Source organism: Acanthisitta chloris, unplaced genomic scaffold, assembly GCF_000695815.1.
Source record: "Acanthisitta chloris isolate BGI_N310 unplaced genomic scaffold, ASM69581v1 scaffold12794, whole genome shotgun sequence".
NCBI classification, from domain to species: domain Eukaryota; kingdom Metazoa; phylum Chordata; class Aves; order Passeriformes; family Acanthisittidae; genus Acanthisitta; species Acanthisitta chloris.
This window is the reverse complement of record NW_008667697.1, coordinates 60,547-117,811: the sequence shown is the minus strand read 5'-3', so window position 1 is coordinate 117,811 and position 57,265 is coordinate 60,547. Positions and strand designations below refer to the sequence as shown.

Genomic DNA, 57,265 nt, shown 5'->3' with positions numbered 1-57,265 from the left:
CTGGAGCAGGAGCTGAGGTGTCAGCCCAAGGCCTCCGGGCTGAGGCTGGTCGAGGCTGCGCACGACAATGGGCTGCGGATGACTGCGAGGCTGAGAGACTTCGAAGTGAAAGATCTCCTCAGCTTGACTCAGTTCTTTGGCTTCCGTACAGAGACGTTTTCGCTGGCTGTGAATTTCTTAGACAGGTTCTTGTCAAAAATGAAGGTAAAGTTTTCTAAAGTATAAGCTCTCGGTCATTAACTCCTGCTTGTTGCAGCCTAGTTCTGTTCGAGGTTAGAACATCGGGTTTGGGTTAGGGTTAAGGTAAAGGTTAAGCTCCTCCCAGGGATTCTGATTGCACAAGAGCTAAAAATGGTGTTAGTGTTAAGCAGGCTGTTTCTTTTGGAGATGAGAAGCAATAGTGCATCAGTTTCAACTCGAGGATGCCCACAGGCTGGGAGGTGTGGGACATATTAGTGGATTAGACCAAGTCGGATTGTCTTTCCTATTGCATGGTTACACAAACATTTTAAATTACTTCTTCTTTAACTACCTTTTCAACCTACCCATAAGCCTTGTGAATATCAAGATGCTGTTTGACGCTTAGAGTCTGGTGAAACATTAGTGATCTCTCCATTCTCCCATGCAGATGTGACTTGCTGACCTGGGTTGTTTTTATTGTCTAACAAGACAGGATTACCACTGTACAATTTGGACAAGGACAAAAGCTTGTTTTCCTTCTGTGTTAAAACAAAAGTGAGAAAGCTGGATGGAGCGGATAGGAAAATGATGAATCGAAAGACTTCTGAATCCAAAATAAGCAGTAAAAATGGGGACTGCAATATCTGTGGAATAAAGTCAATTTAGAGATATATATATATGTACATATCTATGTGTTTATATGTATTTTAAAAAGAGTTAGAAACCCCCATTTTTTTTTTTAGTATCAGCCAATATGTGCAACATTTCAAGTCCTAAAACATGATTAGGCTATTACAAAGCCTCATTAAGAAACCTGCCTCAATCCAATCAAAATACATTGTTCTGCTGTCTTGGTTTTTAGATGAATGAGGCAGAACTTGTAGTGTATAACAGTGTTCTCTTTTGGCTAAATACAGATAAGAATGTAAGATAAAAGCCTTAATTTCTCAGTCTCAAAAAACAGAACAACCTCCCCTGTCCCCCATAATTTTTCCCAAAATACATTAGTGCCTGCAGTTTGGTTCTTAGATGTTGCAATGACTGATCAAAGGCCTTCCTCTCCAAAAGTAAAAACAATTTATTTTCTTTAGGTCCAGCCTAAACACTTGGGCTGTGTTGGACTCAGCTGCTTCTACTTGGCTGTGAAGGCATCAGAAGAAGAGAGAAATGTGCCCTTAGCCACTGACTTAATTCGTGATTAGGCTATTACAAAGCCTCATTAAGAAACCAGTTCTGCCTCAATCAAAATACATTGTTCTGCTGTCTTTGTTTTTAGATGAATGAGGCAGAACTTGTAGTGTATAACAGTGTTCTCTTTTGGCTAAATACAGATAAGAATGTAAGATAAAAGCCTTAATTTCTCAGTCTCAAAAAACAGAACAACCTCCCCTGTCCCCCATAATTTTTCCCAAAATACATTAGTGCCTGCAGTTTGGTTCTTAGATGTTGCAATGACTGATCAAAGGCCTTCCTCTCCAAAAGTAAAAACAATTTATTTTCTTTAGGTCCAGCCTAAACACTTGGGCTGTGTTGGACTCAGCTGCTTCTACTTGGCTGTGAAGGCATCAGAAGAAGAGAGAAATGTGCCCTTAGCCACTGACTTAATTCGAATCAGCCAGTACAGGTTCACTGTGTCTGATATGATGAGAATGGAGAAAATCCTATTAGAGAAGCTGTGTTGGAAAGTCAAAGCTACAACAGCCTTCCAGTTTCTACAGCTCTATCATTCATTCATCCATGAGAATTTAAGCTGTGAAAGGTAACACAGCTATCACTAATTTTGCTCTAACTGCATAGGATCAGGAAGCCTAGGCAGAAAAAACAGCAGGGAAATTGCTCAAGTAATTGACCTGTCTATACTTTAAATATCCCACAAACATTCCGCCTTATTGGTAAATATCATAAATGTGAATATCTGTGGTTTAATACTAATTTTAAATATTGTTTGCATAAATTGATCTAAAGAGCATTTGCTCTCCGTGCTGAAAACCAGCCTTGCTCAGTAATGATGGTATATGAATCTCTGCTTATGCTGCACTGAAGTGTTGCCTTATTGCAGAGATTTCAAAATGTGGCTTAGAGAAGATTCCTTTTGCTAGTAAGCACTAAAATTCCTTGTTGTGAGGCCTGTTTTGACCATTCAACTCTCCCCAGTGTAACACAAGATTTGGTTTTGGCATTAGGAGTGCCAAAACTGAACACCTGTTTGACTGTAACCCTAGAACTTCTGGGAAAAATGAGGCCTTTGTTTATATAATGAACATTCTTGCTGCTTCTCTGAGTTCCTGGGTGATGCTGCCTTAATCAAGTTTGTGTTCTTCTTGATTCACTTGTCTGTTTTTCTGTAGGAGAAAATACCTTAATTTTGAGAGACTTGAGACCCAGCTTAAGGCCTGTCACTGCAGAATCATGTTCTCTAAAGCCAAGGTAAACATCTTGAATGCTCAGACACAAGGACACTGCTGAAACATAACAAAACAGTGCTTATAAACTTTTTCTCTCCCTTCAGCCTTCTGTCTTGGCATTGTCTATTATGGCACTAGAGATAGAAGAACAAAAACTGCTGGAATTGACAGAGACTTTGGAATTTCTGCAGTTGCATTCTAAGGTATGTATAGATGAGGTTTCAGGGGAGGACAGAAGAAAAATGCATGCAAAGGTCTACACGGGGGAGGGGGAGGTGTGTTGACATACTGGTTTTTGTTGTGGTTGTTTCCCACCCCTGCCCCCCCCCACCGTTTGGCCTGGGGTGTTTGGTTGCCTGTCTTAGCTGAAGCAACTGAAAGTGCATGTATGAAACAATTATTTAAGTAGTTACTAATGTGTGATATTCTATCTTGCTACTTAGATAAGCAGCAAAGATTTGATCTTCTGGAAGGAACTGGTGTTCAAGTGCCTTACAGAATATTCCTCCAGCAAGTGTTCCAAACCAAATGTCCAGAAGCTGAAGTGGATTGTGTCTGGACGTACAGCACGGCAGCTGAAGCACAGCTACTACAGGATAACACACCTTCCTACCATTCCAGAGACCAGCTCATAGCAGGTAATTCCTGCTCACACCAACTTCTGATGATGCAGGAGTAATTAGCTGTTAACTACCCCCAAGTTTCCTGTTCCATATAGGTTACCTCATGTAGACATGTAAGATAAATGTAGTAGGTCTGTCTTACAGCTGCTCTGTTACCTATTCATGCTCGAGCCAGTGCTGTACCTAAAGAAGTGACAACTTAATATATGAATGCTGGAGAAAGAACTGATTCTCTGGTGTGCTGTGGGAGCAGAAGTGTTCTACACACATTGGGACCTCATTCAGACTAAAATGTGGAGTAAAGCTGGTAAAAAGAGAAAAAATTTGACTTGTTCCTATCATTAAACGAAATCAGCCTGTTAGAATGAGTTGCTTGTAACTCTTCACTTATACCACTTACAAGGAAGACAGTTGTATACAGTTTGTGTAACTGTTTAATAAAGTCTAAAATCTGTAATTCAGTTACTATTGTTGTTTTACTCTGTAGAAACTGTGTACTACTTCCTTCTCTAGACTTTAATTCCAGAGGCTGCACATTACCTGTAACAGCTGTCTTGCTGTTGTCTCACTGTCTTAAAACCTCCTGCTTCTTGTAACAAGCCCTTCAGCTGACTGGTTTGTTTGGGTTTTTTACAGGACTACAATAAAAGAGGAGAGAACCATCCTGTGCCCTTGTCAGCAGACACATGGAGATTTGAGAAACCAAGTCTGAAACATGATCTAATCATGAAGAGCTCAGCTCATGGAAAGAATATATAACAGTTCAAACTAAAGATCCTTCCAGCAAATTGTTCCTTTTCATGATGATGACAACAGTATCAGTTTTCAGGCTGAGCTGGTAGACTGTTTACTGCTCAGTGAAATGCCACACTACCAGTACAAGGAATTTTAACACCTTGTAGTTTGTAGAGCAGCTTGTGTAGTCTAACCTTGGTTTACTGTAACTGCAGGTGCTGAATTATATATTTATTTTTAAAAAACATTCACTTCTTGAGGATTACATGACACTAGGAGAACAGGATGTGCAGTAGCACAGTGCTGCAGTGTGTCAGTCAAATTAAAGACTATTCCCACTCAATATTGATGACAATAGGAAGTGCCTGTCAGCTCACCTGAGGTGCAGTTTGGGCAGTGCCATGTGCCCATGTGTTCCAGTCAGGGAGGGCACTGCAGTTCTACCACAGACACATTAAAAACTAGCCTATGTGATACTGGATGTGTCAAGTAGCTAGAGCAAGAGAAAAGAGAAACTTTATTGCATTCTCTTATAAAAGGCAGTTACTAACACAGCATCAGGAATTTGAGTATTTTGCAGGAGTTGCAGTTTACTGAGATTATGAATTATTTTGTTCCAGTCAGGGAGGGCACTGCAGTTCTACCACAGACACATTAAAAACTAGCCTATGTGATACTGGATGTGTCAAGTAGCTAGAGCAAGAGAAAAGAGAAACTTTATTGCATTCTCTTATAAAAGGCAGTTACTAACACAGCATCAGGAATTTGAGTATTTTGCAGGAGTTGCAGTTTACTGAGATTATGAATTATTTTGAGTGTAAATTTTGCAGGAGTTGCAGTTTACTGAGATAATGAATTATTTCGTCGAGTGTAAAAACTTTGAGATGCTAATGAAGGCTGAGGCAGAGTACTTGGTCACATGCCCTAAGACTGACATAAGTTTTCCAAAGTTTGGCTGTACTGGAGGTAAATGCTGATGCTGAGCAGGTGCATTGTTACAGGCAAAGGAGGAGCAGAGCTAATTCCCCATCTTGGCCTGTGTGTAAGGGCAATCTAGTTGAGAAACACTGAAGATTGCTTCAACTCTGATCTCTTTATGGTATGCTTCTGAAATACAATGTCTTTTCTGAAGACCAGCTCAGCTCAGTCAGTACTTGAAGCATATCAAGTTCCTGGTGCTATCAAGGAAGTGAATAATAAGTATTACTGTATGATAGATGAATAGAGGTGCTGGGGAATGTTGCTAATGTCCTCTTGAATTTCGCATCACTGTGGGGCAGAGGCTGTTAGAACTGTGATTGCCATGTGGGCTGACAGAGTAGACAGAGATTGGAAAGTTCTAAACACAGCATAGGCTTAGGTGTTAGCCAAGCAACCCTTTCCCTGTTACAGTAACAGCTGAGGTGGAAACCATTCTTTGTGTATCTCAAACTAGTTAAACCTTTCAGGGAAGACTTCATACCAAAGCTCTTTACTGGACAAATAAGTCTTCCCACGAGCTCACAGGAGTTGGTTGCACCACAGAACATGGAATTGGGTATTGCACCTGTCAGTGCTACCTGTGCACTGTGCTGACCTGTGCAAAGCTTTGGGCACAGGTGTGCTCAGCCTCCTGGGAGAGATGGGGAAGATGTCATGTGCAATTCAGAATGTCTAAATATGAAGATATGTACCTTTCAATTAAACATTGAAATGTGCTTAAATGAGTAGTTTGGGTTTTTTTCTTTGTTATAAAACATCTTAGTAGGAAGTCAGTAAAATGACTTATACCTGAACAGGAACTGGTGGAAAACTTCCAGGCAGGAGGTAAGGCATTATGGAGATTTTTTTCAATTACTTTTAAGATGTTGAGGCTGCATGGGAAAGGTTAGATAGCCACAGGAGGAACTCATGATGATTAATGAAAATTGCTTGACTTTGCCCAAATCCTTTGAGATGTTTAAGTGTCAAGATCGTAAAGAAATTACTTACATAGCTTAGGCTGTTCAAATTTGACTTCAACTCTTTCATTATTTACTGAGTACACATCATTCTTATTTATAGTACATACTGCAAGTGGTTGGAGTGCATCTCAGCTGCATCCTTAACAATGAGGAGAAAATTCCTGATTGGCACATGCAAAAGATGATATAAAGCAATAGCCAAATGTAAAATGTAGCTATTAAATTTAAAACGACACAAAAAGCCATACAGCTTTTTAGATAAACTTAACAATTTATACTCTTAATGTTGGTAATGAACAGATACCCTTTCCTACTTAGAGACTCTCCTATTCCTCTGAAAAGTCTATATTCTCTTAATTTGAGAATCTCAAACATTTATTCTGGAAGAGTATATGACATCAACACATAAAATTACTTATATTCAGATTTTCACCTGACCTTTCAGTTTTCTGGTGTTGCTTACCTGGTAGCAGGTATTGATCATAAGTGCTACGTTTGACAGCACAGTGGATTGTATCTTGCTTCAAATAAGGTTTTACAGTAGTTGATTTCAATATTTTTAGAATGATGTTTATGAGCTCTCAGCAGGCTGCTACAGAGGGAAAGTGTAATTGAAGCCATCCTAATATCCTTCCTGTTTCAAGTCAAGATACTAAACACCTTACAACATCCGGTGTGATTTTTAAAGTTCTTTTTGATTCTCTTGGACTGTATGTTTTATGGCCCATTCAAAAAATACAATGCATAGGAGGAGAAAAGACCCAAGAACAGCAATTACTGTGAGCCACAGACCACACAACGGTACCATAACTGTCTACCTTTCAATGAGGGCTGGCAAAACACATTTCACTCTATGAAAGTGTTTGTAATCCACTCACTGCTCCCTTCCAGGATATAGCACTTCCCCATTAACCTTAATTTCTATGGGTTTTGTAGCACCTCAGTTCCTTAGTCCACTAATAATGATTGCTTTTTTTACAAAGTTGTGTACAGGGAAGAAAGTAATCTTTCCCATTAAAAAGAGGAAATGAAGGAGGAGGAAAATGAAGGATTTTTGTAAAAGACTAGTAATGAAGAATGCAGCAAAGTTGCAAGAGGAGGAGCAAAAGTACAACACGTTGAATAACACTTTTACACATGAATTCATGAGGAATTTAAGTATCTCTGCAGAAAACCAGCACTAAGAAGGATTCTTGGGTTAGCACTGTGTTTAAGTGATAGCTTAAAATGAGCTATTTTTAAGTTTGCCAATTTGTCTTGGCCATGGACCACCTTCAAAGTGAAGAGTGACAAAATTGCTCACCATTAATATTCTGTTTTGAAAGTCTAAGTCACTGATACCCAGATAAATGGCACAAGAGTCTGAAGTTTCAGGTCTGCCTGAAGACTATAGAGGACTTGGCATTAACAGAATGAGGAACTGAGGAGAGTTTTAAGTCATAATTCTTGGAAATACCTATTCAGGTGTCAATATCTGATCACATACTCAGATGTATTTCGATGCATCACCCTTGCATCACCCTCAGGAGAGAAAAGACATAAAGGAAAGAGAATCTTAACCTAAATTTAGACACCCAAACTTCATCAGTTCAGCTCTACCCTGTCTGCCTCTCACTAAATGCAGGGGGTTAGCAACTATAAGCAATAATTCACCTCAGATATCTTGAGAGCTTTTCCAGATGGATAGAACTGCCCTGTGGCACTGTCTAAATCTAATCTCAGCAAGAATAGTTGTTGATAATTACACTGAGAACTTCTCAATACAGATCTTTTTGGGGTGAAAGACAAGGATTGTGTCTTGCACTGAGTTAGAGAAGCAAATTGGTTACACATAGGAACATCCTTTCTAAAGCCTAAACCAAGAGCTTAAGGTGGTGTGTCTTACTACACTGAAAGAGAGTTGGAAGATATAAAATTACAGGTATTTTAAGGCAGGTTGAATGATGAAAACTTCTTCAGAGAACTAAATCATTCTGTAAAAATTCCAATATTCTCGATTGACCCCAATCATTCTGTAAAAATTCCAATATTCTCACTTGATTGACCCCGTAAGTTTCTGATTAGATATGTTTAATAAAATCTCTTATTTAACTACCACTGTCTCTGGATGCTTAAACACTTGCATTTTGTGACAGGACCTTGTAGTAACTGTAGCCTTAAGGTGTTTGAAATTAACTCAGCGTTTGAAGGCTTTTGACAAAAGGACTGGCTCACAGCTCAGTGTCCCACTGGACATCCAGGTCCTTCTCTGCTCAGAAGGTCATCCTCCAACCTTTCCTGGTGCCTGGGGTTATTCCTCCCTGGATGCAGGGCTCATGAGGTCCCCCTTGACCCATTTCTCCAGCCTCTGAATGGAAGCAGTTGGATTTCACATAAAAATATCAAGCAGTCTGACTGCACACTGTATTTACAGAATGCTTTGTGTGTATGAATTTTAATGTGCATTACTACATGAAAAAGACTTTCAAAGCAAGGATAAAATAGAAAGTTGTATTAATTCTGAACAAACTCCTATTTTTAGACTGAATCATGAAATGCAGGACTAACTCATCTGTTGACCACCTCTAGCTCCCAGGATACTCTGCATAACTTCATATCCTTCAGCTGAATATGCTTTTCTATATATATAAAGAAGACACTAAATGAGCTGTTCAAATTAACTTTCTGAGTCTTTCCTTAATGTAAGTTTTCTTCTCAAGATTACATTAAAAGCTCCAGGCACTTTTTTCCTTGGCTTAACTTAGCACAGAACATGAAAGAGTGATCAAGGACAGAACTAGGGGCTTTCTATTTGGTTTTGGACATTTATTTATATATAGATGTTCTGAAATTCATCAGATGTCCTATTACTCAGCCTCCCCTCATGTGTGACTCTCCAGGAATGCTGCAGATCCCTGTGTTGTGCTTGGTGTTCCTTGATTGTCCCTGTGCTCACATGGGCTCGTTCTGGGTCACATTGAGGAGCTCACACCATGCACCAACCCCTGAGCCTGCCAAGGGGGTGAATCCACTAGGACTGCATGAACTCTTTAGGACTGAGAGCATTTTTCACAAGGTTTAGCATTTTTAACACATTAATACCCTAATTGTTTTAAGCAGCAGCATGTCTCAGGAACTTGTCACAAGGTGCTGAGTGACTTCTGCTAACCAGATTTTTTTCTAGATTTCTAATCACTGAGTCGTGGTGTGCCTAGGGACACTGGGACATGGAGGGGTCTCATGGTGCCTAGTGACATTATGACATGGTGGGGTGACAATCACAAATAAGTCTATGATTTTAGTCTTTTAATAGCTGTTGTCATATTTCTGGTTCACACAAACATCCTGGAGCTCAAGAGACTTTTTTGAACCTGAATAATTTAAGTATAAAAGTGATATGGGCTGAGAAAGAAGTGGGAGTTCTACCGAACAGTTAGACAGTTGTAGGAAAGTTTCAACTCTTACTGTGTTAAATAGCTGACAGTTCACATACCTCAGTGTCTCCCTTTACTTTCCTTGCAGTGTTGTATTTGCTATTTATAAGTCACTTATAATTAAACTGTCTGAAACCAATGTCTAAATACTACAATGTACAATGAAAGGACAAGTGGCAAACAAGAAGCACATAAAAAATTCAACTTGCTCTGGAAGATTGGATTTTAATTCTGAAAGTTTAAACTCAGCACACAAAGTATTTCATGACCCATCAGCCAGAACAAGATGATGAAATGAAACTAACTGCATAATATAGAATAAAAATTAAAGGGTTCTCTTTTTTTTTCTTTTCTGTACAATCCATTTTTCTCAAGTCATACAGTCTGAACTGGCATTGCTGCCAAAAGGAACCTGCACATACTTCCTCGCAGACCCAGCCGGCATTGCTGCCAAAAGGAACCTGCACACACTTCCTTGCAGACCCAGCACCTAAACTTTTTCTTGCTATACCACACCCCTACTAATGACCCTAAAAGAATGGAATAAAATATATATCTGAGAAAACAGTATTCTTGCTGGAATATCTATACCTGCTTGCTTTATTTTTTACAGCCCCTTAATAGATATCGACTCTCTCTGGTTTGTGAACAGAGTTCAGCTGCATTGTGACAGTGACTGTATTTTAGGGCATTTCAGAATTGCCTAAACTCCCTCTTGCCATCTGCTCAAAGTAACACAATTCTCTAGCAATGGAAAATATGCTTCTTCAGGTCTACAAATTCGTTTTTCCATTCAGGAAAATCTTTGCTGAGGACTGACTCAACCACTAGGTGGGGAGGAAGCCTCACAGTTCCATTCCTACAAAGGAGCTTTTTTACATTGGCAAAGACTTTGTTTTGGCTCTTGTATTAATGCATAGACATTGCAAAATCAAAGTTAATGCTTGACTACAGGAATTAAGGAGATAATAGATAAAGACGTTGAAGATTAGAAGGTGTGGCTCAGAGATTATTAAGGATAAAAATGAATATTTAACAATACAATAGTGATTTTTAAAAGGTATAAAAATTAAAGTATTTTTTCCATGTACTATAAATAGATATACAGCTTGAGAATAAGACATATGATGTTAAAAGAGGAAACATAGGCTGGCAATGATAAATATTCCCGGGATAAAAGAAGAAAGTACCCAAGTTATTCAAAGACAAAATTGGGCAGGACAAAAGAAAGCCATGTCATAAAGATCCAGAGCGTGGATCTGCTGGAAGGCAGGAGGGCTCTGCAGAGGGACCTGGATAGGCTGGAGAGATGGGCTGATTGCAACAGGATGAGGTTTAACAAGGCCAAGTGCTGGTCCTGCACTTTGGCCATACCAATCCCATGCAGCAAGAGATTTTTTACAGAGAGAGTGCTCAGACATTGGAATGTGCTGCCCAGAGAGGTGGTGGATTCACCATCCCTGGAGATTCTCAAGCTGAGACTGGATGTGGCACTTAGTGCCATGGTCTAGTAACCACAGTAGGGTTGGACTCAATGATCTTTGAGTTCTATTCCAACCTGATTGATTCTATGATTCTATGATTTTGCTTTGGTACTGTGATGAACATGAAGACTAAATTCTTATGAGGTTTGAACTTTTTTTGTTTCGCTCTAGAAAACTGGACATGTAACCTGAGTTATTCCAGATAAATAAGGCATTCTGAAAGCTGTTCAAAGTAGGTCCTTGACTCCACTTAAAATGGGGACAGAACACCAGCAGAAAGAGGTGAGAGCAAATGGAAAACATTGCTGCTCTTTGAAGGCAGCAGAATGTGGGATGTGTGAATTTCCCCTGTGGTTTGACTCTCACATTTTCAAACATCAGTCACCAGACCATCACTGCATCAGAAAGAACTGTACCAGCAGCAGCTGTTTTTGAAGAGACACATTTTTAATGTGAAGGTTGTGTCACTGCAGGCATCAACTATAAAAACACCTAGTTCTTAAAAAGAGGGGAAAAGGTCACAGTGACAAAAGTATGCACCTGATAATAGTTGCAATGTCAATGTTTCTCAGCATTTGAAAATCTAAGAGATCAAAATCCATCTCATGAGATTGCCAACTAAAGTATATAACAAATTATATTATGGAACAGATGTATTTTTTGCTGCCTATTTATTATGTGTTCATTTCTTGCAATATAAGATTGAACTCTTAAGACTCAAATCATGTGATCATTCCCAGCAGACAGTTAGGATTCTCACCTCTGAAATGTGCCTAGTTATCAACCAAATCTCTGCACATGGCCTATCAAACCTGACATTCTGCCCCAGACCCCTCTCTGTGGTCCTGTCTGTTATCTGGAGTTCATTTAACTGCCCTAATGCTGTCCCTGCAGCCAACCTGTCCTCTTCCATACAAAACAGTTGTGGTTGCTTTCCAGACATCCTCCCTTACACTCCTACCCAAATCTGACCAGAGATTCTGGCATGTGGGCTTGCACAACTGTGGACATTCAACTTTTTGTCTCTTGATATCCTTTCTCAGTGTTGAAATTGCCTCTCCAAGCAGAGCACATCAAGGGCAACAGGAGCACCTGGGAGAAAGTGCTAATTCTGGAAATAACAGTAGTGACCCTGAAAGCAGAAAGAGAAATCATAAACAAGTGGAAAAATACAGGAAGAGTGAACAGAAGAGCAATTAAAAGCATGAGAAAATAGCAGTCTGGTTGGGATTGGGGCTCATGACTCATGCATGGCGAGCTGAGTATTTTCCATTGACATGTTCAAAGACATACATAGGTTGGAAATGCAATTTAAAATTGTTGCACTGATGCAGCAGTAAATTCTCTCTGAAAATTCAAATGGAGAAAATACAGTGATGTCTCCTCAGCAACCCTCACTGGGCCACCACATCCGATGTGTTTATCACATTACAAAAGAAGTTCTAGACAAAGACAAAGCCCAAGTACATGTGCAGGTGGGTTTTGCAAGCTGCATGCCACATTCATGTAGCTATAATGTATTCACACTGTCTCAGACAGGATCCAAGCAAATAAGTATTAGATACATGTGTTAGAATTTCTGTGTTAGCTGCTCTCTAGACTGAGAGACTGACTTTAAATCTGACTTCTTTTCTCCTTCCTTAGCATCAGAGTAGGTGATGCTATAATTCTTCTATAAAATCTCCAGAATAAATGTTGACCAGATGAGGTTTTTTTATATTAGCAAAAATAAAGACTAACAGAACTGAAATTAGATCTGCTACACAGGATTTGGGAAAGAAGTTAGGTTAGAAGGTAATGAAACACTGTGTTGGAACGACCAATTAGAAATTATAGCACAGGCTTCTTCCTGTCTCTGTGCTGCAAGAAACTTGTTTCTTTGTGAAGGGCATGGTATGTGGTGGGGTGTCTGAGACACAGTTATGTAAGCTCCCCTGTACTACTGCTGACAATGCACCAGCAAAACAACTTCTCCTTTGGGGATTCTTTGTCACAAGTCATGTAGTCCTATTTCATCCCCAAACCTAGATGAACAATGAAGAGGTGATGATATTTCTGTGATACTGTCAGGATATGCCTCAGATGCTTCGCACAGGTCATTCCAAATCAGAACCCAGAAAACACAGCTATGTCATGTGTTTGATAAATGCTACACTGTTTACGACAGCTGTGACAGCAGTTTAGTTTTAGGGAGTTTTAAATAACTTGCTGCCAGCATTTACCAAACTTTCTCCAGATGAAAAGTAAACTACTTTAAATTAGACTGTGAATTTCAAAAGAAAACCTCTTATATCCAATCCTAGACTTGTAGGTCTCATCTCAAATGCCTGTATTCATGTGCAACACTCTCGCAGACTACAGACCCAAAGTTAGAAGGCCTTCAATGACTACAAGGTAGAATGATGCATGTCATTTCTCATTAGAAAGAATTTCTTTTCCAGTGCTTCAGAACTATGCACCTAAACTAATATAGGAGGCTCAGAAATTGCCACATTTTGTGCAGTCTGATGAAACAGCTGTGAGCAGTGACCCAAAGAATTCATACCAGCACAACTTTGGGAGGAAACTCCACAAGTGAAAGAGGGAGAATGAACATGTTGGCTATTTTTAAAACCGGGTACATTTGGAATTACTCAATGTAGTGTCACCAAAGGGACCTACTGATAGGATGGTGCTGTACATGACACATGCAGTCTATAGTGTCCCTGTGGTAGTATTATGGTTCTGAGGATTCTTTTTCAGTCACAAAAATCCTTGTAAGAGGCAGCTGAAAACTGAAGCACTGAAACAATGACAACATAATAATTTTTTTTTATCTAAGCCTGTCCATTTCTTAGTTTCAATGAGTGATTCCTTATTTGAAGGAATGCTGACTGTAATTCCCTTGCTAATTCATTAATTCCTCCTTATGTACAGCTCCAACAATAACCTCTTATTGCTGTACAAATCAATGAAAGATACTGTGACACTTCAGGTAGCCATGTAAATTGAAGAAGTTTCTCCTAAGTGAACATTTCCTTCCTTGGAGAGGAGCTTGTCTGGGGTAGACTTGCAGAGAAGAGTAACCCGTGTCTATGCAGGTAATATGCCAATATTTTTATGCTGTACAGAGTGTGTAAATACATAAATATTTATGTATGCAATTACAAGCAAATAGGGTCCATATGAGCTTACTTATATGTCGCAGGCAGATCATTTTCAACACTCTGCCGTGCTTCCTTGTTTACTTATTTATATTCAGAGAAAGGAAGTGGTAAGGCTGAGTAGCTGAAACTTTTCTGAGAAGAGACCATTTTGTATTAGAGGAAGCAGCATCGCTCTAGGACGTCCCAAGAACAGAGCTCGAAATTAAAACAAACAGGTCTTAAACAGAAGCAGCTGAAGATTGGTCAGTGGATTACTGGACAGGCTGGAGGTGTTCACACAGAGAGAATACATGGCTGTTTCACTGGTAGCACTGCTATGAACACTCTCTAACCACCTCGAGGAGAAAACTTACCATGGATCTGCGAAACATTCCCTACCGCTCAGACGTGGTTACCTGGAACCCTGATGAGTTAGCAGAGTATTTCAGGACGGTGAGTTTAACTGTGTTTTGGCTTCGTGTGATGGAGGAGCAAACTGCTGTAACGTTGTCTGTGCTAAATTTAGGTATTTTATAGTGGGCAAAGCTTGCTTCAAAACTGAAAGCAAACCCACTGTCAAACGAGAAGCTGGCATAAACTGGTCAGGGAAATCTATAAATGAATCTTGAAAGTGTTTTTAAATTGGACATAAGAGAAACTCGTGGGTTTTCAGAGAAAAAATACACTTTACTACAACACTTGCTGTAGAAGGCATTAAGGTGTGAAGATTACAAGTTTTCTGGGTCTTCCTCAACGATTTTCAGAAGTGAGATTTTTTTTTTTCAAATTCCTTAGTTTTACAAATGAGCATCTGAATGTCTTTGCTAATCACATCCAAGGCTAGACTTGTAAATCTTGGAGCACTTTGGGCTTCATTTTGAAATAATGTGAAGTTTATTTTACAAAAAATAACTAAGAGAGTTTTATTTGGGGTCTGAGGCAAATTTGATACTGGAATGCAAAACTAGCTAATAACGATAGACAGATCAAACACACAGTCTTTGTCTACCAAATCTCCAGAGAAGTAAAACTGCCAACAACTTGCAAACCTCTAATTTTAGAGTGCAGGGGTTAGTGGCACAGGAAAGTAAACCGAAAAACTGGAGATGGAACAGATGAGATCATTATCAATGGGTTTCTTCAGACAAATATGAAAACCCTACAACACTGGTGCATGGGGCTTTGGATCACCATTTCCAATAAATTAAGAAGGGGAATGGCTTCCTGGAAGAGCTTATAATAAAATTCTGAACAGTGATGAAAGAATTAGCAGTAAGTTCTATCACTACTGAATGGACTCAGTTACATCTGTTTTTGAATACCTCCTTCCACTGACTGAGATACCCCCCAGGACAGAGAGAATCTTGGCATTCCACTCCTGGGGAGGTGAATCAGGGCAAAAGCTGCTTTAGGTCATCTAAGAAACCTATGTCAGACAGTAATGTCAGCCTAAGTCAGCCAGCTCTGGGCACCTGTCATAAGTGACCAGATCTTCTCACCAGATTGACTCAGACAATTTCCCTCACACATATCATTAAAGGGTAGCATGCACATCAGGAATCAGTAATAACACTGCCATGTATCAGAGCATGAATAAGGTCCTCAGTTCTGTCAACTATGAATTCTTCTTATCAACAATAACATCCAATTTATGATCCTAGGTGTGTTAACTAAAGCCTTTGTTAATTCAAACCATGTATTCAAAATAGGGAAGAATAAATGAAAAACCAAATTGTCAAATAATTTCCAAAGTCTTTGATTTTTTTTTTTGTGTAATAAAAAGCAAAGATGTTCAATTTCCAAAGTCTTTGATTTTTTTTTTTTGTGCAATAAAAAGCAAAGATGTTCGTATTTGGACTATCCCAAGGGTTATTTTTAATGGCTAAACAGTATTTTTCATCAGTTACTTTAAGCACACTGATGTGTGCTACCAAGTATTGCAGTTGGTGTCTGCTGCACAGAGACTTGTGCTGGTAATGTCATGATATCATTCACCATAGGAAAGAAACTATTTACAAGTTTAAGTTCTCAGTTTGCACAAAAGACTTAATCTGTATCCCAAAATAATTAGCAGAGTTAGGTCTGTTTCTGCATGTTCATCAGTTACTTTAAGCACACTGATGTGTGCTACCAAGTATTGCAGTTGGTGTCTGCTGCACAGAGACTTGTGCTGGTAATGTCATGATATCATTCACCATAGGAAAGAAACTATTTACAAGTTTAAGTTCTCAGTTTGCACAAAAGACTTAATCTGTATCCCAAAATAATTAGCAGAGTTAGGTCTGTTTCTGCATGTGAGGAAGGGTTTGCACAAAAGACTTAATCTGTATCCTAAAATACTTAGCAGAGTTAGGTCTGTTTCTGCATATGAGTAACTGAAGGTGGCTCCTAAAAATATTCTCTCTTCTGTTTAGATGTCTTCAGGATCTGTTTTCACATACACTAAGTTACAAGATTACTCCTTAAAAAGGAAAAAATGAGACAGAACTATGAAAGGACATAATGCTTCCTATAAGATGTTCTCTGCTTTAGGGGAATTATCCAAGCAGCACAGGATCATTTGTCTGCATAACTTTCACTAAAGTTTCAGGCAGGACAAGAGTCTTGAAGCCTCTAAAAATCACTTTGCCTGCTCTTTTGGTTCCTTCTGGTATGGACGTTGTCAACTTGAAATAGAAAAAAATGCATTCTAGCCAGATAAAAAAATTGTGTTCTTATATTATGCTATTACTGGTCAAATAAAAAAAAATAAACCAAAAATTCAAGACACCTACTGGAAATGTTTAAAAGTCACATCTTGCCTCATGATCAGCCTGTACGTGACCAGCTCCTAAAAGGCATGTCCTTGTCCTGAATGCTGCTGTAAAACATCCCAGTGTGGAAAATCTGTACAAATAGTACAGATAATTTCCAGGATCAACAAGTGAGATTTCCATACAGAAGAGGAAGCTTTTCGATCATCACAGTGAATACTGTGACTGGGATCAGGGCTTTAGTATTCCAGGGCAACAAGGGTTTTCTGCAACTGTACGTCCCAGTCTGCACCACAATGACCATTTTCCAAATATTTCTTTGGGCCAGGCAATCGTGAGGTGGTTTGGAAACATGAGGAATTACATGTTCCTAAATGGATGAAAATCCTTAAGTCGCCTGTCATAAAAATCCATGTTTATAGAACAAAATGAGCCATTTACAGACCATAGCATACAAAAGGGTAACTTGAAGCATCTACTCAAAGTTAGCCATATGTTTACATATCTTAATCCATTCTTATAATTAAGGGTGCAATTATCATCTTCTTTGCATTGACAGCTAAAGTATAAGGACTGCGAGAAAGCTGTGAGAAAGCACAGCATAAATGGACAAAGGTTTTTGGTAAGTGGAGTTGTAAAATTCCTTCCTGCAAAATTCCAAGCAAGTGATTGTTTAGGCTCTTTATTTTGCATTGGCAGATACAGAGCACTTAGCTCCCAGTGGTCACTGAGTTACACACGTCAGCCGGACATCCTGCTTTAAACATGGAGTGCTGGGAGCACAAGCAAACTGTTTAATAGGCATATGTTTGAGTATTTTTTTAAACCAAGAGAAAAGTTCTAGTACCATAACCTTGTCTTGAATTCATCTCTTCCTTTATATGAAGTTCTTGTTTTCAAATATTAATTACTGAGACCTCATATGTATTAATTGTCCTCTCATGGTTCTTGTTTTCAAATATTAATTACTGATACCTAATATGTATTAATTGTCCTCTCATACTGAAGAGGACACAGTCCTGCTCAGATGACTAGTCTTTCACTATAGTCACTCTCTCATTCCTCTATAGATAAAATTAGATTTCTTCTGTAGCAATACACAAAATTAGTAAAATTTAATAGCATCAAAACTAGTAAGCAAAGTCCCCATGAGTTTAAATCAACATTGTTCCAGATTTTGCCAACAACTTGGCTAAATTTTAGAAAAGCAGATGACTCCCATTGACACAGCTGCTGTTTTCAGGTCTTATATACACATCCATGAAGACGTGTAAGGGCTTTTACTTCATTTTACTTTTGTTTTATTTACAAATATTAACTATTCTATTTTCTCCAGAAGAAGTCTTTTTGATCATCCGTATAGTTAGTCATAGCGGGGAAATCTCTGCATAACTCTTCTCAAAATTTCTTCTTTTTCATTTATTTGTCCTCATATCAAAGCTTTTTGACATTTCATTGAAATGTGGCATACAAATTTTTAAGTATCTTTTGCAGGAACAGGATATTACATCTCCCTCCTACTGGGTGGAGTCAGCATTATTCCAATGTGTGTCATGGGATTTATCCTACTAACTCCAGAGAGATTCTCCCAAGCTCAAGCACTAAGTAAGGAGCTGTGGCTGGAGTGGGAGTGCTGGCTCTGGAAGCATTATGAAATTCTGGTAGTTTGTGAGGTGCAAATCAAAAGAGCAATAAGTGTGTGATTTCTAAGTGATTTTGTGATTTTCTCTTATTTCCAGAGGGTTTCTGTGCTGAAAGCTCAGAGAGCAGCAGCTCTTCAGAAGCATCCCAGTAGATTCCAAGGATGCTTTTCTGCTGAGCAGCAAGCAGCTGCTCACCTCTGCTGAGACTTTCTTTCAGCTTTTGACCTACTTGTCAATTGCATAATGCAAAAATGAAGGTTCACCTGTTAAACAGAACCACAGAAGGAGATTTTCAGTAGAATATTCGAGAGTACAAAGCAATCTGGGGAAAAAAAATTGCTTCTGTGTATGAATTGTTTTCCTAAGAAACATCTTTTATTATTTTGTAAGTGATTGGAAACTGCCAAATTACATTTGCACAGAAGAAGCTGTTCAGACTGAGTGTTTGCTGGGTTTGTAGCAATTGTCACATGCTAAACCTGACTGCAAAAATATTGCTGTCTCAGTCATCAGAGTAACATCCTAGTTTCAAAGTCACATTGAGATGTAGTAGGACTAAAACCAGAGGGATTCCACATAACTTATTCTAATAAAAATTCTCTACTATTTAAAACATCAACATGGCCCTTTTTTGAGAGTTTAAACCCTTAATATTTGACAGGTTTATCACCAGAACAGAACTCCAGAGAGAAGCTTAAAAAGTTGTTAGATAAAATTATGAATCTTCAACAAGTTCTGCAGGATATTTCCATAAAGGCAGGACATTTTTTCCTGTGTTTCACTCCTCCCAGAGGCAAAATAGTGTGGAAAAACACAGGCAGGATTTGTTCTGTCCTGAACATCATTGACAGCATTGTAACCAATGTGTAATTAGAAACTTATTGTTGCTGGTGAAAAAGACAGAACCAGAATATCATCCATGTTCCAAAGAGAAGTCATGAAGCTTGTGATTAACAAAACAAAACACTAAATCAACTAAATCCGAAGTTTTCATAATGCCTGAATCTGTTCTAAACGTGGAGTTGCACATGCTGGAAGAAGAGAGGGGATGACTCTCTGCAGGAGCATCAGTAAAGCTCTCAAGACAGCACATCTCAGCTCAGGAGTAATCTGTCATCTAATTGCTCTATTACAGTTGAAGAGGAAAGAAACTCTTCACCCCATTCCAGTCTCTAGAAAGATGTTTCGTTAGGCTGCCAAGGCTGCTCTTAAGTCAAAGGAGTTTTGCAGCCACCTGCCCAGTAGAACACGTGATTTTACGTAGACTGTGATGTTACAGATAAGGTTCTTAGAATACAACTCCAGCCAATGGTTCTCTATTTTAAAATTTACAGTTTTACCCTGAAATGTTACAGTCAGGCGCAGTGCTGCCTAATTTCACTGTGCAGACATGAAGGAATTCCATAGCTTCTGAAATCACTTAAATACTATCTGAATTCATGCCACAGTTTTGAATGTTCAAACTTGTGTAAATCACAGGGTGTTTCACGGACAACTTAGTGATATATACCATGTGCTTCCTTTTCAGAACATGTCTGAAAATGATATTCAGAAATTTCCCAAACTCAGAGTGCCGTAAGTAAAGCCAAACAAATTTAATAGTAAAAGTTATTTTAGCTGGTTTGCAGTGAAGACTCATGGGAAATATTGGGCAAATGATTTGCAAGTGATTGGTTAGAGAGACCTTTTAACTGGAGTGTATTGAAGGAAAAAGATAAATATTCCTAAATCAAACAAGTGTTGTCATGGCTACTCAAGCACAATGATACAGTACAAAAAGATTGTCTGGGGGATGTTCAAAAGAACTCATGCATAGATTCTTTGACTGACAACAACTACACAAAGTTCAAACTTTTTGGCAAGCATTACCTTTGAAGTGTGATTTAACTGTTCACTGCTTAACTGTTGACTTTAACTCAAAGGAAAAAATAAAAGTCAGGTATGTCCACAACAGTTGAGGACTTCAAGCAGTTTTCATCAAGTGTTTTTGCTTTAGGTAGGTGTTAAAGACAAATCAGTCGGGAACATGTGGATCAGTGTTAAATAGCTTTCCTTAGCTCCTGTGGATAAGGCCTTGAAAATGTTTCCAGTTCATCTGAATAACTTTCATAATTTCATACAAGTTACTAAATGAAGAACAATAATCTCATTAAGCCAATACTGAGGAACAGAGAATTCGCTTCCAATATTTCATGGTGAAAAATGAAGGATTTTATTTTGCTATGAGTTCTCTGCTACATATTTAAGCTGGAAGTTAGAAGGTTCCTAACTGTGAGACACATGGAGCTCTTCATGGTCTTCTAAACAAAGCAAAGAGGAAAATGAAAAGGAATTCAAGCTCTTCTAACATAGCTGTTTCTTTGTTGCTCACCTTCCAGTTCCAGGCTCACTTCTTCTATGCATATCTTGATTTTACTACAGAAGATAAATTTGCCTTTCTGATGCATCAGAGCTTGTGTGAGGGGCTTTGGTGAATCAAAAAATATTGAAAAAATTTGAAATACTTGTGTGGTCTGTCACATTCAGAATAAATAATGAATAAAAAAGTAAATTAATAAATCTGAATGAAAGTTCTGGAACTAATGCCCCTGTTGTCAGACTCCTCCACACTTAGAAGCAAGGAAAAAATTCACGCAAATATTCTGAAGATACATGGGAAAAGGGTGGTGTGATGTAGGTTCCTCCATGTAATGCAACCATTCAAAAGCAGAATTTAGAGCTTTAATAGGAAAGAGAAGTGGTTTCCATTAACAAAAAAACCCCAAACCAAACAAATTAAAAAACCCCCTATCAAAACCCAAAACAAATCCCCTGGATAGAATTCATAAGTAGAAGAACCTGCCTTTTTTTTAACATTAATTTCATTACTTCAGAATCTCCACACTCTCACCGAAACACGAAGTTTGCTTTTGACTGCTACTGGAGCATATTCACACCTTTCTTCTGTATTATAATGCAAACCTCAGCTAGTAGGGAGAGGTTTTTTTTCTACAAGAGGAAATACGCATTGGCATATGGTAGTGCTGTACCTGATACTTAACAGCAGTGCTAAAATTTGAGCATGTTCTGGGAAAAAGCTTAGTATAAATAGTAAGTGTTACACTTAGAGCATTGGCCAGTGATGCCATGAATAAAAAGTAGATATGCAAGAGATCTTGTTCCCCAGGGACTTTTGCAAGGCTATGTTGACCTACATGGACTGAGAACTGAACTCAGCAATCATACAAGGTTTGCAAACCACAGCCTACAGCTATATAGACCTCCTGAGCTGCATATGTGGTTTTACTAAAGATACACATTTGAGCAAACCTGCTGCTCAGGTTTTGAATACAACTGTGTCATTACTTGAGGATGATTCTGTGACTTTTACAACTAACAAGGTTGTCATTACAGTTACAACGACAGTTGTGATTACAAAGTATGATAGGTCATTTCCTGAAACGAATTAAAACCCCCACAAACATCTGTTAATATTAGCAGAATTTTTTTTTAATAGTTAATCTCCCCCAGGCCTGTTACAGGTGCACATCTTCATAAAACTTATGGCTTAATTTTCAGAAACCAAAAATTTATTTAAGCAGTATTTTGAAAATTAAAATACTTCTCAAAATCTTTAGAACCCTCCATTAAAAAGGCTGAAGTCTTTCTGGAAAACTTTGCCCAGAAAGTTAATATTAATACCACTAGGTTAACATGCCTGAAGCCTCACAAACAACTCACCATGTCCTGAAAATAAAGGGTACACTGGTGAAAAGGGAAGGGAAATGGCATGTTTGACACAGAGCAGACACTCAGACCTAATCATGAGGGTGTCAGCAACATTTTAATAATAAATCTAAAGAAATAGAAGGCCAATATACAGCTTCAGAAACACACAGAGTTTTCTTATTGCTCATTATCAGTATTGGCAGTCACAGAAGGTCATAAAGATTTATACTTGTGGATAACAAACATGAGTCTAGCAAATGTTTTAAAGCACACTCAACAGAAAGTGCCTTACTTAATGTGGTCACAATTAATAAACAAGAAAAAGCAAAGATTTCATTAAAAATAATGTTGGTGGTTGGTCTATACCTGAACCATGATATAAACACCAAAGTTAGTCTTTGCCACTCCTGTTGTTTACTACCTTGAGAGAAAAGATGTCCAGTTTTCAGTAGGTCAGGGTAGCCTGTTGATCCTTTTGGCTATCCTCAGTGGCAGGATGCTGGCAAACCTGAAATTTGAAATGTTCAGCCTTGGTCAGAAAAATATATCCCATAGCACTCAAAAGTATATCCCATAGCACTTGTGAAAATTTCCAGTAATAGAAAGAACATCATAGCACTAATTGCATCTGCCATCTCAGACATGGTAAGTGAGCTGAGGTCTGAGTGGGACACACTCAGAGCCTACAAGCATTGCACAGCCTGCAAGTCATTCTCCTTTCTGGAGAATCAAAGTGCAAACCTAAAGAAATCCGTGCTGCCCTTCTCTTATTAAAAGGTATGCCTGGGCAGAGGTGAATGTGTGCACACATGCTCTCAGCTGGGATGCTAAAGGTTGTTGCAAGGTTTAGAACATAACTGATAATCAGTTTTGAAGTCAATGTAATAGCAATGTATCTGCCTAACAATTGTGCAGATGCCCAATTGCATCTACCCAGTCTTCCCAGAGGCCAAAACAAAGACTTTATCACCAACTGTGCTTTCAACAGTGCTCAATATGCAATTTCCTGTCCTTAGAGGACTTTGTATTCCTTCTCTTACCCATCTTAAGTCCTTTATCCCCATACACATAAAATAGATTCTACTCATGTCAACAGAATCTGCAGTTAAGTGAACACAAGCCAGTTTGGGAGTACTGCTTTGGGGGCTGGTTGTGTGGGTTTTATTAAATTTCAACTTCCTGCCAGTTTTAAGTTTAGCAACTGGTGGAGGAGGTAGAAAGAGAAGTCTGAGTAACATTTTCTGCAAGTGCTGTTGCCTTATCCTCTCCTGTCATCCACTCCCACAGCTCAGAAAGCAGTGTGGTTTTGGTACTTCCTTCCCCACATGGTGACACACTCAGCTGCTCAGTGCACCAAACTCCCATAATAATGTTGCTTGTAAAGTGTTACCCCCCTAAAATTTGCTTTCTTCTAATAAACCCTCTGTGCCACTGGTGTGAAGCATTTTGAATAAACTCAAAGTAAAGATTAGACACTGTAATTAAATTACCAAACTATTAATTTTTTTGGCAGCAAGATAAGATGAGCAAATTTTTCCTGTCAGTGTTTCCTCAAAAACCAGTTGGTGTAAGTCCTCATAGCAGCCACACCAGGTTTAGTCCAGGAAGCCTCCAAAGACCAAGGTCTCATTCACACCCAGGGAAGTCTAAACTAAAAGAATTATGAACTCTAAAACCAGTGATCTTCATTTTACTTCTTCAGCTGAAAAAACCTAAATATTATGAAAGATCCTTCCCCTACCTCTTCTGCACCAGAGAATAAGCCACACAAAAGTTCCATAATCGACTTCTCAACCGAGGCACTGGTGCATGCAGGCACTGCTCACCCCAGAACAGTTCCTGATGTCTCACATGGAGTTCATTATTCACACAGCAACTTCCTTATCCTCTGCAGCAGAAGGAAATTTCTTGTGCAGAGGACTGTAAATTCTATGGGAAAGAAGAGCCAGAGCTGTCCTATGCCCATAACTTGGCGATTTTCTTGCTTTATACAATTTGTTTGGGTAACAGTGTCAGATTTAGGTAACTGTAATCCTTCTGAAATTATTAACAGCTGTGCATGTGCTTATTTCAAATGGGACAATATGGTAACATTGGCTTCAAATCAGAAAATTGCAATGTACTGCCTTAAAAAAGGAAAACCAAACAATAATGTGTCCATATTTATTTTTTTTTATACTTGGATCCTCGAGTACATATCCTTAACTTCACATCGCCCACCTTTATCCTTTTCAGACAGAATGATCATCCTGATCTGAAATTGCTTGGGTTTGTTGGCTTGTTTTTAATATTAGATTGCTTCAAAGCTTGTCTTCCTCCAGTCCCAGCCCAGAAGAGCAGTTAGACATGAAAGATGTCTAACTGCAGAAATTAGGTCATTTGGAAAAAAACAGGGGATTGTTATTGCTGAGTAGCAGAAAAAGCCATGAAAGGAGAAGAAAAGCAAAACAAAGTGGTAACTGTCTGGCCATACACAACTATTTTACAGTATTGATATCAAGTTTCACTGACCTGATCTAAGATGTATGGGAAAGAATTCTGCATTAACAAACAATAAGATTTTATACAATTTAGACTCTGAGTCAAACGGACATGTTGGGTTCCTGATTTTTTAATACTACTTCTAGTTCCACAATTACTGTTTCTGATAGACCTAAATAATATAAGCTGGAAGTAACATGGAATATTTTCAACCAGATGTATGTAAACAATTTGCTTTGGTTGTCACAGGACTTTCTCAAAAAGAAAGAATGAGAATTGACAATCTGACCATGGCTCATCATAAGTGTTCTTTGAAGCAAAATCATCATAGAGGCAAACTTCATTACCAGCAGAGCAGAATTCTGCTCCCCCAGTGCGTGTAATCCTGTGAATCTCAGCAATGACTGTCCTGTGCTCTCAGAGCTGTTCTCAGGCAGACAGTCAATATCAGAACTCCCAGCCCCAGATGTCTGGGCTAGCTATGGGTGCCAGCAATATTAGTAGCACAAACACATGCTCCTGACTGAAATTTTACTCAGGATTGCATTCTGCTATTCACCTTACTGCACTTTGCAGACTATGCAGGAGTGATGACAGACACAGCCACTTGGAAAAATCTCTGCAGATATAAAGCTACAGTATTCATATGTTCCATGAATATTTCTGCCCTGCCCTGTAAATGTGTTAGAACATGGAACTAGATCAGCCTTTTCCTCTCTTCTGCTGGAGGGATTGTGGATTAGGTATGTCTCGATTGCAGAGGAAGGCACATAAACACAATAGAGAGGAGACACAGGGTACATTTAGTCCCTGCTTTTGCAACCATAAGCTTGGTTTCCTGCAACATTATTTGCTTTTTCCATGCAAAATCATAGAAGTGCAATTGCCATTATTTAAAGCAGTGTTCTAGGGCGTGATGCCTACAGCACCCAGGGATTCAAAGCCTTCTTGGGTTTAATGTTTATTTTTAAACATGATACAACAACATGGGGTTATATCTATGTAAACACAGTCTAGTTTTCAATTGGATATGCTATGGTGCAACTTTGCAATAAGATGGTAAGTTCAATGTTCTTACCACAAAGTAAATAATAATTCTGAGTTACCATATTTAATTTAGTAAACATAGAGAGAAAGCAGCTAAGAAAATGACTGGCAAATTTCAAGGAATTTTTTAAAACTATTTTTGTGTTTCTTTCAAATAGAATTGTAAGTAAATTAAGTCAAGAAATAAACAGAAATGAGGGGAGGCTCTCTTTCCTTCCAAAATGGTAAGTAAAACAATCCAGCTTTCTTTTCCAAAGCTCTCCGATAAATCTATTCTGGGCTGTTTTGCATTTGATCAATAATTGCTGGTCAGAGGGACAGCCTGTCACATGTTAAGAATAGCAAAGCCTGAGCCCATGAACACCCCAGATACTTCTGCCATGTCCAGAGCCAGGTAACATCTAAATTCCATATGATTTTCCACCTGAGTACATCGATCTTTGGGAATGCTATGAAGCCTATGAAGCCCATGAATATATTATTGCATTACTAATTCATCATTAATGCATTTCACAGACCTATACATCATTGGACTTTTTAATACTCTATGACTTATCATTGGATATAATATTCTTGCAGTAGAAGAAGAGCAAAGATTGCAAGAACATTGCATGAGAAAAACATAGTTTATGTTTCTACATAATGAAAACCCAAGTCCAGTCTACATAACATGATTTTGCATTTTCTGATGAAATGATTCTACACCTTTGCATCAACTAGAGTCCAGAACTAGAAATGAATCCATAAAAATATTTATGAACTTGACCTTCAGCAGTTTGATCTGAATTAGTAAAGAAAGTGTCTATTTTCAGGTCTGGGCCCCTGGTAAATGTATTTGCTCAGTCCTCTTACTTCTAAGCACTTGACCTCTCTGACTTGAATTTCTTTCAAGACAGTTCAGCTTGCATTAGGATCCTGTATGTGAAATATGACCTAGTGTGGTTTTGGCATTTTGGGCAGAGTTAAACTTAACTGTGTAAACTTCATTCTACTGTTCCAACTATGGCCTTTGGTTGCAAGAGAAGCATCAAACATTTAAGAATTGCAAATAGAAGGCATTTATTTTTTGTTTCTTTGTTGCAGGGCCCAAACACAAAAGTCTCCTGAAAATCCAGGTAAGTGTGTACTGGCAGATAGTCTCTAACAACAAAAAATGTTAAAAAATATTAAAAAATTAAGTTAATCCCTGCAGGACAGAGTCAAGTGGGGATGGGAACCAAAAATCCTAAACAACAAATGTAAATATAAAAACATCAAGAAGTTGCAAAAAATAATGAGTAGATACAAGAGAACAAGTAAGAAAAAGTGTTGTTAAATAGAAAGGTGTTGAAAGAAGGCAAGAGCAGAGAGATTTCCATGAGAATCCCCAAACTGTCTTTAACCCAATATATAGTATCAGTGCTTATATATATGTTTGAACACCTCTGCCCCTGCCCTACTCATAGCAGCAGAGAGGCAAGCTGAAATTTTTTTTTAAAAAAAACCTGTTATGAAAGTCAAAATAGTCTTAAACAAAGAATGAAGAAGCCTGGGCTCATTCTGAAAGCATTCTACTTCAAATTATATTTAAAACTGGAAGTGTATGACCAACTTGAAGTGCCAGCACACATATCATCTCAGCCAAGGGTAGCTATACTCCTAGTTTTGAGTCAGAGTGTTGTTCACAGTACCCTTGGTGACTGCAGGCTGCCTTTGAATGACCACCTTGGTCATGGTTCGTGTAGTGGCATAGCACCATGGTTTAAAACTCACCTGGGATTTGTTGTGTCCTTTTTGTCAAGTTACACTTTGACAACGTTGTAAATGCTAAGAAGCCTGTGGTTATATTTCTTTACACAGGGTACGCTCAAGACGACGGTGGCTGGTCTTCATTTGTGAGTATTGGGGTTTACCAAACCTACTGGTTCCATGGATTGATTGCTTCCTCTGTAGGTCTGCCAGTTCCTGCATCAGCTACTTGAGCAACGTGGCTGGAGTGAGCAATGGTGGGGTTAGTGTTAGGGTGAGGAACAGCAGGAGCAGGACTGATTGCAGTGGCTGCATACAAATTTCTTCACTGAGAAAAGGGTCTCCCCCAGAAGTGCAAGGCAGAGCTTCAGAATGGCTGTCCTACACCACTGGCTCAAGTAGAAGCTCACAGCCTATGACTAGGTCCCCACAGAACCTTAGCTGCATTTTTCAAGCTCTTAAAAGAGATGGCAAGTAAATGATAGGTTGCTATGTTATTCAATGGCAAATTCTTGCCATTTTATTCTCTACAGTTGATTTGTTGAAGAACAATTTTTTGAAGCCAGCTAGACTGCAAAAGTTCCTTTTGCCTTTCAGCATAGAAAATGCCTTGGCAAACATCATTAGATGATGCAAACACAGCTCAGCTAGCCAAATGAGCAAGCTGACATGCACAGTCTGAGTTTATGAAGATCTCCTCAACTGACCACTACTAATGGGGTTTTTTCCCCCCAAAAAATGGAGAGGGGTTTTAAAAAAACACTTATTACTAAGTTCTCTGGATATTTGCTGCTATTTTAAGAGCACAAAAGATAAAAGTAAACACTTACAGAACACCTGGGCTCCATGCGAATACAGAGGACTGGAAATTTCAGCCAAGATACCAATGACAAATGCAGTGGTTTTTGTCTGGTTAAGCCTTGGCAGATTGCACCCAAGATATGTGCAATGACCACTACCATATTGGCACTGTGATCTTAACAAGGTCTTGCAAGTTCTACAAAGCTGGTTTGGGTCTGGTCAGGGGAGGGCACCAAGATCCAAATCAAAGTCCTCATTTTTTTCTAAAGCATTTTTAAAAGTTGGGTTGCAGGCTGTAGAGTACATGCTAGTAAGTAAGAATGAGTATCAGTGAGCATTGACTGCTGCTCCAGTGTGTTTCTAGGAGCACTGGATTGTTTGCTGGTGCCTTGCTGATTCCCTAAAACAAAGGCACTGTGCATTTCAGTAAACTTTCAGCTTATCTTGACTGACTATACTGATACAAAATGACATTTGTTTCTTCTCTTAAGCTGTGGAGTGCTGCATGCATTAATAAAATGCTGCCTCCTTTCCCCATTTTATTTCAACAGAGAATTTTTTCACTCAGATTGTTTATAAAAACTGAATATCCTCCAGAGTGAAAATACCACATTGAAAGGCCACAAGGAAACTAGACTGAAGTGTTCAGTGCTCTGTTACAGCACTCACCTTTTATGCTCATTTGCCAGGATGATGATGATGACTATGAAAGCCCTGATGAAGACCAGGAAAAGGAAGATGAGGGTGACTACGAATCACCATCAGAAGAACCTGAGGAAGCAGAACATGACAGTGATGGCTACGAGCCACCTCCATCTAATAATGATGAGGCACATCACAACGTCATATTCCCTGCCAAGTCACTTCCAAGCAACACAGATTATATAGGTAATTATTAAAAATTAAGTGCTATTAATAACTTGTAAATTCTATTTTCACACCTTATCAGGAACATTTTAGGTGGCTGGCAATGGAATATAGAAGGTTTTTCCTTCAAGTCAGCTGTGTAGTGAATGAACAAGATTTAATGACAACAGTGCAGCATGTTGCTTTGTGACTTTTAAAGTTAAATTTTCCACTTCAGACAAGCTCTGTTAGAATAAAGATTAATTTGAGTGATGTGTACATTATTTGCCCTTTGGTTTAATCTGCATGAAGTTACACATATGTGCATGCTGTTTAGTTTAGTAGTGCAACCTTGACCAAAGCAAGTTGTCACAACGCTGGCAAAAAAACTCTAGTGAAAACTGGGAAAAGAAAGGTCAGCTTTCTCTACCTGTCATTTTTTATATGTCTGATTGTTTGGCAGCCTGCAGTGGAGTCAAATACATGAGTACAAACCTGCCATTCACACTGGCTGGTGTTTCACACAGTCACTATGCTGCAGTGTATGAAAATAAACTGTGTGGGCCAACAGACTAGCAGAGGAGTCACCTCATCCCCACATGGACAGATGAGCCTGTAACTCCCAATACAACACAACTGATTATAAAGTCACTGCCAATTATATTCTACAGCAATGTCTTTAGGATATATGAAATTAAGTATCCAGGTTCTTGCAAGGGCTCTTCGTCATGAAGATCTAATGAGCATAAAATAACCAAACTTTGTGTAGTTGTTTAGTTTGGGATTTTTGTTTTCTTTAGACAGACCTTCAACAACTAGATCATCACATCACCCTCCAGTACCACCCCAGCGACCTGGCCCGTCCCCAGGACCAGCCCCATTTGGGACAAGAGGTGTTCCTGTATGTTTCTTCCTTAATGTTTCACCTATTTCCTATGCCAGTATCTTCTAAGAAGTCCAAGTGTAATCCCATTTTTATTCAGCTAGTGTAGGCAGGAAGAATTTCAGCCATCAAAATAGATTTGATCTCTGTTCCAGGGTGGCCACTTTTTCATGGAACAATTACATTTCATGGCAGAAATAGATTAAATTTTTTCATATTTTCTGTTTCTTACACTGGAACTTTTCACCCACCTGTGAATACCTCTCCCATACAAATGATATGTTTTCAATAGATGCCTCCCTGCTTCTTTAATATTTGTAAAAATAAAAAAAGGCCAGGTCTTTCTAAGCTATACTCCCAGCAGTTGTTCAAATAAATTAAGCCCATGTAAAAGTATAAGGGGCCATATAATGAGAACCCTGATGACCCAGATTTTGATTTTTTTTTCTTTTACTGCTGTGAATACTTCAAAACTGCAAGCTCTTGTGCTGTTGACAACTGGCACTATAGGTTTGGTGCTTGCCAGAACAGATGTACATTAGACCTACCCAGATACACAAGTAAAGGTAATTTTAGAGGGACTTTTGGTCTGATCCAGTGCCATAGTTCATCTATATGAAACACACAGGACTACTAGGTGCCATGAGTTCTCAAAACTGCTGCCCTAAATTTGGGCTCTGTTTTTGAAATGAGAATGAGCATTGGAAGGCATATGCCTGGAGAAATCTAGTTTAGCTGCTGACAACACAATGCTGTTTGACCTCAGGTCTCGCAGTGGCAGAGAACAGTCCCTTCTCCCCCTGCCTCAGTAACAACAGTCACTGACACAGACTTAATTCATATTTCTCAACTTTACATCCACTGATTTCACTGCATTTACAAAACTAACACCTGCTGCACCAAAGGGGCAAAGATACAACAGCATTGTTGAAGCTCTGGTTTCTTTGCTTTGACAATACACACATCCTCCCCAAAATTATATCCTACTAGAGTATACCTTGTGAGACAAAACAGATGGAGACAATTCTGCATCCAACAAAATCTCATGCATGTAGGTCATTCTTCAGGAGTGTTTGTGGCTCCTGTCCTTCCTGCAGTGAGTGGAGACCTATTCCCTGTGCTGTACCAGACCCAAAGACAGGCAGATGTGTGTGATGGGGTTAATGCACTAAAACTAAAACAGAGAGAAGACATATCTTAACCACATGTAAAATCTGTTTTAGCTGCCAGCTTTCCCTCCTCAACCAAGCAACAACGACCTGAGTAGAGACAGAAACATGAAGCCTTTTAAACGTAAGTACAGCTGATGTTCTCTTTGCAAAGCTTTTCCCACAGACTGTAGAGCACTTCTGCCTCTCTCTCCTCAGATCCACTTCTGCTACTCATACAGAAGTCTCACTTGTTATTCTAAGAAGTAACACCAGTTCATGGCTATGCAAAATAAAGATATATTGCCTTATACCAGCAAATTATCTCACATAATTGTGTTTAGCTCCAGCTCCTTCTATAGACAGAAGCACAAAACCCTCCCTGGATCGCCCTGCTCCCTCATTGGAAAGAGAAAGCCCAATATCAGGTCAGTATTTGCTTATGCCAATATCAATGGGTTATTTTAATAATTGAAAATTATCCACTTGCATGTAATTCATGCAAAAGAGCAAGGTTCAAACAAATGTCCTATAATCCAGTCACATTCAAGGTAATCTGTTAATGAAGAAATAGTGTAAACAGTACTTATAAAGTGAGAGAGAAACTGTCAAGAGAATAGCAACCCTAGGTCAGACAGATGAAGCGAAAGACATTATGAGGTCCCTGTGAAATAAAGGTTTGATGTAACACTTATAGGAATGAAAAAGGAAATATTTAGTATGTTAAAAGAGGAAATAACTTGCATACAAACAAACAAAACTGCATACACTACTGTATGTAATGTGGCAACAGACTTAAAAGAGCTAGCAAGATGCAGAAAAAAAAAAGGCATTTGTTTCAGACCTGAAAACCACATTTTACAAAGAATCTAAAGATATGACTCTATAATTTGTATGTATTGGCTAAACTCTTTCATCTGTTGTACAATGGCAGAAAAGTATCTAGTAATTCAAAGCTGAACCATAGAGAACATGACTGTGTAAACAGGTCTCTTGGAAAAAGTTTACATTTGCCTTTAAGAAGAGAGATTGCATTTTTGCCACCACTTACAAAGCCAAAATATTTTTCTGGCTTACATCAGGAGGCTGAGTGCTTCAGTCTGCAAAACTGACATTCAGTTATGTTCAAAACTTGTTTGTTTCATAGAAAGTTTAATTAACTAACTTCCATTTTTTCTTTTACTATTTTCAGGGAAGAAGCCAAACCTTCCTGAAAAGGTAAGATTATTTTTTGTGTGCTTATGGATGTTTTTTGCCCATTTTGATACACTTACACATTCTCTTAACTATTCCTTGTTGTTTTACAGCCTCTGGTTTCACACATAAGGTGAGAGTTCTTCCGCTGGAAATGAGCCTCTCAATGGCAGCATTAGCCAGTTATTTCTTAATAAGCAACTTTTTGCCTTCATTTCTTGATCTTGCTCCTTCTTTAGATCCCTGGGGGAACAGCTAGCAATGATGCCCAAACCTCCTGTCCCACCAAGTGACAGGTATGAAAGAGGCAATCCACATCCTCTAAGGAAGCAAACTCCTTTAAAGTAAGTGCTCATTTAATTGAAATTTAATACAGGATAAATTAAACTTCACAAAAAATATGGATAAGCAACACAGGATAGTATAGTTTACTGGTACTGCATGACAGCAGGGTCTGTGGATGTCAGAGTTTTGGTTTATGAATGTGCACAGGATGTGTCTAACCTACAGAAAAGTCTGAATGCAGAGAAAGCTCTCCAGTCATATGTGAAACAGCCATTACGTAGGGCATGACTCAATTCCAGCTTGCACAAAAAAACACATGATCCACGGGTTTTCCACCAGTTCAAGTTCTTGCTCTAGGGAACATGTTTTCATGAGTTTTATTGCTATTCTTTTTAGGATGTTAGAAAAAGAAAACTTTACTTTCCTTCCACTGATTTTATTAGCCTGCAAAATTCCTTTTTGACAGCCAACAGCATTTGTGAGCAGAAGTAGATCATTCTCTAGCATTTTCTAGATAACCTGGGGGCTGAACACTGTAACTGAGTTTAAAACAAGATGAGAAAGTAACTGAGATCTGCTAATCAGTCAGGATAATTTATCAGAGAAACAAAACTTGGAAGGCTTATCACATGCTCCAGAAAAGTTGCCAAGTTATTATAAATGAGTTCAAGACTTAAAGACTAATGTTTCATCATCATAAAAACTTGTTTTAAGCTCTAATCTTAATTCATCAGACATTTTCCTTGCTGATAGAATCACAATGGGCTAATGACTAGAATAATGGTTTATATTATGGCTGAAAATTAGAATCTTAGATACTTTTATGACTAAAAAATGTTTTGGCATTCATTGGGTCTTTAAAACTCACTATGAATGCATGTTCCAGTTGAAAATATGGCTTAATGCACACAAAGTGAATGAGTGGTATTCCACCTATGATTAATGTTTTATTTTCATTTCAGGCAGAGTTGGCCACAACACAAAAAAAATGAGGTAAGTATAGTCCCAAAGCATATATTTAAAAATATAGGAACAACAATAAAATTAAGTACCTGTATCAATGAGTAATTCTGGAGAAGGTAAACTTGTTTCTGTTATCAGTTAGAAGGAATACTCAAGGATCTTTCATAGCACATGGGGTATTTTTAAACAGTTCTTCCATGTCAAGCTCGGTTTATTCCCTGAGTACTTTACCTTACATAACAGGAAGAATAAGATCAGATGGGGTTTTTTTTGACATGAGAGAAGTGATTTTATTTACATTAAATTTGGGGGTTTGTGAGATATCTTTCAGCGTAAACTGACATGAAAGTTTCACTTTCAGAGAACTCTGAGAGCTTATACTTACTGAAGGAATGAGGAAAGTTTACATCTACTGAGTTTCTGACTATGGGTCAAGATCTAATATGGGACATCTACCACACAGCTTATTTGTAAATGATAGCTGCACCTTAACACGAGAACCTTAAAAATTATTTGGTGTTGAATGAAGAGAGAAACCCCAACATTTTAGATGAAAGTGACAGTGTAGATATCAGCATCCTTGTAGACTCAAAATTCACCAGTGCCCAGGTTTTGTATTGTAATACATTCCTAAGAACTGTGATATAATGTGTTGCTAATATTTATTTTCTTTTGGCTTCCCAGGAAGAAGAAGACAGTAAGTATTTCTACAGTGAATTTTAAAATTTAAAGTCTTTCTTTGTCTTAGTGTAAAAAAGAATATGTATCAAAGCCACGAAACACAGGAAATCAATAGCTAATAGCTTCCTTCATTCAGCCAGTTACAAGACAGCAGGATTTCTTATTTTGAAACACATTACACTAGAGAGATTTGTGCTGTTTGATGCACACAGCATCAAACAGCTGGGCACAGAAACCTGGTACCCTCCCAGTGCTCACTAAACCCTTCAGTCAAACCCTGCTGGTGCTAGTCTCTGGGTAATGTAATTCACTTTCAGGAACAGAAGCAGAACTTCTCTTGTGTAACAACAGTATTTATAAATTACTGCAGAATTCTGGTTTCTAAAATGAAGTTGGTAAAGTGACTCCGTAACAGAACATTCGGCCAAGTCTCTACGAATTATCACTGCCTCTAAGCCCTCATAACAAACAGGGCTATTTGAGCAGTGCAGAGACCAGTTAACCTGTTCCATTCTTACTGTCTGAGGACACTGCAGAAAGAAAATGATTTAGTTCATGCTGGGAGAAATCTCACAAAAAGGTCATCTCAAATCAGCTCCATAGAAGCAAGTAATAGAGAGCTCATGGCTACATAGCACTGTCTGCTCTGCTGCAGCTGAGGTACTTGAATTGTGGCTTATCCAAAACAGAAGTTAGTAAATGTAAATGTTGCTCAAGCCAGTTCCAGTTATTTTTAATTTTAATACTTAAGTTCTTAGCTGGCCACATGAGTTTACAATCTGTCATTAACATATCAAGAATTGTTTATTGTTTATCTCATTATGTTTATCTAATTAAACAGCAGCAATGTGACAGAATTTCTTCATTCTACTTCATTTAAGAATGTCTCACAGAGGTTGTAAGTTTACTTCTCTCCCTCTCCACAGCTGCACCCCAAAGACCTGTGCCACAGCTATCTTTGCCCCCATACAGCTCCAACACATTCCCATCCAAATCTGTCAAGCCTCCACCGAAGCCAGGACCCAACAGTATGGCTGGTGCTGAAAGGTTTGTTTCACTGTTATTGTGTCTTTCCTTCTGAATCACAATCTCTGCAGGGTTCCCAGGCACACAGGGTAACTGCATGAAGTAGTTCATTACTCAGGCTGCGCCTTTGCCTCCACTCGATGCTAACTTGTGCTGTTCCTACTACCAGGAGAATCCTTCATATAACCAAAGCTCTGTATCACTGAAGCACAGTGTACATCAGGCAACCAAGAGAAAAACACAGACACCTCAGTTTTGTGTCAAGGAAGTATTTTAGAGCCTGCATGGTACAATGCTTGAGACTCTCTCCTGTTGCCTGCAGGATCCATAAGAATGGTGAGCCCTTTTGGGAAAGGATCATCTTCTACAAAACTAAGATGGATGTAGGTCAAAGGAGTCTTCCTTAAAAGGATCCTTCACACTCTTGGAGCTGAAGTGCTAGAGCTGTGACTACTCATCACTTCAAAATTAAAAAAAACCACAACCTCAGTTGTTTGGAGTTGAATCTGAGAGAATTTCATCACCTTTTTTACTAAATTTTACTCTAATGCTTAATAATTCCTATTTAAAATTTTTCTACTTACCTTCCAAATACCAAATTGTCCTGTCTTCATTGACTAGATGGAAGAGCCCTTAATTAAATTTTGATTTCTGATATAGCATGCGACAGACTTAGCCTATGATGAGTTAGAGTGAGCTCCTTGGGTCCAAGTCTGAAGTATACTTCCTAATATCTCTATTTTTTTAATGGGTCTTTGATGAACTCCTCCCATTTCCCATCATTCTCTGAACTGCTGACACCCCAGCAGAACAAATATTGCAGTAACAATAGCAAGGTCATATGCAAATTGAACTATTCCAATGATGAACACTTCAGCTTATATTCAAACAGCATTGACAATTTTTCTGCAGCAGAGGCCTCCATTTGGCTAATTCTCTCCCATGAATCAAGACATGATAGGGTGGTTTTGTTCTGCAAACATAATTAACATATTAATCTCAGAGCCTTTTCAACAGCTCATTTAAGCAGAAGAGAAATATGAACCGTACAGGGACAGAGTTCAGGCTGTTTGTTTGTAATTAGGTGAACAGACAGCAAAAAAAAAAAAAAAAGATAACAAAAATGGAAGATTGGGTCTCCTTTTTGATAATCTTTGGATGTGGGCTGAGGTTGGCAGGGAGCTCTGGATGTCATCTGGTCCAACTCCCTACCCAAGCAGGCTCTCCTAGAGCAGGCTGCTGGTACCATGTCTGGACAGTATTTGAGTATGTCCCAGAATGGAGACTCCACATCCTTTCTTGGAAACCTGCTCTGGTGCTGGGTTGCCCTGATAGTAAAAAGTGTTTCCTGATGTTCAGAGGGAACCTCCTGTGTTTCCATTTGTGCCCTCTGCTTCTGGTCTTGTCACTGAGCACCACTGAAAAGAGCCTGGCTTTCCCTTCAGATATGCATTAATAAGATCCCTCCTGAGCCTTCCCTTTTCCAGGTTAAACAGTCTCAGCTCCATCAGCGTTTCCTTATATGTGAGATGCTCCAGTCCCTTATGTTAGTGACCCTTCACTGCTTGCATCAATGAGAAACTGCATTTTCATTGAAAATGTTATAGAAGCCACAATAAAAATTACTCTGTAAGTGGAGCCCCATGGAAGGAAACATCTAGTGAGCTGTTCTAGTGTGCTTCCTGCTTTAGGGGAAAAAAGGAGTCATTCCCTGTGAAAACCCAGCAAGCTGAAGCACTGTTCTGCATTGATCCTAATACAGAAGATTTGGTGGTCATTACTGATTCCTTCTTCCTTATTCCCAGATACTGAGCTTCAGGCAACCTTAAAGGTGGATCCACTTACACAAAAAGAAGATAAAAACAATTAGAAAGCAGAAAGAGAAGGCTTTCCTCATCCTTCTCAGGTCTCAAGAGGCTCTTACATTCTGTAAAGCAGGCACAAAGACCAGATCATGTGTTCAGAGCACAGAAATGTTGCATAGAAATGTATTTATATTGACTAATTTATTATTTTTTTAACAGTGCTAGAAACCTGTCTTCAACTGGCTCACTACCACCACGCTTACCTCTAGGTTTGTATCCTGCATTCCTACAATTCTTTGTAAAGACAGGACTGAAAGTTTAAAAGTGGTTTCAGCACAGTTAATATAACCTTTTTTTCTATGGGTGTTTCGGGTTCGACTGTGAACAGAAAACTATCAAGTTCCTGAAAGGCATCTCGTGTAACTTAGTCTGAATCAAAGATTTTATTTTTTTTCCATGAAGTTTGGGCTCACTGTCTTGTTAAAACAGTGTCACAACTTCATTAAGCATCTTTTTCAGTCAGCCAGCGGTACTGAGAGCTGAGGTATGCTAACCACTGTGATATGCTGATACTCTCAAAAAAGGGAGAAAACACTTTCCATGTGAAATATGCTGCGTATTTATCTTGTGAGAAAAAGTAAAAAAAAAAATAAAGAAAACTTAGGCATAAATTGCTTCGCAAGAAATTTTTCACATATGGTAACAGCTGCCAATGTCTTACAGTGACTTTTTTTACTTTCTGATTCCTAAGAAGGCAACGATTGCAAAGAGACTACATTACTTCTAATGTCTACTGTCTCTAAAGAAACTGAGCTGCTCTCAACTGAGTAATTGTGGTACAGAAACTAAAGAGGTGTCACCTCTATTTCAAGTTCATCTGATCTTACATAAATCTGAACTTCAGGAGTTCAGTTAAAGTCCCTGTGCAGCAACTCCCAAATGTCTCAGTACCAGGGTGATATAAACACTCCAGGCCTCCTAAAATCAAGATCCTGTGTGCACTCCGCAGATGAAATTACTTTCCTGGTTTTAACATCCTTTTTTCTACTGTGTATCTTTGAAGGCAACAACAGCAGATCTCCTTCAAGAGGCCCAGCTGACATGAGACCTCCATTGCCAATTCCTAGCAGACAGGCTGTTCACCAAACAAACACGGAGGAAGATGAGGTACAAAACATTACAAGGATGAACCATAACTGCTAAACACAGCAAATTTTTTGGTTTTGAGAGAGAAGTTCTTTCAAAGCTGTTTTTCTAGTCAGTAGTCACTGTCAGGACGCCAATAAGTGCTTTCAGTTTCCTTTTCTGTGTCAAACTTTAGTATTTTATTTTGTCCTCACCAAGAAAAGCAACAACAGCAAAAGCCTGGTAGGACAAAATGAGAAAAATTCTTGCCTGCTGGATTGCTTGTTCTGCACAACTGCCTTCAAGTAGCATTACATATTCAGCTCTCCTTTCATAGAACTTTGATAAGCAAAGGACTCATCAAACATCAAATGTTTCTAACTGCATTTTTTGTTTCACATTTCTTTAAATAGAACAAATTTAGAGCAAACCACTCCTGGTGATAATGCTGCTGAGCAACCATGCATGGTATATTCATGGGAAGTCTGCATTATTATCTCAGATACTAGTCAAAAAATGGAAAAAAAACCCCAAACCACCAAACAAACAGAGAAACAAAGCCAAAGGATGCTACTGTCCAGGCAGACAAAAGAGAGAATGCCACTTAAAATATTTTACTGAAAATATGTGAAAGTATCTGTTCTCTTAGCTGACTTGCAGATGTATTGTAGCTAGGTCTGTAATATTTTCAAATATCAAAGTGAAGAAATAATTTAAAATAAGTTAGCACCACTTACCATACTGTAATAAATCCATCCAAGTGTGATCCCTGAAACTCTGATCTTCAGATATTCTGCACATAAACCCAAATATTCTTCACCTTCAGATTTCTCTCTCCTTACTTGTATGTTGCTAACATGACAAGCTCATTCACTGATTGCTGAGTGTCTCCTCTCTCCCAAAACCACAGGGCTCACTAAATGATGAGTGGTATGTGGCTTATGTCAGCAGGCCTGAGGCAGAAGCAGCTCTTCGAAAAATCAACAAGGTACTCTGTAAATGGCTGGGGACCCTCACATCCCCTAGCTAGGTGTCCCTGCAGTCACATGGGAGGAGGGAAGGCAAATAACACACTCAGGTTATAGCACCAGTGCAGATACCTAGAGCAATGGATTCATCTTGAATACCATTACCCACAGAAAAGTTACACATCTAGTCTAAACCAGCGATGAAGGCTGATGTTTTCCAGAGTAAGAGAGCAAATTATGTGTCTCCAGAAAGCAGTTTCATCTTGCCTGTCTTAGGAGGAGTGACTTGTTCTCTGGAAATAGTTTTCTGTCACCAGTGAGGAATTAGTTGCAAATTGCAATTTTTAGATTGCTTGAGTTAGATAAAATGAATTCCACCCTTTTCTCAGCCATACTGACCAACAAAATGAAGTACAGATTCAAACAGATGAAACCCAGGCTTATCTGTGCATGTGGAGATAAATCATATCCCATCACTGTGGGAGATGTGGTTACTTTGTGCTGCTACACAGCACATGCCATGAGCTGAAGATAATATCTCCGCTGTTACAACGACTTGTACCAAGGCCCAGCTTAGGAGATCCCATTCATTGTCTTTAAGAAAGGGTTTTCAATGGAAGACTCATTAAAACAGATCTGAAATGAAGAAAAGCAGAGACATTGACACAGTATCACTGCCTTTACCTAAGTTACACAGATAATATGATTATTTTAAGCTGTCTGTAATTAGGAACCTTGCTTGGCACTTAGCAGAAATGAACTTCTCTTCTGGTTAAAGTGATGTGAAGTTTAGCCTTTGATATTTCACTTCCTCCTTTAATGGAATCTCTCCCTCATAGAACAGCATTCCTCCCTTCCCTACAAATCTGCTTTTGTAACAGAAAGTTTTAAGTAGCAAATTGAAAAGAAAAACACCTGACAAATGACCTAAACTCTTCAATAGTGCAGTTTCTCTTATCAGAAGGAAAAAGATTTTAGAAAGAAAAAAGCCTCAGAAGTACTAGAGTACTCTGGTTATGGTTGTTATGCTGATCAAACCCAGAATTGACTTCTATTGCCATCTTTCATTTTTCATCTTTCAGGATGGAACATTCCTGGTGAGAGACAGCTCAAGAAAAACTGCTACTCATCCATATGTACTGATGGTGTTGTACAGAGATAAAGTGTACAACATCCAGATCCGTTACCAGGAGGAAGATCACTTATATTTGTTAGGAACTGGCCTAAAAGGAAAAGAGGTACTATGTGTTTTTCACACTACTCTTCTTTCCCAGGTGTCAGACAACTGTTTTACAGGCTGTTTTACTGCAGTGGAATTCTGCTTATTTCCTTAGAGTTATTCCTGGTGGAATACTGACATTTTGGAAGTAAAATCATATTCTCCTGTTTGCAATCAGGGAATGAAGGGATAGCCTTAGAGTACAGCTAGTAGAAATTCATGTACCTGGTTAGGGAATGTTTGTTTACCACTAAGACACCAGATAAGGGAAATACAGAGTTGAGAGCACATCCACAACTGGCAACTTCACAGCTGACTGCTGCCTCACACCCACACCCAGCAGTGCTGTGTGGATTTCCTGGCACCAGACAGGCTGGTCAGCACACACACTGCAGTCCTGTCTGAGCCAGATCCCTATGGATTTGTCAGTCAGCTCTTTGAACATTCAAGCGCAGTTGTCATGCCCAGATGAGTGACATCACGTACTGAACAGACCAAGACTGCGTAAATTAATTATATATATTGAGCTACAGATTATGGCAGGAATGAGAACAGTTGATCTGATAGTATTTACTGGACTTTATAAACTGCTAAGTATTTTGATTTAAAAAAGAAAACACTTTTGGTTTTACTCATTGCTATTCATTCTGACATTTTTGCCATAGACTTCTCATTTTTTCCATCCCACAGGATTTTTCTTCTGTAGCAGATATCATTGACTATTTCCAAAGAACACCTCTTCTTCTGATTGATGGAAAAGACAGAGGTTCAAGAAACCAGTGCATGTTAAAATATGCTGCAGGACATATTTAAATGAGACCTTAAGGAAGATCACACATATATTGAAGCCTACTGAAGTTTGTACTCTTCAGGATATTTCCTTGTTCAGTAAACTAAAATCGTGAAGCCATTAAAAATCATTTTGATTTCAAGGAAAAAGGACTATGTTATTTTTAAATTATGCCTTAAATGAAGTGCTCTATATGATTTTCATATGATTTTTGAAATACAATATGTTTATTACTGTCCACTAATCATACAGTACCTATGAATTTTTTTATCTTCCAGCATATGTGAATCCTCTTGAAATGATTTCCACATCAGCTTAGAGGACCCAGAAATAAATATCAATACAAGTCTCTGCTTTCATAGGAGGAAAAGAAATGTAAACTATTTTTGGGATCAGAACTTCAGCAATTATGTTAGTTAAAGTGATACAGAGTAGATCCATACCTTGACAAAGTTGAGGAGTAAACAGAGGACAATAAAAGTCTATTTTTTCCCCCCAGTAAATCTATGACTTCTGTGAAAATACTGTGACTCTAACCTGGATCTGAAAGACACACAGGTTTAGGTGACACCAAAAAACCCTCCAAGCCTGGATATGCAGCTGCCTGTCAGGATCTGCGTCTGGATGATTCAGCTTTGAAACTGTCTTTGTTCACAGCTTTGTAGAAAAAATACCATAGCTACAGATAGCACATTGTCTCTGCCATATCACTGAGGATTCACTGATGGCATGCCTTAGCCCACACATTGGAATTACTTATCTCCCACGATCCTCCAGCCTCACTCAGAAGCAATATTTGCTCCCTCTCTTCAGCTGTGGCTTTCTGACTAAATTAAACAACTACATTTTTATAGGAAGCACATCAACAAGATTGTCATCATGTGATTCTTCACTGGCAGAATGCCCCAAATCTCTTAGAAAGCAGACAGACACAGTCAGGCTAAACTTAGCTCCTCTTACACAACTGTCTTCTGGTGTTACTGCATTTTTTTCAAGCAAAACAATCATGTTCTTGGTTCTAAAACATAAGTTGCAACTGAGGACCACTGATTCGTACTATAACAAGAGTTTTCCCCTCACCTTTGTTAACTGGGATTTATCCAACTCTTTGCATTGGTTTTCTAATAACCTTTGTGTTCTGACAAGACCTTGGTTTGATAATTAATGGTAGTCTTTGCCACACTTTTTCTCCTTTAAAGCCATTTGTGTTTAATCATTTGAAACACTGGAACCAAAATTCAAGGCAGAAACATACCTTCCACATAGTCTGTAAAGCTTCCCAGAGAAAATAATCAGATTTCATAAACAGTTTTACTTTAAATAAATACATTTTGCAAATGTTATCTTCCTTTCTAAAACATTTAGCTAGGAGATGGAATTCCAAATTGCCAAGTTTCATTTCTATGCAACTATGAGTCCAAAAATAAAGCTGAAAAAAAATTGTAGAAATTCTTCAGCTAACAAAACCTACTTCTAGCCCAGGATTTTTTACAAACTCACTACTAATCTGGAGAAATAAAAGTCAGTTATACTCTACATTTTTAAAAAATTATAAAATTAAGAACACCATTCCTGTATTACCACTAACTCTGTGAGCTGGAGGCTGCAATTCCATTCCATTGCTCTGCCTCGAAAAATCTGACAATCCAGAAATACCTCTTAAGGAATTGAATTTAATTTATTTTAAATCATCTCACTTATGAAAGAGAAATAAAATGTAAACCAGCATAACAAATTCTAACACAGCATATTTTTTTTTCAGGAGAATAAATCTCAATTTTCATACAAATACATTTGGTGTAAGAATAGAAATACATCTCAACATTGAAACATGTCCACAAGTCAAGTATGATTGAATATTAATCGCAATTAACTAAATTAAAATAGTGCCTACTCAAATTTTGAGCCAAGAAGATTTCAGGGTAGAGTATTTAGGCCACTAACTCTTCCCTTCTTTTGTAGCTAGAGAGTCACTATAGAAAGTAGAATGAAAGTACTCCTGGTTTCCCAGGAGTGATCTGCCCTTTGCCCTCCTTCCTCGACAACAGTTTTAGAATAAGGCAGGCAGCAAAAATGACAAGCTGCAGTTCCACCTTCACTGACTGTTTCTTACCCCATTGTCCAGAGCACTGAGATAAGAGAGCAATGACTTGACTTGAAGTAATTTCACATCTTTTGTTACTGTTCCAACATGTCTTTGTTTAAAAGAAGACAACCACAGGTGAAAACACTTCATGGCCAGTTTTCTGACCTTGCTAATTAATTTTATCAATCTTTTCAGCCCTAATGGACTTCATTTGGGAAATGTAGGTTAAAAAACCCCCCTCAAAATCAATAACCTACTTATGGCTTTTTCCACTCCACATTTTCAGTTTAAAATAAGCATAGCCTAACTGCAGGAAACCCTAGTGTCATTTTACAGTTCAGACTTCAGGGGTTTGAGTTTGGAAGAAAACAAAGAAGAAGAAATTTCAGCAGTATTAACAGGAAACAACACATGAAAATGGATGCTGTTACTTAATCTGTCAAACTCCAAGGTTTTTCTTCAGCTTCTTGTAAACCATTTGCCTTCATAGGATGGTTGAAATTCAAAATAAGGTCACAAAGCAGTAGTTGGCTTTGCACTGAAAGACAAAGGGCAGTGTATCAGCATGGCATTTGTGGAACAGCAGAAGCTAAGTGAATGTAAATTTGCAATACAGCACCATTTGAAGTGTTCATCTATCAACTCTATCAAAAGTTTGAAGGGTTGCCTTGTTTCACTTACTTCAAGATGGTTAAATAAAGTTTGGTATTAGCATACTGGCAATATAGCTATCACTGTTTCTGTGAAGGAATGACTTTGACTCCCTAACAAATGTTTTCTGTGGTTAACTAACATAATTCCAGTGCCTACTGGAAACAGTAACTACTGTTTCATTAATTTTTCAAAACACAAGTGCAAATCTATTGCTCCATTACATTAAAACACAGATGCATGGCACAGAAACCCAAGCCATTCACAACTGCACACTCTTAAAACAAAGCTTCTTGTTTAACTGGATGATGAAATCAGAATTACCATGTAGTTTTTTCAACTCACTGGACATTTTTTCAACATTTTTAATCGCAGTCTCAAGGTTAAACGGCCGATCAGCAGCAGCATTTTTGATCACCTGTATGAAATAAAATCAAAACTGGTAGGGTATATGTGATTCATTAACTCGTTGATCCAAATAATCATAACCGTAATGAAGTTTGTTCTTTAATTTTTTAAAATAATATATTGACTAAAACTTCCCCCATTTTATAATTATCCACTTAGATATGGCAAATTGCAACTATGAGAGGCAAGTGCTAAACATTCAGGGTGGTTTTTTTTCCTATTTCTTTTTTCTTTTACAAACAACTGCAGGGAAATTAATCCTGTCTATAGTCTCCTCTCCTCACCAGCACTTGTTTCACTTTTGTTTTTGACTTCAGTTTTCCTATAAACCTAAATCAAAATCTATGGTCAGGTAATATTCCTTGAGCCACAAGATGGAGCTACTGCAACATCAACGTGTATAGCTGCAATGGTCACTGTTAGTGCTGAGACTTCATCAATTTGTCTGGAAACATTCGTGTCTGCACAGGTTTTTATTGTATGACCAACAGCTTTTTGCTCTCTTTGGAAGTCATATTCCCTCCCTTTAATATCTCATTAAAAAACAATCAAAATCTAGAAACAGTTAAGACTAGAAACGATTTGAAATTAAGCATAATTTGAATTTTCAGATTGATGCTACGCTGCTTTTTAGGACTGTTTATTAAAGAGAGGTGCACATATCACATTTTCTGGCCTAGTCATAAGCTCTCTATTTCTCAGTCAGAAATTCTAAAAATAAAATCTGAAAAAACTCAGGGTGATTCATAAATAATGCTCCCTATGTAAGAATAACACAGCACACTGAGAAATATGACAATAAATTAGCATACATTTAACATAGATTCTTTGTCTCTTTTCCCTTCAGACAGGGGCTTTATGTTAAGTTCATCAGCCAGGGCCAAATATCCTACAAAGACAAACCACAAATTATTAAGGATTAGTATGTATAATATATAGATGTATGTATGTCACATAAAGTACAGACTAGCATTTGATAAATGTAATGACTAGGCATCATTTTCATTAGTGTCATTCGAAAATAGAGTCAAAGAGGTCAAACAGTTGTAATTCTTCTTAAGGAAGCATAAAAATCATGGATTTTATTTATTTTACGTTCTTTAGAGACAGTTTCACAATTACATTAGGAGTTAAACCTGGAATTACTAATAGTGACTAAGTGTATGTATAATGGTGCTGAAGAATTCCTCAAACATATTTGTTTTAATGGAAAACTTTTTGAGAGATCTACAGAGGGTTTGCAATTGGTTTAAAACATCAGTTTATGAATGGAAAATCTAAAGCACAGAGAAAAAATGTGAAGTGCTTTCTGCTGGTCAGTAAAAGAGCTGAGATTAATACCAGATCCTTGGGCTTTCTCTTCCCCCATACTCTGTGCTCTTCTCTCCTTGCACGTCAGGACACCCTTAGGCCAGCTGAAGTGATGGCACCACTGGAAAGCAGTTTGAACACTAAAAAAGGGGGAGAAAAATGGTGGGAGGTTATTTCCCCCTGGGGGGAGTGTGTTGTGTTTTCAGAGTGGTGCAGTGAAATGAAGAGCCCATGCTCAGCTCTGGGGCAGACAGTGTCCCCTCGCTCGGTGTCTCCAGTTGGCAGGGAGGGCACAGCTCTGCTCTGGGCTGGCTGTGGGTCACCACACTGTGAAGGGAGCAGCACCCATGGGAGGGCACAGCTCTGCTCTGGGCTGGCTGTGGGTCATTTTTTTTTACGGTGGGGGGAGCAGGACGCACGGGAGGGCACAGCTCTGCTCTGGGCTGTGGGTCACCACACTGTGAAGGGAGCAGCACCCAAGGGAGGGCACAGCTCTGCTGTCCACATGGGCCTGAGTGTTCCCCGTGCCCAGGGCCTGTCCTGCTGGAGGGTCCAAGGCCTGAAACAGCAGTGCAGGTAGCTCACAGACTGTGTGACAGCCTTCCCTGCCCTGGGGGTGCTTCACAGTCAGGTTCCCGAGCTGAGAGCCAGAGCCATGGCCCCAGCCCCGCGTGGCACTCGGGCACAGACCCTCACACCTCCCCTCACACCACAGGGACGTCCTGACTGCACACCCAGTGCCTCAGCTGCTCCCATTCCCTGGCAGGCACAGTGGGCAGGGAATCTCCTCCAGAGACTGCAGGGTGGGTTTGGTGCTCCTGCCCTGCTGCCATGGGGGCAAACAGGGCTGTCCCTGAGGAAACCACAGCCCAGCTGACCCCCAGCACCTCCGAGGTGCTGGCAGGCTCTGCAGGCAGCAGCCACACTGCCCTTTGCACCAGCAGTGAGAAAACCAGTTACCTCAGCAATGTGCAAGGAAAGCCCCGAGACGTGTCCCTCCTCCAGCACACAACAGGTCAGTGGGTTGCAAAAGCCCTGGAGGAGTTATGATTTTAGGAGTGGGAGGTTAAAAGTAACCACCGGTGCTGCAAGAGCTGAAGAAGAAAGGGAGAAGAGAGGAGTGAGATGCCAAGGAGGCAGTGGGAAGTGGTGTATGAATTCCCTCTGGCCTGTGGAGGGCTCACTGCATGTGGTAGCAGCTCATTGAAAAACAGTCAGCTCCCTTTTGTCATCGATTTAAATTGGCATGGAGTAAGAATAAGTTGTGAAGAGCAAAGCTCAAATAATGAACCTAAATTCAAGGAAGACAAGAGACACACTTTGCTAGACAGATTTATCAATTTAGACTGTGTTCAGCGTTAATTTAGCAGTGAACACTGCCCTCAGATGCAATACCTGACTGGAGTTGAAATCAACAAAACCTGCTAACTAATGACCTGGATTTGGGAACTGCTCATTTCTTTCCCAGTGTGTGCCCCACAGTACTTAAAGCCAGGGACACCAAACAAGGGAATGGCTGTCAGCACTTTTCTTTAATTTACTGAAACCACTTTTCCTGCTGCTCAGCATTCATCCGTATCTTGAACTTGCTTTTTGGTACCAGTGGAGAAGGAGTTACCACTGCCACAGACAGAGGAAAGTGGAATTACTTGGATGTGCAGCAGAGAACAGATGGACAGGGAAGTCAGCTGCCTGCCATTTACTTACTCGGGCATTCTCTATCTTTTTCAGGGCTGTGCTTTCACAAAACTCCTTTAAAAAAAAAAAAAGCAGGTTTATGACTGCAGGGGAAGCTGAATTGCAACTCAAAACAGCATTTTCTGGTAAGGCACAACTGAACCGTGATTCAAAGAGAAAGCATGATATGCTGTTCAGATTGTGAGGCTTTCTGGAGATGAGAACTGCAGAACAGGAAACACTTCACAGGTACACTAATTCCTGTACTGCAGCCTTTCATTTTACAAGCACTTGCAAGGACCCCAGTGCAAACAAGTTAGTTGTGCCCTTCCTGTATGCCTCTAAAGAAAAAGCCCAACAGAAGCTGGTGATTTTGCTGGTAGAATACCAAAGTATGGCTGTGCAAATAAGAACATAAAAGCTGTTTTTATATATCTTCTATGTCTAAAAGAACCTACAAAAATGTATATAAATATAGGTACAAAAAAGTAAAATGGAATCCTAGCAAGTTCCCAAAAATGTTTGTGTTGGTACGAGCAGCAGTTCCTTTTTTCACTAACCTGTAAAGCAGAATGCTGCCCTGGCTGCCAGGATTGGGGCTGGCAGTGGCAGCTGTAAGGAGGAGAAACAGGCACCAGCTTCACTGTAGACACTGCTAGGAAAAACAGGTGTAGTGTCCTAGTGTGGCACTGGGGAGGGGGAAAGATACAGCTGACCTCAAGAGAAGTGAATCATCAAATAATGGGGAGTTTTTTGAGACATGAAGAATTCCATACTGATCTCTGTTCAAATATTTCATGTAAGTTTACTTTCTACATTTTGGGGTTCTCACATCCTGTCAATAATCTTTCACATTGTACTTATATTCTAACTGTGGAAGGAAAAATGGAGCATTGTAATGACCAGAAAAATTGCATTCAAAATCTGTACAATAAACTGAGTTGCCAGAAATAATTGGGCAAATCAAATAGAGAGGTTCTTAAAGGCAAGGCCTTTCTAAAACTAATCTTCAACAATGTGAGATATTAATAACCAAGATGACCAACAGTGCAGGAGATTGACTGTACATGGGATTTTCTTTTAAGAAGGAAACAGGAGCAACAGATATTTAATTGCTACAGTCAAATTTACTTGGAACTGAAATGCTTTCTGGATTTCTTTATAAGCAAATATTTCAAATGGAAACATTGAAATTAGGAGTTTAAATTATGATGTTACACCTCTATGTGGAGCATTCTCCTAAGTGTTGCTAAGCATGTCAGTTTATGAGCTGCAGTTTCCTCTTTGCCTGCAGTAAACCCACAGGTTTATGTGCAAAGATACACAGAGTCAAAGCTGATTGTACCTGTCTTTAATCAGGGGCTGATGTGGCTGTGTGTGCTGCTTTAGCACACCAAACAGCTGTATCCCTGGAGGCTTTTGTAGAACACATTTGGCTATGGAAGCTGTTCAGACACCTTTATGCATCTCAGATAAAGACAGAATTACTACCAAACCAGATGCCTAGGGAGGAGAAAAGATCGGAAAGACTAGAAACATAATTCAAGATGTGAAATTAGGGTTATGATGTGAATCAGCAAGCACTGCAGGCAGCTAAAACAGTGCAGATCACTCTACAGAGCTGCCTTCCTCACCTCTGCAGCAAAACTACTTTGAATTTAAGTTCAGGCAAAAATAAAACAGGTAAATACACAACCACTGAACAGGGGGGTTTCAAAATAAAGGATATACAAAACTATTTTCCTGTATAATCAGAGATGAAGTAGAAAGAGAGACTATGATTTTATATGGTATCTTATGGTTACAAAAATATTTTAATTAAATTGTTCTAATGGGAAGTAGAAAAAATCTATTGACTTCAAAGTCAAACATTTGAGTGAGAGGCTTAATAAACATTAATAATCTGTCTTTTAAGGAAGTCATATTTACAATACTGCAGTAATAGGAGATGAGGTATAAGGAAATCACAGAATCATCAAGGTTGGAAAACACTGTTCAGTTTTTTAGTAAAGTCAGTTAACTAGGTGGTGAATTTTTTGAAAGGTAAGCAGTAAATATCAATTAGGTTCTGGTGGGATAATTTGGGCAATAAATGTTATGCTTAGTGGAACTTTGGGAGATTCACAAATATTTTTGCTTTCTTCCTGGACCATATATCATGGAAAGGGATAGCTCCTGATGAAAGTTTGGCAATCAAAGTCTGAGCCAATGGAATTTGGAAACACAGCTAGACTTGCAGGGGTTTGTAAAGTGAAATTCAGATATGTTCACGAGTTGAGTGGAAGATTTTCAAGAAGCATCTAGAAATTCCTCATGCTTCTTGGATTTCACAATAAAAACAATTTCTGATGCTATCATATATTTTTCCTATTCATAACAAAACCACTGAAATGACACAGGACTTGACAGCAATTGCAACGTTTACTCAGTAGCATGCAGCTATCTAGAGCTCTAGGACTTTATCTGCTTCTACTTCTTATGTACACTGACATCTATTTCTCTACATCCTGTCACACACCAAATGCCATTCAGTAAGATTTTGCTCATCCACCCAGGGAAAGCAAGTTTATAAAGCAAGGAATTGTGAAATTGCCTCCAAATCCTAAAAACCCAGTGATTCCAGATCACCTTTTGGAAAAACCTGAACCCTTTTGGTTGAGATGGCATTGCTTAACAGCTGTTTTTACAGAGATCTTACCACTGCTGTTTTCTCTTCATATATTTTCATAGCAGTAACAGAACAGTGCCCGAGATACTGCAGAGAGAAATAAGGGAGTGTGTTAATATCTGTAAGTCAGGTTTATAATTTGCTACACTGCAAATTATCCCTTCTCATTTAAATTCATTTACTGCTATGAACTGTAACAGTTAGAGACACTATGTAGATATTGCAGTTTCTACTAGCTGTTTCTATTGCAATTATCTACATTATTTTGCATTTGCCAGCTTGCACACATTACTACATGAAATACCCTATAAGCATTAGAGGTATCGAAATGAGATTTGGACAAAAGAATATCATTCTGCTCAGGGAAATGTTACTATCATTTTGAAATTGCAAGTTTGATTACTTTTGTTGCTTTATCAGAAGACTTCTTCTTGATTAACACATGAAATGGGCAGGAGGAGGCACACCAAAACATCCTGGACCAATTCCTGTCTTGACTGTTCAACTAGGCATTTCCCTCTAAGAAAGGCTTTTCACAAATTGACCTTCTGGAAGACAAACCAAACCAACCAACCAACCAAAACTACTTCATTTTGCAGCAATGTTTGTACTATGTTACAAGTTCCACCTAATGCACTCTCAGTGTTACAGACTCTGAAAGATGGGGTGGTAGAACTAGAGAGCAACAAGAGAGAAGCCTCTAGGTGTTCTCCTTCCCACAACCAAAGTGCATTAGGCCCAGTAAGTGGAAAGCAGCAATATGCTTGCCTGAAGCAGTTGGTGATTTAGTCCAAATGAGAAAATGACAAGTATGTAATAGATGTCAGATAATTAATGCCACTGCCTTAATAGCATCTTGCATTAGCTTCCCACTCAGCAATACTGCAATCCTAGGGGGAAGGCTGCAGCCAGAGAAAGGAAGACACACACTCACAACAAGTTGCACACACTCAGCTCTCTGTATTGTCAGACTGATTAGCTCTCACAGTGCCATCCACAGGAGGGAATTCAGCCCTATTCAAATAACCCACAAGGAAGTCTTTTCCTTTCTGTAGACTTGAGTGACAGCTGAGAGAACTGGACCTCCCCATACTGAAGTTTGCTTGTCTCTGACTCCACCTTTTGTACTGATCTGGTGGAAAATCTCATGTTTACATATCCTGCCTGTGGCTGTGTCTGCACAAAAAACATCCTGTGTCTCCCTGGATGAGCTGACATGTTGTACATGCAGACATGGATGAAATTGCATTATGTTCTGACACAAATAATAAACTGAAATAGTAGTGTTCATCCAGATTCTGTTAGCAGAGAGAATGTGTAGAATCAGTTATTTCAACTAGAGTTTAACAGTCCTTCAAATATGAACAAGGCTGCTCTGAAATAACTATGACACAAGTTAATGAGTTATTAGCTGTGATCATTTTGTGGCAGCTACTTAGCATCAAAGACTAAGACCTGTCACTATCCTTAGGGGGATTTAAAAGACATGTAGATGTGGTACATAGCAGAGAGAATGTGTAGAATCAGTTATTTCAACTAGAGTTTAACAGTCCTTCAAATATGAACAAGGCTGCTCTGAAATAACTATGACACAAGTTAATGAGTTATTAGCTGTGATCATTTTGTGGCAGCTACTTAGCATCAAAGACTAAGACCTGTCACTATCCTTAGGGGGATTTAAAAGACATGTAGATGTGGTACATGGGGACATGGTTTAGTGATGGGCTTGGCAGTGCTGGGGAAATGGTTAGACTTGATGGTCTTATAGGGCTTTTCCTACCTAAACAATTCCATGATTCTAATTCAAAAATGGGAAGTGAGCTCCTTCTCCCCATTCCTTTACCAAACTTGGCTTATACCTAGGAAAGTCAATAACTAGTAATGCTAAAATTATGTTTCTTTTCAGGGTCTGTCCTGCTCAGATCAATTTTACACACGTACCGTTGCTTTTGTTTTTTCTCTAATAAAAATAATTTAAAATGCACCTCAAAACTGTATAAGAAAAAGAAAAAATAACGCAAAACACCTCAAAAAGAAAAAAACTAGAATTTGGAAGACTGTTCTGGAACCAGTCTGACAGCTGACAGTTTCTCTTGTAAACTCTAAATGGTGAAATCTCTTATGACATTACTAAATTTCTTTGAAATCACAGACAAATTATTTTATGACATATCAGGCACAGTTAAATGCAGGAAAATGACTACATTTATACATAATCCCCATTTCTGTGCTCTCTGATATATTAGCACTGACATTTAACCACAGAAATGTTTCACAATCCTTTTTTATTGTGCTCATTTGTCAACAAGTTTGGGAGCTAGATAAATCCTGAAACGGATCCATGTAATTTGGTTATCAGACTGATGCATGCTACAGACACACTTGAATAGCAGCACAGCACAAAGCAATGGGAGGTGCTTCTCATTCCCACAAATAAGGCAGAAACTGACTTTAAGAGTAAATAAAGCCAGTCCTAACATTTTAAAATTGCATGAACAAGAAATAACACCATATATAAATTTCACAAAGTGGAATAACCGTGTCAAGAATTAGCAACTGCTGGCAATGCACTTGCCCCATGAGCCCAGGCATCCTTTCAGCGCCCTCACCTCTGTGTTTCCCTGCACATGTTGGACCTGAGCAGCAACCCAGAGGGTTAAGAAGCAGATTCCAGTCATCATCAGGTACAAGGTATGGCATGTTTGCCATACCAAATGCCTCTCTGCTTTCTGTGACTGTCAGCTCTGTGGTGACTCCAGCAAACTCACAAAAAATGTTTTCTGCTGGAGTCACTACACAGCTGACATAAATAAAAAGTTCAATAAAAGCTTTTTCTTTGTTTTCAACAAATCCAGAACTAATTAATGCTTACACACTGTGCTTTCTACCCTCATCAAAGATAATCTAAAATCCAGACTGTCTGGATCCTGTGCAGAATTGCATATTATATAAATGCTTGGAATTGAAATACCCTATTCCAGAGCAGCAGATGCTTTAGTTAGCCCTCAGCAGCAGACAAGATCATTTCCTGGACTTTCATAATCTTACATTGGGAGGCTTTCTCCCTTGACATCACAGGTATCCTTTCTGGAAGCGTGATATTTAAACATAAGGGTGCTCTGTTTGCTGTCTATTACAGACAGACAAGACTTGCTTCCCTAAATAGGCTTACCTGGTTACAACCATGAAAAAGGGCAGCAATGTCTTCCAGCCATGTGCTTGGAGAGGGTCAGTCATTCAGCCTTGCAGAGAGCATATCACAAAATAGCAGATGTGCCAGTAGAGCTGTGCACCCCTGAACATTTGCAGATCCATGCACTCTGATGTGGCTGCAAGGACTGAAATTACCTGTCCAAAGTTACCCCCTTTTCTGCTTGGCTCCCACTGAAGATGCAGAAACATCCTTGCAGCAAATAATTGTGGCTTCAGCAAGAAGCAACATGTTTACAAAGCACTGGATTAGGCACTGTACACACCAAGAAAATAAAAATGGCCCATTGAAAGTGAATCTTTACAAGCTAATTTTACAGAACATTATTTTTGTTCTTTTCTTCCTCAAGAACATGAGGAATTTGATATAAAACAAGTAGTTTAACTTTGGAGAATTTGGAGACTTTCACAGATAACATTGCTTGACAGGTATTATACCAGTTTCCTAATCCATTCGCATTATTCCTCTGCACAGTTCTCAGAAGGAATGAAAATAAAGCAGGATTATTTCTTTACACCTAATACTGCTTAATATCTCTTTTGACACGTCTGGGACATGTAAATCACTATAAATTGCCTTCTAAAGTTAAATGAGATATATTAAGTAAAATGAAAATGGTAAAAATGTTCTGACATTAATTCCCAATTTATGCATAATATTGCAGGTTTGTTGCTGACAATTGTAAGAGCTAACTCTAAACAAGTAACCTATGAAACTGAAAACTTCTTTATCAGTTTAAATATTTACTTTTTCTGAGCACATTTATCTCACTGTTTTATTCATAGAATCCCTCCTGTAATTTTCATTTGAATTAGCATTGCACAAAGATATTTACTTTTGAATTTATACTCTTGCAATGGAGACTATAAGAAAAATTAACAGCTGCAAAATAAACTGTTCACTTCTGGCCAGTCTCCTTGTTGGTGGTTGTAATGACTGCAGGATTTTGTTACAGAGCTACAAAGATTACTGTGCCTTGGATTAGATTTTCTAGCTCCCTGGCAGTAATCATGCCTTTTAAAATATTTTACCAGCTTTATATCCTATCTGGTTCTTGCACAGGTGAGAGAGAGGCCAAAAAAAGCCAGTGGTTGAATTGGGAAATTGTCCAAGAAGCCACAGAATATCTTGACTTGAAAAGTTAAGGAAACTAGTTCCTATCTCCAAGTGGAAGCCTTGGAGACTCCCAGAGCTGGTCCCAGGTTCAGTCTGAGCCTTGCCTACAGAAAGAGGCCTAGAGGGATCCTAAGGAGCTGTGTCTGAGTGCAGGCTCTGCTAAAGAGTGGAAAAACTGAAACTAATACTTGAGAGCACAAAAATGGTGTACAATCAGAAGTACAAGATTTTATTTTATTTTTTAGCTACTGAAGATTTGGCTACAACAAGACGTTTGGCCTTTAAAAGCTGAAGTACTGTGTCATTTCATCAACCGAGCAGTTAAAATCTGTGTGTGTCTCTAAAATCAAGGAAGAAAGTAGGGAGAATAACTTACATGGTAATTTTTATGCCTTATCATATGATCATGACCTGTGGTCTGTGCTACCTGAGCATGGCTGATTCCAACAACTGATCACTGAACCTCAGGCCTGTTTCGGTGTCACTGCTTTGTGCTCATCACTTAATCTCCTTTCACTACCCACAGGCTCTCCTGACTTCACCTTATTACTTAAAGGAAGCAATGGGCTTCCACCAAAAGCCAGGAGAGCCTTTATTTTCTGGAGAAATTATGATGTTTTAGTGCCTAAGCTTTTTATACCACCTAGGTTATATTGCTTCAGTGGCTGCTGTTTATAGCTTTGTCCTCTAACAAGAACTTTCAATGCAAATGTTTTAGAAAAATATAAAAAAAAACTGAAGAGAGGAATTTAGACGTGTAAAATCCTACTCTGACTTATTTGAATCGTCATATCTCATCAGAGGAATGTGCATTATGTACATATAACTAATCCTAAGCCCTCTTGCAAAACAACCTTTGGTGAAGCAAAAATTCATCAGCTTTCTGACACTCAGTGTTTGATTACCTACTTGTTGGCTTTACTCTCAAGAAGTCCATCTTCTAATTGTTCAGAGTTTGGGTTTGATAACTGTACTACTGGAAAAAAAGACTAAAAGTGCCACAAACATATTCACAAATACAAGGATGCATTCATTCCAAAATAAGGAGGCCAATTTACTTCACAAGAATGATTCATGGTTGTTTTATTACTCCTTTTTTAACAGTTTCTCTGACACAAAAATCTATCAGCAGGTGAGCATGACTGGGGAAGCAGCTTGGTTGCATGGCCTTGGTCACTTTTTGAAAAAGCTGCCAGAAGCAACCTTCCTGCCATTGTTCATTAATACTTTGATCACATTAGCAAGGATTTGTTGGCAACTGCTGGTGCAATAAAATATATTTTAAATGCTTTGGATGTAGAGTCTACTGTGCCTAATCAGACTGGCACTGCCTACTGTTGAGAAGTGTTGCATGATTTACCACTTTGCCCAGGCACTCTCATTTGATTAAATCCCTCTTTCCTTGCTACTGGGAAGAAGAATTGGCAGCAATGAAGCATCTTTAATATTCTGTGTAGTGCAGCTCTAGAACTCTTGGAATACATAAGTTCAGACTTTGGTTTAAAAACTCCCTAAGTTTCATTTTAGTTGGCTGCAACAAGGAAACCTGAAAATGAGCAAGTAAAATATTACAGCTGATGCAGAAGAAATTTGAATTTCCACCTACCAGTGTCCTTCAGTCTAAGGTGAAACTTCACTGGAAGTTTCATGGAGGGACACTCTGACAGATCTAACCCCTGTGCTTGTGTATGGGGGACATCAAAACACCACTGAAGACATTCCCAATCTAACACACCTCTTTTGATATAGCCAGTACTAAAATAATTCAGTGATATAAGAAAGGCCATGCTTATTGTTAGCAATAATATGTTTAATATTTCCTAGGAATGAACTCACTCAATGAGAGTCTGATCTCTACATGAGCTTCCCAAACCTATACCATGAGGAACAATAACACACAACTCCCAGCAAGGGGCACTATGTCACTAAAGGTCCCTCACCACCTATCCTACACTAAAATAAAAGTCATTGTGCAAGTCATCCATTTAACATAAAATGTAGAACCACATACACCTCTTTTGTCACTTTGAGCTGAAGGTAGTCACTTTCATTAATGCATTTCTGCTTATTTTATTCCTCAGTCAACATCTTGTCAGGTATAGGGCTTGCAGTTTCACTAAATAAAGACTCTGACAAATGAGATGGAATTTACTTATTCACAAATGCCTGGCTATTTCAGAGGGAAACAGAGGTGGATATATAAAGGATGAACTATATAAAGGATGTTCTGTCAAAAAGGGACACCTTCCACTAGCCCAGGTTGCTCCAAGACCCATCCAACCAGGCTTGGAACATTTCCAGGGATGGGGCAGCCACAGCTTCTCTGGGCAACCTGTGCCAGTGCCTCACCACCCTCGCAGGGAGGAATTTCTTCCTAAATCCTCAGAAGTTTCTGGAAGATGTGGTTGTCTTACTTTAACGATACAATTTCTTTCTTTCTTTATGATGCTACCTGGTGGATTTTCCTGTATTTTTTCTAAAGATCTTTTATAGAAAGCATTGGATAAGAACTTCTCTGAGTGTGTTATTTAATGAATTGGAGAATTTGTGGTTTACCCTGAAGAATACATGAGTGTTTTAAACTAACTAGAGTGTGTCTCCAGTACTTAAGCACAGCAGAATTCAGAGGTACTTGCCCAGCCATCAGCTAGGAAATGAACCATGACTTTACTTCTTCAAGCATTTAAAATATTTTAATCTTTCTAACTGTTTTGCTTTAGAAATCAGGAAGATGCAGTAAGTAAAATGACTGTCCTTTTACCTCTGGTAGTCTGAGCAGTCAGCCAATGTCCTGCAGATTGTTTAGGTCTGGACAACGAGGTCACCAGGCAGTTGTGTAATCCTTTGCAAAGACATAATGCAGAAGCAAAGTTAGACAGTTTCTTTGCCACCACTTCTCACATACCCCATACCTGGCTGTAGAGCAGTCCCTTCCCTACTCTGCCTCTGCCATGATGTGGAACTCTACTACCAGTAGTTATCCAACTGCCTGGTTTCTTTCCTGCCTCTCCTAAGCAATTTTTTTATGCACTTGGACAAGTCAGGGTAGGAAAAACACTATATCTTGGCTGGATATAATTACTTTTTCAAAGGTCATTATGTTTCTTTCTGTCTGTAACACTGTGGTGTGGTCAC

The 57,265-nt window shown here is 38.8% G+C and overlaps 2 protein-coding genes across 2 annotated transcripts; both read left to right on the top strand.

Moving 5' to 3' along the window:
- Positions 1–3: 3 nt before the first annotated feature.
- LOC103800237 (cyclin-G1-like) lies at positions 4–3,996 on the top strand (the record flags this gene model as incomplete). The annotated part of the gene is made up of 6 exons (XM_009072606.1): positions 4–204; positions 1,686–1,939; positions 2,529–2,607; positions 2,690–2,788; positions 3,029–3,223; positions 3,845–3,996. Coding segments are annotated over 5 exons (825 nt in total), but the record flags the coding sequence as incomplete, so codon positions are not given.
- A 10,287-nt stretch (positions 3,997–14,283) lies between these two features.
- LCP2 (lymphocyte cytosolic protein 2 (SH2 domain containing leukocyte protein of 76kDa)) lies at positions 14,284–41,025 on the top strand. Its single transcript, XM_009072605.1, has 21 exons — positions 14,284–14,361; positions 17,221–17,283; positions 19,833–19,879; positions 25,699–25,764; positions 26,624–26,655; positions 27,380–27,414; positions 28,759–28,957; positions 29,716–29,816; positions 31,022–31,091; positions 31,291–31,374; positions 32,139–32,164; positions 32,254–32,273; positions 32,380–32,484; positions 33,388–33,418; positions 34,073–34,085; positions 34,996–35,116; positions 37,120–37,169; positions 37,964–38,067; positions 38,936–39,013; positions 40,076–40,231; positions 40,903–41,025. Exons 1-21 carry the CDS (start codon positions 14,284–14,286, stop codon positions 41,023–41,025), a joined length of 1,602 nt encoding a protein of 533 aa, XP_009070853.1.
- Positions 41,026–57,265: the final 16,240 nt, after the last annotated feature.

What these genes read in the sequence shown, in the direction of transcription:
- LCP2 (XM_009072605.1), top strand. Translation starts at nt 14,284, where the DNA reads ATGGATCTGCGAAACATTCCCTACCGCTCAGACGTGGTTACCTGGAAC. An exon ending in ACGGTGGCTGGTCTTCATTT is followed by an intron (nt 27,415 to 28,758) that starts GTGAGTATTGGG and finishes CTCATTTGCCAG; the next exon opens with GATGATGATGATGACTATGA. An exon ending in CAAACACGGAGGAAGATGAG is followed by an intron (nt 38,068 to 38,935) that starts GTACAAAACATT and finishes CCAAAACCACAG; the next exon opens with GGCTCACTAAATGATGAGTG.